Source organism: Sander vitreus, chromosome 23 (genome assembly GCF_031162955.1).
Source record: "Sander vitreus isolate 19-12246 chromosome 23, sanVit1, whole genome shotgun sequence".
NCBI classification, from domain to species: domain Eukaryota; kingdom Metazoa; phylum Chordata; class Actinopteri; order Perciformes; family Percidae; genus Sander; species Sander vitreus.
Genome location: NC_135877.1, coordinates 1,530,753 through 1,595,000, shown reverse-complemented (window position 1 = coordinate 1,595,000; position 64,248 = coordinate 1,530,753). Strand labels below are relative to the sequence as shown.

General features: G+C 42.1%; 1 protein-coding gene across 2 annotated transcripts; it reads left to right on the top strand.

Annotated features, from left to right (window-relative positions):
- The first annotated feature begins 3,682 nt into the window (after positions 1-3,682).
- On the top strand, positions 3,683-38,521 carry braf (B-Raf proto-oncogene, serine/threonine kinase). Of its 2 annotated transcripts, XM_078242787.1 has the most exons (20): positions 3,683-3,941; positions 16,274-16,375; positions 16,939-17,226; positions 17,551-17,654; positions 18,530-18,632; positions 18,773-18,921; positions 22,129-22,248; positions 22,980-23,139; positions 23,875-23,914; positions 25,039-25,158; positions 29,865-30,001; positions 30,084-30,201; positions 32,081-32,165; positions 33,838-34,014; positions 34,157-34,203; positions 35,615-35,733; positions 35,850-35,981; positions 36,404-36,538; positions 37,279-37,432; positions 38,156-38,521. In XM_078242787.1, the coding sequence occupies exons 1-20, from the start codon at positions 3,786-3,788 to the stop codon at positions 38,176-38,178; spliced, it is 2,469 nt and encodes an 822-aa protein (XP_078098913.1). In that variant the 5' UTR covers positions 3,683-3,785; the 3' UTR covers positions 38,179-38,521. The 2 variants fall into 2 exon arrangements, with proteins under 2 accessions (XP_078098913.1, XP_078098914.1); XM_078242788.1 differs by lacking the exon at positions 25,039-25,158 and having other exon boundaries at positions 3,687-3,941.
- The last annotated feature ends 25,727 nt before the right edge of the window (positions 38,522-64,248 follow it).

The following is a 64,248-nucleotide window of genomic DNA, read 5'->3' as shown; positions in this document are numbered from 1 at the left end:
CAGTCTTGCAGGTGCATGGTGTTCTGTAAACCCGAAAGCAGCAATTTTCTCCCACACCAATTCTCTCTGTTTTACAGCAGCCTCTGTGTTGCTCTTTTTTAACTAAATACATGTTCAAACTCGCTGTATGTGCGCATGAGTATTTCCGCCGACCCGTTTGTTTGTGGTTGTTGCCATGGTGAATCGTAGTATCCTGGCTCCATTCATGCTGCCTTTTTATAGTGGTGGTTCACGATCTTAACTCTGAGTGAACCTACTCTGAGTTGATTGAACCAACTCAAATCAGCTGTTCTGGAACCAAAAACTCTGAGTTTCCATCTCAGAGTAAATCAACTCAGAGTTCAGGGTTAGACTCAGAGTTTGTTAAACCTCCTTCCTGAAACGGGCCCCTGGTAGAGTTGGTCGGAATTTTTTTCGCTGCCGCAGTCTCCTCCTTATTCCACCCCGTCTCCCTCGCTTCCTCCTCCGTCCCGTCAGCTGCTCCGGGATCCCCCTCCCTTGCAGCCAGCAGTGATCACTTCCCTCCACCGGCTTGCAGGTCGTATCAGTTCCCCTGTGATACTAGCCAGCCAGGGTGTAGCTCGTTCTTCAAGTCCCACTTTGATGAGTTTTAGGAGTGCGATACGAGCGTATGTGAGCGCCAGTCGGCTGTCGCTGCGCCGTTCCTCCAGTCTGACACTCTCGGCACGTGAATGCACAAGCAGACCAGATCCAATAAAAAGTCCAATAAAACAAGGGATATCCACCACTCTTAGCCCAGACTTTAACACCCACATATTAAAGGTGCAGTAGGTAAGCCTTCTAAAACTAACTTTCTGTCCTATTTGCTGAAACTGACCCTGTGTTCCAGTAGAACTACATGAAGCAGCTCCTCTGGCTCCACCTACAGCCTGTAGTGGGATTTACAAAAATCCATCGCTTCCTGTTCAGATGCACCAATCAGGGCCAGGGGGGGGGGCGGTGTCTAACTGTGTGTCAATCACTGCTCATGCACACGCATTCATTCTCCCTTGTGGGGGGAGGGGCTTAGGAGACAGTTTTGGGCTTTAACAGAAAGGGGGGAGGTACTGAGAAGTTGTTGATGTTCAAATTGTTTGGCTAAGTCCTGGATCTTCACAGTCCTATACGGCACCTTTAAGAAGGTACTGTTACCTAGTTCGGTGACAGACGAGCTCAAACAATAAACACAACCAATTGTTTGGTGCGAGCTGTGAGTCGCCAGCTGAGCAGCACCCCGCAGCACAATAAACAAGGTCTGTATAAAGGCTTTAAGCCGCCCTATATGTTATTGTAGGTCCAGTTATAATATCCAACTAAGTTTTATACAATAAATGTAAGGGGTCCCTGCTCCGTCTCTTTTTCAGCTAAGGGCTCCTTGGCCTATAAAACATTAAAGACCCCTGGCTGAAAGCAATACAGCACCAAGAAGTAGTGCATGAACTCCTTGGATTTCCCTGCATGTTTGCATAATATACACACAAAATGTGGTCCTATATTCTTCAAAGTCACAATAATGGACAAGCTACATCTGTCTGAAATAGCAACACGAAGACAATTGCATGTTTTGGTGTAGCCTATTCATTGAAATATTTGCTTAAACATTCAAAAAGGAACTTTGGAAAAAGGAAGTTTCCTGCATGTTTAATCATAGACAATGATATTGCACTCGAAATGGTGAAACGTGCAAATTGCCTGCCTCACCACAGCAACACAAAACACAAAAGTGTGGCATTGTGAAAGTCTTGCCATAGTGCTGACCCAATCTGAGAAGTCCTCTAGGAGGAGTTTCATAGTTCCATACCTGTAAAAGGCCTAAAATAGCTTGTTGTCACATGACCCATGACATCATCTTTCAAACTCGACTATAGAGCTCAACAGTCCCGCCCACAGCGGGTTCCGGAAGTAAAAATACAATGCAATTTCTCCATTGACAATTGGAGTATAAGCCATAAAATCATAACCGTCGATGGTAGACTTAAAACCAGCATGCCGACATGACTCAGTGATTGTATATGCTCATATAGACACCACAAATCATGGGGCACTACCCTTGTTTTGAGATAAATGTCTTTTATTCGCGATGTCTTGGATAAGTACTTCATTACCCACAATCCTGAACAATCCAACAATCCCACAGTGATGCCTCTGATTGGTGGAACTCATGCTGGTGAGGAGGGGGGTGTCAGTACCCGATCTGTGCTGCCTGCACGATCCGTCACGAGGATTTACGACACTGCACTAATCACGATCTGTTCCACGCTTCTGACGTTAGCCTCTGCCGGGAAGCTAACGTTAGTTTAGCTAACAGCTAATTCAGCTAACCGCTAGCTGACAGCTTGATTCAGTGTAAAATAACGTTAACTCAAACTTAATACTGGGTAAAGCCGGCTAAAGCTGATGTAACAGCTGTTATATATTTAACAGTTTTATTTTGAGGGTCTTTTAAAGTTATTACATGCTGTCTCAGCTAGCGGTTAGCAGAATTAGCTGTTAGATAAACTAACGTAGCTTCCTTTATTCAGTGGTGCGCGGTGGTTTATGGGATGAGTAGTTCCTTCGCTCTGAGATGACGATATGTACAGTCTTGTACCTTTGACTTTTTTGTGATTTTCTGTAAATTGTTTTACTCAAAATGATACGTTGTATGCTTATGAGTCACGTACCACCTGGTTAGCCTAAGGCACGGTCTAAAACTCTTTATATACAGATTTTTCCAGACGTCAATGGGAGAAATGAATGGGAAATTTACTTCCGGAACCCAAGGTCTCTCGGAGGAGGGGCGGGACTGTTGAGCTCTATTCCTTCGCAATTTAGGGTTACATTAGTCAGAGGACTATAGCAACTAAATATGAAACAAATCCGATAAAACCCTCTTATATGAAATATTAAATACATGAAAAGCGCATTAAAATTCAAAATGGCCAACTTCAGGTTCAGCGGAGCTAATAAAAGCAAATTGAAAATATGTCCCAAACGATGAGAGCAATGTGGGCATAGATATAAAACATTTTAAATTTTTTGTATGTGGGTAGCAAATTCAGTGAATATTCGTGCAAACGCAAGATTGCTGCTCAACAAGGCACTGAATTATATATATATATTTTACGTATAGATCACATACCTCACTTCTCAAGTAAATTTGGCGCCCTTGCCTTCCACGACTTAGCGGGCGCTATGTGTATATTTATATATATATATAAAAATAAAAATATATATGTTTTTATAAAATATAAAAATGCGTTCAAAAGGGGGGGACGTTATAGAGCTGACATGCTCAAGTTAATCAAGTTAAAACTCCAAGTATGAATTAAACAAACTAATTTGTGAGTTTCCGTGCATCCTAAAGTCCTAAAACGTTTGTGAAAAGAAAATTAACACAAAATCCAAGATGGCTGACTTCCTGTCAAGATCTTTATTTGTGTTCCAAATAATGAAAAAAAATACAGTGACAAACTCAATGTTTGGCAATACAGTCACACCTCCTAAACAGAATATTTTCATTTTATACTTGATAAGTATCCACTATAGGAAATAACAAGTCAGTTAATGATGACCATATTAGCCTAAATAACAAATAAGGTTGAAGTTAATGCTACTAAAGATGAGAGCATGCTCCTCATCGCTTCCTGGCCCTAATCATTTTGTACCAAGTTAACTGGTTGTGTGCCAGCCATCCAGTCCAGAGGCGAGGGAGCCCCGTCCTGCGTTTCTGTCTCCCCCTCCTGTCCTCAGCACCAGCCTGCGTTTCCCTCTATTATTTTCCACTCAGTTTCTCGCAGTTTAAAATGGCGGCGTTGAGCAGCGCCGAGTCCCCACCGCCCGTCTTTAACGGAGACACGGCGGAGTCGGAGCCGGGCAGGGAGCGGGGCCTCGAGGAGCTGGGTGCCGGGCTGGACTCCTCGTGCACGTCGGGGATCCCCGGAGGTCCGCAGGATGAGGAGGTAGGCGATACGGCGGCGGGCTAGCGGCTCGAAACTGGGCAGGAGACACGGGCTCCGAGCGGAGGGAACGCTAACGTTAATTGGATGTAAATGTTCAGGAAACACCGGCTGTAACATGGGTCGTGGGGATGCAGTGCGGGGCGGGGGGGCAAGACGATGTACGAAAATGTAGACGATTCATTTAAACGCTGGGCTTCCACAGCCCGCGGCTTCCACTGAGCACAAAATGCGACAGATGAACGTGAGCAGAGGGGAAGGTTTGATTCGGCGGAGCCTGTGTTTATTTCGGGCCTGCTTTATTCCACTCGCTCCTGGCTTCGTCTTCCAGGCTCACTGCAGCTGCAGCAGCCTGGTGCGCCAACAGAACACACACACACACACACACACACACACACACACACACACACACCGCTGTAAACGCAATAAAGACACGCAATTACCCAGCTTTCTAATGCATTCTTGTGGATTCTAAGGCCCCCAAAGTTACATTTTCACCAATCCACGGAGGTCCTTTGCCTCAAAGGGGTGATGATAGTGATGGAGGTGGAGGCTAACTCAAGTCGTGCTTGTGTTTTTTGAGGTGTCATTTAACTACACACGCTACTTTTATTTATATGACAGGCTTTACAATCACACACACACACACACACACACACACACACACACACACACACACACAGAGGCTGTGACCATCCTTTAATACAGAGTGACCATGAAGCCTAGCCTGGTAATGTGTCTTCAGTGTGCAGGTCAGAGGCCTCACTGTTGGACCGTGACAGCAGGCTACATCACTTTAGCAGCGTACTTCCAGTCACAGTCAGCATTAGTGTTAAAAGTTGAATATGTAGGCTAATATTACTAGTACTATCAGATGTCCTACCCCTGCTTTAAAACAGAGGGGGAAGTGTTATCTATTCCAAAGATAAAATGACAAATGTCTCATTCTGTGACCTGTCCCTTAACTTACGTGGCCCCTGGCCCTATTTCAAGGTCCAACAATCCTCCATCTCAGCAGTTAAGAGTTTTGTTTTTAACCTGTCAGTTTGACAGTGGCATAGTTGTAGGCTATAAATGATATAGAATATATCTGATATACTTGAAACACATTTAATAGGCACCCTGGTCAATGTTTTTGTAGTAGTAGTTACATAAAGTTGCACAGATAAAATATACTGTACATGTACATACAGAGGTTCAGATATCCTGACTTTTTAGTCCAAAGTGTGGGCCAAGGCAACCAATTGACTTTTTCTCTAGACCACATGTTTCAAACTCAAGCCCCGCGGACCAAATCCGGCCCCTCACAAATTTCGATCCGGCCTGTTTATCAATTTAGGTTCACAATGAATTTCAGTCCGCCTAGTTGTGCGCCAAACCAAAAAAAATGAGATACTGTAATTCCAAGACACTCTTAAGCTGACTTTGAGACTCAGGAATTCCCCCAGAAGCAGATAGTTTACATATTCAGGCTGTGAAACAGGTTGCTGTGAGTCGGCTGTGTGGTAGCTGGCTTTTAAAAATGTTAATCTTTGTTTAGCTTGATTTGCTAATGATGACTAAGGAACTTTCTTGCAGACTTTTTTTTAGGGTTTTATGTGTACCAAACTGTAAGTGAGAAGACTATATGAGATATGCAATTATACAGTAAAAATATTTGACTTTACATGTCTGGCCCTTGATGTGATTCTTATTTTCCAGTGTGGCCCTTAGTGAAACTGAGTTTGACCCCCCCGCTCTAGACCCTTCCTACCTGCTTAAAGCCCACATTTCCCTTAACTCCACAGCCCCACAGAGATGTTCACAAGTCATTTTTTGGAAGTCCAAGTCGAGTCTCAAGTCTTTGAGCTTGAGTCCAAGTCAAGTCTCAAGTCTTTGAGGGGCAAGTCAAGTCACCAGTCTCTGGTCATCTGATCTGTCCCTAACACTGTATTGTTAAATCTTATGAATTGAAAACATGTCCTGTAGCTCCATCCAGACAGTCCAGTATCAACATCAGTTGTAGGATAACTTTATGGGGTCTAACACGTCCCTCTAGACCTCGGACCTGGTGAAATATTAACCTAAGTATGTCACATCATATGGATACAACTATAAAGATAGAATGTGCATGTTCCCAGCATTAGCACAACTCTTTGCGATGGTTAGCTTGTTACCTGTGACGATATATGCTAAATGTAACGTCTCTTTTCACATTAGTGTGTGAGTGACTGACCTATCTGGGTGTGTTTTGAGATGCCTGATGAAGTCCGACGTTGTTGATCCGGCATCATTTATCTTGGTGCCACACACCTTGCATGTAGCTGTTCTCTTACTGCCTCTGTTTACCAAGTTATTGAAAGCAAAACTAACGACAAAAGGCACAACTCCAGGAGGACTATGTGTCGCCATCGTCAATGCATTTTGATATGTGAGTGCGCACACATATGGCATAGTGCATGTGTTACGTTGCACATTATGGCAAAGGCCAGGCATGCAGCTCGTCATACGTTTCCCCAACGTATATGCGGCAATAAAAGAAAATAGAAATACATGAATACATTTTGATTTAAAAAGCAATAATTGCATGAAAACAGGTTGTTGACGAGTCTCGAAGCTGGAGTCCGAGTCAAGTCTGAAGTCTTTTGGGTCGAGTCGCAAGTCAAGTCTGAAGTCAGCTGTTTGTGCGACTTAAGTGTGACTCGAGTCCGAGTCTGGGACTCGAGTCCCCATCTCTGCAGCCCCACTCTCTGACACAGGCAGGTGTGGCGTCCAAGTCCAAAATAACCCATCAGGGTTAGTTTCTCAGGCTTGACAAAGATCCTCTAGAGCCACAGAAGACATTGCTGTTTTCACAGGCGGAGGAGTCCTCCTCATCAGTAAACTTGTGCATGTGTAAAATTCGTGGCTTTCTTAATTTAATTTTCAATTAGTAATGTATAAAATATCATGTCAGTCATAAAACTCTATCGTGACCAAGTCTGCACATCAAGTTCACAACCTGATACAATTGCTGTTAAATGTTTGTCAAACAAGTTGTCAATACTTCACCACTGGCCGAAGCATCACGTCCTTCTTTCCAGACTGCCACTGGCTTCAGCTCATTTGAGTTTGAAATGAAAATATCTAAACTTGCTGAAGATGGATAATCATTCTAACTCACTCAATATTTATGGCCCTTTTCCTCAAACTACTTTCTCAACTCCAGAAAGGTCTGAAGTCAACAATACAAACAATATTGATTTATTTCCAGATTAGTCTCTTGATTAAGCAATTAGTTGTTTTGTCTAGAAATGCAACATTTGGTTGAGTAATTGATAATTCAATCGACAGAAAAAATGATCACCAGCTGTTTTGATAATCGATTAATCCCTAAAGGATAATTTTAGTTTAGTTTTGTTTTTGTGTGTAAGTGACTGATGAGAACAACAATAATCGAAGTTGGTCCAGTATTAAAGGACAATTCCAGTGCCAAACGAACCTAGGGGTTATTAACAGATGTGTCCCCACTCTGTCCCTCTCTGGGACATGTTTTCATGCTAATCCAATGTGTTTGGAGCTTGCAAGACGCTAGCGCGGACCGCTGATTAGCTTACAATGCTAGTATTCGGGGCACATGGAAAATAAAAACAAATCGCTATTTATACCACTAAAAAGGCTCAACATATCACCAAACTTCAACGGTAGCATAATGAGGGTCCCTACATGTTAACTGAAGCATTGAGAACTTTGAAAGTGTACAGACAGTTTATTGAAAAGATAGATTATAAAGACACTCGTGTTCATGTTTACATGCCGCCACCGTCTTGAAAACCAGTCATGACTTACAGCTGGTGATGCAAACTAAAATCAAAAGTAATTTGCTCAATATATCTGAAATAATCGCATTCTGCATAACTTGTCTAGTACACTTACTCAGTGGATAACTGTCCATCTGGTCCCTCCGGTCTGGGTTTTCGGGACATGGGAAAAAAGTGCAGCCCTGTTTATCAGAGAGGGGAAATCTTCAGACTGTACAAAACACTGCTTCTCTTGGGCGTCGCGACGCAACAGGTCCCACTCATAGACAGTATATAAACTGGACCATCAGACCCCGTGTCTCTGGACGGAGACCAGTGAAGGACATTAGAAGCTCTTTCCCGGTGATGGCTGAGCGTTACTGAGCAGCCTCCAACTGAGCTTGAAGACGTAGATGTGACGTGAGCAACCTGTCTGAAAGTTGGAAGTCTTCTGGTAGCTGTGCCAAGAGAAATCTCAATCATTCCCAATCTAGCAGAGACGGAGAGCGTAGGTATATGTAAGGAGATAACATAGACACAGGCTCATTATTGATCACTAAAATGATAGTTAACATTAGTCATTACACTTAAACAGCTAATGGAAGTCCAAACTGCCTGCAGAGCTTCTCCTGTACTATACGGTAACTCCTCTACTATGAGACAGGAAGTCTCGTGGTTATGACACAATTGTTAGCCTATTTTTATAAAAACGTCTGCTACGGAGCCATAACGTGAGATACAAGGTAATGGAGCCTTTTATACATTGTTGTTTCTTTAGAAATAAACAATAGACAAAAAAAAGTCTTTAAACGCTTCAGATGTAAAGTTATTCTCTGTCAAAGTGACGTCAAAATGAATGGCAGTCAATGGGATGCTAACGGCGGGTGATCGTTTGGTAGCATCAAAATGGAGCCATAGGAGGTTCGAGCTCTGAAGCGAAGCTTACCCCCTTGGTCCCACTCCTTGCAACACAGACACTCCTGTTGGGTGGCCATAGCTTCACAATGTCCGCAGGTACACCACCAGTTTCTCCAAGTACGAGGCTGTGTTGCGGCATTGACTACCGGTAGCTCTCTCTCTCTCGTAGCCCTTTCACGGAGCTCCCGCAGCTCTTCGTTCATTAAACTGTCTGTACACTTACAATGTTCTCAGTGCTTCGGTTAACATTTAGGGACCCTCATTATGCTACCGTTGAAGTGTGGTGATATTTTGAGCCTTTTTAGTTGTATAAATAGCGATTTGTTTTTACTTTCCCTGTGCCCCGAATACTAGCGTTGTAAGCTAATCAGCGGTCCGCGCTAGCGTCTTTCAAACTACAAACGCATTCGATTAGCATGAAAACATGTCCCAGAACATGTCCCACTGAAGGTTTGCGTCATGTGGATGCTCCCGGCAGTTTTGTTGTCATTACTTAGAATTCCTAATGGGGGTGAAAGAAACTTCGCACTATAGCTTTACAGTAATCGGGGTTCGAAAGTAGGTGAAATCCTTGAAAATGCATTTTGGATAAAATGCTTAAATGCTTGAAATTGTAACTTTTATTTCATAGGCGCAGATACCGTGGGTGCTCCCACGGGAAATACTGAGCATGGTTAGAGGTGAATGGAAATTGTGTGTGTGTCTGTCTTTAATTTCCCCACTAACCGACAAACCCTAAACTCTAGGTTTGCATAGAGAGAATCGACAGCCTGTAACAACCTGGGAGTTTTGACTAGCCGGCAGCAAGTTTTAAAAACCTGTGGTGGATTTAAAGGATTTGCTTTCTCGTCGGTGGTTTGGCATGGATTTTAACCAGGGTTCAGCAAAAGGTAGGCTCTACATGACTACATTCCTGCTGCTGGTGTATGGGTGTGTGTGGAAGGTGTGTCGTTGCGGCTCCAACCAACTGGCGTAGTTTTTCAGTCAGTGGACTGTCGCTGGCAGGCGAGAGCCAGTCTATGAGGAGCACGTTTTATTTCAGTTGTACATGTAGCCTTGTATTATGGGCTTTGAATGATGATATCCTACAAGCCATGTTCTAATGCACCGCTTGTTACTGGAGGAGTTGTTGATTTATGGCTTGCAAAGTGTTTGTGTCTAGTTTGTCAAGTAGTTAGCCTAGGCTAGTAGTTTGCATCGCTAGCTAAAGGCTACCGCTAGCTATTACTGGATTTTAAATTAGGCTACCAAGATTATCTTTTTGTTAATGCACCCATGTGTCATTCTAATTACCTTGATCATGATTACCTTGATCTTGATCTTGGCATTTACGTTTCAAAGCGTAGTATCAAGTATCAAAAACGACCGAATTGAAACTTGATGTTTGTGTACATGATAAAACTTATGTTTATTATCTTAAAAATTACAATAACTCATTTTCGCCAAAAATAGACGTTACGACCTTTTGCCTTTAGTGCGGCAGCATATAGCTTAGTCTTACTGACATTTTAAAGGTGATAATTCAGAATTTATACAGCAACATAGTTAACTGTCAACTATCATTTTCAGCATCTTACTGTTTGTATTGAGAATAAACATAATTAATACGAAAACACAATTTTGGCTGTTTATAGCATTATCTCTTAATGTGATAAAAACACTAAATAATTTGACTATGTATTGGTGTGTAATTTACGGTGGTGTAAGGTGCTTTAAAATGGACCTTAACGTGCTTGAATTTGACCTTGGAAAAGGTGTATGAACCCTGAGTAATTCTTCATGCAAAAATAGCTCAAATATGGTGATTTCCTGTTCTTCCCCTTCTATCATATCAAACCGAATATCTTTTGGGTTTTGGACAAAACAAGACATTTTAAAGACAGCGCCTTGGACTTGAGAAACTAGGATGGACATTTTTCACCATTTTCTGACATTTTATAGACCAAACGATTAATGGATGAATCTAGAAAATAATCTGTAGATTAATCGATAATGCAAAAAATCATGAGTTGCAGCCCTCGTTTTTGTATATAAAATGTCAGTGAATAGTAAAAAATACACCGTATGATTTTCCTGATTCCAGTGTGCCTCGTCAAATGTCCACAGCCCAGAGATCATCAGTTTACTGGGATGTAACACTGGGAAAAGCAGTAAATGTTAGGGCTGTGTATTGGTATTGGAATCTGGCGATACGATACGTATCACGATTCAATATATTACAATATATTTCGATACTGTGCATAAGGCGATATATTGGGATTTTTTTAGTATAATAAAAGTATAATTTTAGAAAAACTAATATTTAAAAAAAAGACATGATGTGCATAAAAGTCAAAGAAGTTTACTTTAGGTAAACAATTCAGTACACAGAAAATCAAACTGCCAGTTTGGGATTGTGGTTCCCAGGTTCTTAGTGAGCTAATGTTTAGATGCTGAAGTAGGAAAGGTTCAGCCATTTTCGGGGGCAGGAACTACTTTTTGACCCTGGTACTGCAGTTGACATTCAGATAAAGTTACTGTATCTAAAAATGAAATAAAAAAATAAAAAAATAAATAAATAAAGTTTGCCTAAAAGTCCCTGCGGTAGAACCTGGCTGATAGTCCCCCACAGCTGAGAGCAGGGTCCATTTTAAATGGTCCTGGGGTTGCATTCTGGGATGCTTCTACATCCAAAAGTGGAATGTCAGCTGTCAACAGTGTTGAGTTATGTTGTCAGTTGATCATTTCAGGACACACAAGTGAAAAGTAATGTTTTCTTACATTATAGATACATAATAGTGTCTGTGAAAGCATCACTCGATGGTATAACAGATAAACGAAACGCATCAGAGGTCCGTTTCAGAAAGCAGGTTTAGTGAGCGCATGAGCCGTATCTATCAAGAGAAAATCCGATGAGTCCGAACATATAAACTTTGAGTCGATATCCATGAAATTCAATCAAATTTTACTGTTTCCATTCACATAAAAATGTGTGGATGGAAACATAGCTATAGATCCAATCAGCACGCAGCATGCTTCTACCAAGATCTAATAATGTCTGTGATTGGCTGTCTAACGTTACAGAGACAGGGCTCACATAGGAGCTGTTAACCCTGAGATGAGGGAAACAGAAAGGGCGGTTAATCAAACCTGAGAGAGGGGGGGGAACTCCAGCCCTTCAGAAAGAGAGGGAACTTAACCTCCGCGTCAGTTACTATGGTAACTGAGCCTGTGAACCTAACCTGGTCGGGAGCAGGTTTTCTTCTGTCTCCTCCCTCTGACACAGGGCGCTTTCATTTCATTTCAGTCATTCAGTCTGTATCAGGCTCATTTTAGACCGGTTTATCTGCATGAATAAAATAACATGTTGGTTTATTAACTGTTAGGCAGACTATAAAAACATGGCATTAACTTGTGTCGACAACGTTGATGAAGAAGCTGTACTACTTGGCAGGGAGTTAAACTTACATCGGGAGATGATATTGAGGCCCCGACTACAGACGCATTTTCATCTCCAGATAACTAGAACTACCTATTTGAGCGGTATGGTTTTCTTCCCAGTCTATCAGTTATGTATCCTACATCACCTTATCCGTCCTCATATCACTAACGTCACCCATCGTGGACATGCTACATTCCAGCAGATTATTTTTGTCGCATTATGTTTTTTTAAGAGCCATTAAAAAGGAGTTCCACAGTCTTGCAGGTGCATGGTGTCCTGTAAACCCTCTGAAATAAAAGATAATGAATTATAATTCTGTTAATGATGGTGCTGCAGCCTCAGAATGGGATTAGTACTAGCCTAGGACGTTTATAGATTATAGGTTCAATACCATTTCACCAGTAATATTCTACTTATGATTAAATATATGATAATACACTAGCCTATATTAGAGCTTACGCCTTGACTCGAGCAGCAATTTTCTCCCACACCAATTCTCTCTGTTTTACAGCAGCCTCTGTGTTGCTCTTTTTTAACTAAATACATGTTCAAACTCGCTGTATGTGCGCATGAGTATTTCCGCCGACCCGTTTGTTTGTGGTTGTTGCCATGGTGAATCGTAGTATCCTGGCTCCATTCATGCTGCCTTTTTATAGTGGTGGTTCACGATCTTAACTCTGAGTGAACCTACTCTGAGTTGATTGAACCAACTCAAATCAGCTGTTCTGGAACCAAAAACTCTGAGTTTCCATCTCAGAGTAAATCAACTCAGAGTTCAGGGTTAGACTCAGAGTTTGTTAAACCTCCTTCCTGAAACGGGCCCCAATGAGTCTGTCTGGTCGCAACAGAATGTTAAAATAACTCTGGCTGGAAAAATAGAGGCGGCTAAATATTCACCATGATGGATTATTTATTGATTGACTTTAAATCAAAGGCTGTGTACTGTTCCAGCCCTAGTGATTACGAGGACACATTAACCTCTTCAGCGGGTCCAACACATGTTGCACAGCTAAGCATCTTTAAAAGCCACTGAACCTCCAAATTCCATTTTAAATATAATGATTTGCAAATTAGTAAATGTATAGGGTTGTTAAACCATTCATGCAGTATTCAGTCCGACATCGTGTTTGCTGTTTTCTGTTCAGCAGTTTCTACCCAGTCAGCAGTGACTGATGGATCCATCCCATCAGTGTCATTCTCAGCTGACAGAAGCTGTGACCGTGTTTCCTAGGAGCGTTTATTCATGTAAGGTTACTTCCAGCCACCTGTTCAGCTGTGTCATCATATGTGTTTGGAATGGACTCTGGCTCTGCCACAGAGTTCTTCATCCCGCTAACAAAGCTCTAATTTGGGGTAAGAGATAACGAGGGGGAAATGCAAGCCCACTGTTGAATTGCAAAATCCGAGGAAACGTTATGGAGCTTCCTGTTGAGAATTGTTGATCGTCCTTGATCTAGGGAACCTATTAGACCTAATCCGACTACATGATATCAGCCCGATTATGGACAAGTGTGGGGTGTCGGGAACTAAGATTAGTAGTCTATATATTGACAGCGTTTTCGTTTCTGGGAATGTTCAGGTGCTGCTGGAGTTCCTGCATGTCCCTCATTTTCACCGGATGGCCGTCCCCTTCCTCTGTCTCTGTGTTGGCGTTCTAACCTCTGGTGGATTTGTGAGGACTATGGTTAACTGCTCCTCAGATCTCTGCAGGGTAAATCCAGACAGCTAGCTAGACTATCTGTCCAATCTGAGTTTTCTGTTGCACGACTAAAACTACTTTTGAACGTACACGTTCCACCAAAACAAGTTCCTTCCTGAGGCTATTTAGCAGAGGCACCGTGGCTCCGTCCGGCGCTTAGCACCGGCCAAGATGATTGTGATTGCCAGACCTTCCTCCGCAGTGCTATGGAGGAAGGTCTGGCAATGCGAGACTATAGATAAGTGACAAATGCTTTTTTTTTTTATCCTGTGTAGTAGGGATTCATATTTTTACCGGAAATGAGACCTTTTCTGTCCCGGGAGCAGGCATACACTATCCTGAGAACTGGACTAGTTTTTAACAGCTGCAGTCAAAACGCAACACTAAATGCATCAAGGACAAATATGCACACACCTATGGGTTCCCAACCTTTTGATCTATTCCGCAGACAGTTTAGAAAGCTCTATTGTCAATAAAGTAAATAATGACAATGCCGAGGGCAGATACTTGGCCCTGCAGCTGAGCATCTGCTAACTTGTTGCTCTCTCTACCAATATCAGCTGCTCTGTTTTACAAAACGTGCATGCAGGCTGAAATTTAACTGTGTGGCTTTGTCAGAATTAAGCTATAAGCAGAAGGAAACTCCGCTAGCTGCCAGGCTAAAGTGCAATGGTAAACACTGCAGCGATAACGTTAATGTGCCGTGTATTATATTAAACGTTACCTGTAGCTATCACAAGTACTCACGCTTAGAAATAATTCATACTAATCGGACACACAAAAGAAATCCCCCATATATTTAATGGACTGTCCATCTTCTTGTGCAAAGCTTTTTCTCCATAATTTCTTGAATATAGGATGGACGACAGTGGATGAGGATAACTGAACATTGATTATTGCTTTCATTATATTTCATATCGCACAACATCTGTTCTCCTGTAACTTTCACCAGCAAAATGTTCAACTCCAAAAATTTGAAAAAATGTGGTGATCTAAATTCTAGTACATCTAGATTCTAAATGTACTTTCAAAGGGATATTATTCCAGTTTTTAATAGTCAAGTGGTGTTTGAGACTGGACGTCCTCCAGCGGTAACTCAGTTCACATCCACAGTACATGCAGACAACTTGAGTCTTGAGGAGAGAAGCATCTCCTCAAGACTATTTGAGATGAGCTCATTTATCTGAGCTTATTCCACCATATACACCAGCATGCTCTCTCCGCTCCCTTGATGCTGGTCTCCTGGTCATTCCCCTAGTAAACAAAAAGTCAGTTATAGAGCATTCTCCTACCGGGCCCCCTCCTCTGTGGAATGGCCTCCCACTACATGTTAAAGAAGCTCACTCAGTTGACATTGTTACATCTAGATTGGAAACCCACTTCTACTTCCTTTTCACTCTTATGTTGCTGGTTTTGTATTGTTTGTTACTGCTGCTTTAATGCTGTTCAGTTGTTTTGTTGCTGTTATTTCTGTGTAAAGTGCACTGAGACCATGTCTAATGGTGATTTTACACTTAAAATACAATTTGAGAGAGAGAGAGATTCCATGATCTGTGGACTGCGTGCATGGGAATGAATTACAATAGAAATATATTTGTAATAAGTTGCTGAGAGGGTCTGAAAAGTCTAAATCTAGCGAGAAAGTGGCCAAGTTGGCAACACTGTCCCCAACATTAAATCACAGAACATGCCTGTTTGGTACAGATTTTGTTTATTTTTGGCATTTAGGCCTTTATTGTGACAGCTCGGACATGAAAGGGGAGAGAGAGTGGGAATGACATGCAGGAAAGGTCGGAATCGAAACCCGCAACCTCTACCACTAGTTCACCCAGGCCCCCATAAACACTCACGTTTTTAAATTTTTTATATTTTTCTATGAAAATGAGACTAATGATACAAAGATGATCATTCCCTCCAACATCGTGAATCATATCGCAATTGCAATGTCAGTCAGTATAATCGGTTACACTTTACTTGAAGGTATCTACATAAGAGTGACATGACACGGTCATGAACGTGTCATAAACATTATAAACAAGTCATAAACGTTTATGACATAACGCTTCTTTTAGTAAGTGTCATTCGGTTTTTGTTATGACAAGTTAGGGTTCATGTGTCATGACTGTGTCATGTGTTCATGACACTGTCATGTCACTCTTATGTAGGTACCGAATAATCACAGCTATTTTCCTCATATCGTGCAGCCCTAACGTTAAAAGGACTTTGCGTCAACTCGTTATTAACGCAATGTGAAAGACGGCAAGCTCTGATTGGTCCGGCTCCAACATGTAGTCTGCCATGTCCCTTGGCCAAGTCATGGCAGGAATATAAATATATGACCGTCTAAATGTGACACAGTGGCCATTTCCTCTCATGTAGTCTGACCCTGGCATATTAGGTGAACATCTTTTCGACATCAACAGTTCCCTGTTTCGGGGAGGATGTCAGGAGATTGGCTCTACAGGCGTCCAGCTCTGGTTGTTGTTCATTTAGTGAAGGATGTCACTTAGTTAACGGTGTTTGCTTTGTTTCCCCACAGATCTGGAATATCAAACAGATGATAAAGTTGACACAGGAACACTTGGAGGCCCTTCTGGACAAGTTTGGAGGAGAACACAACCCTCCTTCCATATATCTAGAGGTAAGATCGGTTTGCTTTTAATGAATACAGTTTCAGAAAAGTAAATAATACATAAAAGGTATGTAGAGCTGTAACAGTTCCAAATGTTGCTGTATAATTGTCTCAGACATAATTGCGACTAACAATGTAATTGTCTCTTTCATTAAAATTTTAAAAAAATATTAATTTTTTTTGTTACTTTTTTTAAACAAATTGAAGTTTTGAATGAATTCCAGCATACATCTTTTGGTTGTATCACTGTCACGTGACCCAGATCATGTTATAACACAGGTACACAGCCTATGAAGTAAACCACGTCCGCTTTATTATCATAAAACTTAAATGAACATCAAATTGACAATAGAACATCAATAATCACTTGTATATTTGCAATTTGGCACATCTAAACAAACTCAACAGTTACCCCTTACGATCTTAGCTAATGTTAGCAATTCATTACGATCAAACAAAGAAACGGCGATTAGGTGAACTAATTGCAGTAAGACAATGATGTAATAATTGTTGCAGGCCTAAAGGTATGGTTGGTGTTGAGTGCGAGCTGTGTGTTGTGTTGCCTCTGCCAGGCCTATGAGGAGTACACCAGTAAGCTGGACGCCCTGCAGCAGAGGGAGCAGCAGCTGCTGGAGGCCATGGGCAACGGGACGGACTTCTCCTGCTCTCCGTCGGCCATGCCGGCCCTCCTGGAGGTCAAGATGGGAGGCTGTGGGGTTGCAGGGGGGGCTCAGGCCTTTCCCTCAACGCCCAACACCTTGGCTGTGCTGCAGACGCCCGCCGACGTCAGCCGAGCCAACCCTCGCTCCCCGCAGAAGCCCATCGTCAGGGTCTTCCTGCCCAACAAACAGAGGACCGTGGTATGTCTCACATCTAGGGCTGGGTACCAAAATTCGATACTTTTTGGCGCCGACCGAATTGCCTCTAAAGTATCGAGTATCGAAAAATGCCTCGTCATTGCATACCCAATTTCAATCCCTAAGGAGTGAATTCATTAACTTTATCGGCTATCGGGCAAATAAAACGCTGATACAGATAATCAGCAAACTGCCAAAAAACGGCCCGATGATCGGCCAGGGCGGTCTATCCCTAGTCAAAAGTTTCAGCATCCAAACCGTGTGTGGCTGTGCCAGCTCCTACTTCTGTCTACCATGTGGGTCCAGTGAGTGCTGTGTTGTGTTCAGGTGCCGGCCCGCTGTGGGATGACTGTGAGAGACTCACTGAAGAAGGCTCTCATGATGCGAGGCCTCATCCCAGAGTGCTGTGCAGTCTACAGGATACAGGACGGGTAAGTCCGTGGCTAACATAGGCCCCTCTCACATACACGTGCTGGCTTGGCTTGACTCGGTTTGACGCGGCACGGCAGGGATTAGCGTCTCCATTACAACAGGGCGTCCTGCTTCAGAGTGCGTCTTTAACTGTAACACGCCTGTCTGGGGTCGATGACGTTTAAAAGCAGCGGTGGATAAATCCATCCACGTTGTTTTTGTTGACAATTTGGTTAAAAGAAACCCAAAATTCTGATATAGAAACCTTTTGAAAATGGGTCAAATTAGACCCGAGGACAACAGGAGGGTTAAAATAACACCAAATATCCATTCCAGTGTTTCCCCTGTTCACTCTCAGCAACGCACACCATGAGTCCATGAACATGGCAACTGTCTGTGGTGAGTTCACATGTCTGTAATAAAAGCAGGACAGTTGCATACTCTCTGGTAAAGTCAGCTGAACAGGTGGAGATCACGTGTGCCGGTAGCCTGCCGGTTACAAACGGGCTCGTTGGTGATCGACACGGTAACGTGCTGCAGATCTGGTGTTTTTAGCTGAGCTAGACAGAATGTTAAAACAGATCGGTTAGGCTATTTTGCTCTTATTGTTGTCCGTGAAGTTAGCTGGAGGTGAATGTAGCCGCGATGTGTTTTATGTGGACTGACTGCGTCGGACTGCGTTTAAAGATAAAACTAACTCTCTGTCGTATTTGCTGAAAAAACAATCAAACAAAATGAAGGCATTGTTTTGATGAACTGACCAATCTGAATAATCTCAGACCTTAATTTGGTGACACAACAACAACTGTACAATGAAATGAAAGCTGGATCTCTACTCAAAGCATCGTGGTTCTTTTTGTGCACCTGTTCCCTAACTCTGCACTTCCTGTTTCAGAGAGAAGAAGCCGATTGGCTGGGACACAGACATCTCCTGGCTGACAGGAGAGGAGTTGCATGTAGAAGTGTTGGAGAACGTGCCGCTCACCACACACAACTTTGTGAGTACTGTTAGACAAAATGTCACATCCTGACTTCAACGGAAAATAAAATGACCTACTAAATCTAGTGCTCAGCCTCCTGATTGTGTGTGTGTGTGTGTGTGTGTGTGTGTGTGTGTGTGTGTGTGTGTGTTTGACAGGTGAGGAAGACCTTCTTCACGCTGGCCTTCTGTGACTTCTGCAGAAAGCTGCTGTTCCAGGGTTTCCGCTGTCAGACCTGTGGCTACAAGTTCCACCAGCGCTGCAGCACAGAGGTTCCCCTCATGTGTGTCAACTACGACCAGCTAGAGTAAGTCCCACGCGCTCTCGGGGGCCGGGATGCTGCAGCCTACTGCACAATGGGCTGTTGTCATGGTACATAACCTCCTGTCATCTTGAGGGTTGGGTACCAAAACCAAACGTCCGGTATCTACTAGGGCTGTTGGAACGAATGCCGAAATTCGAATATAATTCTAATAGTAAAAAAATCAATACTATTTTTATAAATATGTTGGCTAACGTTAGCTAATCTCCCTCTTCTCGCCTTGGCCTACCCGCCTGTGTCACTCTTGTCACGTCTTATGAACAATAACTTAGCGGGAGTCAAACCACCGAGCCAAAGCGCTGATGTTAACATTAGTCAGCTCGTTCTTGTTTTCTAACTGCGTCGCGGGGTATAGTAACTGTAGCGTAGGCCAGGCTAAGGTTGGAAGTCCCTCTAGTGGACGGAACGTGTAACAACAACCACATGCTTGTAATGCCACCGACAATGCATAAGCCTGAGTAGTGTAGTACATATTATTTTACAGGCTGCAATTGAGCATTAAATATTCAAATATTATTCGAATAGTAAAATAAAATATCAAATGGAATTCGAATGGTATTATAGAGGAAGATTGACAGCTCTAGTATCTACTGGACCGAATGCAGGGTTTCCCTCAGTGTATTGCAGGACCGGTGGCCCACCGGTGGGCCTAAGTTGCCCCCCCACCAGGCCTAAGCCGCTGGGAATTATTTAGTAATTTATTTTTAAGATGTTTTTAAACTACAGTTGGGGCGGCTCAGTTGGAAAGTCGGACATAGTCACATTTTTGAATCTCCAGCTTTTAGCACTGACTTAATGTAGGGCCCTGTGGAATCGGTCTCAACTTTGCGGTTCCGTCCATGATTCTGTTATCGCAGAAACTATCGGGCTGAATTCTGCCATCACTATGGCGCTGACCCCAGTCTTTTCTGGGGGAAACTCTGGAATGACAACAAAGATGTGGTTGCCTCGTCTTGGTGCTACTGTAAATGCCTGCGCTACCCAACCCTTGTGATCCAGGATTTTGGTTATTATAGCGGTGCCATCATAGCGTTACTTATTACAATACCACCACAAGAGGTACTAGGTCTAGTACCTCTGGATATTGTAGACTCTCGGCCTCTCTGTGGGTTTCATATGCTATTATATGATACTAAAATGGATTCACTCTGCATGCTTTACTGAAGGCTGAAGCCTCAGTCAACAGTACCTGTCTGTTCCATATCAGACTTTAGGTGGTCAGGCTGTGTGGGACTAGGGATGGCTATTGTTAGGATTGTGTCCATACTACTACTTCTATCCATACTCCTCATTACTAATTTAGAACTGGCTCCCATTTAAAACCGGGTTTCGTGGGCATCCCTATGTGGGACCGTCTCATCCTCTGTGTGGCCTAACTGAGTTTTAAATAACACACTGACATATTGTTACCTTGTCGATCCAGCTACTAATTTTAATGGAGGAACCGTCCATCAATTGTACACGTCAATGTATGTTTCCACGTGTTGGAGCACTGCTGCATCTGAACAAAAGTTCTATAAAGCCTTTAGTGTCTTCAGAGGGAGCTGTGTGAAGTCAGATAAATGTCCTCCCGTGATGTCACTTGAGTCAGCGTCGGTTGGGGCTGGAGTTGGAGAGAAGGGAGCTGACTAGAGCTCTGTAGCCCACTTTTCTTTTCTGCTTTAGGCCTCCTGCACACTGGCTGCGTGGCGTGAGCGTGTCAGCTGCGTGAGGTGTCCGTTTTTATTTCGGCTCCCATGGTAACAGGTTAGAGCGTGCACACTGCCTGCGTGACACGCACATTAAACGCGTGCATGCTAGAAATGGGACCGACGCCTATTTTTCACGTGACACGCAAGCGTGTTGGAAGCGTTTCCAGGCAAAATAGAACAGGAAAAGATGTTTATGTCATTTAGACACGAATACATATTAATAAATGACATGTTGATGTTTGAAAGTCTCGAGGTTTTGATATAAATGCAGATATAAATGTAATTTAAAAAAATAATAATAAATACTTATTGATTTTCAAATATTGCACCTGTCAATACGGAACCAAATATTCTGGAGCCTATTTTTCTAAAGAAATATGTGCAAACAAATGTACAAACACAAAAATATTGACAAAATAAAGTTGAAGAACACGCTATTATTTCATTTTATCAATGGGAAACATCCATGTGTCCAGACAAGGCTAGCAGCAGCAGCAGCAGCAGCGTCAGACACCTTTCTGGTGTGGAAAGACGTAGAAAAATCCACGCAGCTGACACGCAACAGAAACGCCACGCTCACGCCACGCAGGCAGTGTGCAGGAGCCCTTAGACTAGCAGCTCAAGGCTACATTAGCCGTGAAAGCATCACACACCCAAATATCTGACTGAACTTTTGAGTTGCTCTGTGGGTAATGTAGGCACCAGGTTTTTAGAAGGAAGAAGAATGTGTGGAATCACAAGAACAATATTTCTGGTTTTGCTGCATCGATTTTGATCCTTTTTTTTAAATTTTTTTTTTTAAAGTGTCCAGTGTGAGTCCGACAAGTGTGTGATGCTAAATTAGTTGAGTACTCTTTTTAAGGTTGCCAGACTCAGGGTGATCTCAGCTGTCAGGATTTCCGTTCATAATCGATCGTAATGAGCTTTCAATTGCAATCATCAAAATCAAAAGCAGGACCGGCGATTCTCCCGGTATTTATGTTTCTCTCCACATCTACAGAAGATAAAAAAACTACAACCCTTCAGAGACGACGGCGCAGCTAACCGCCGTTTTCAGACGCGGCGTTTTTCCAGACGCTGTCGGAGTGCATTCAGAAACTCAAGCTGCTGTTGTAAAGTTCCCTTGTGTCATCTAGTGGCTCTTTTGTTTGTTTGTTCCCAATTGACTGGTTAAATAAGTTATTGTTATTACACTTAAAATATGATTGATGATGCTAATGATTTAAATTTGAGCGTATGACCTTAGTGTGGTACATTCCAAACATAAAACTTTCCAAAAATGTAAATCACAGGTGTCAGGGCATGAAAGCAATGACCTGTTGATCTTTACAAATCAAGACTCCATAGCCTAATAATGGCAGAGCAGTCAGCCGTATCTGTCACGTGGCTTTCATTATTTTTGATTCAGTTCTAGGTATGTCCAGCCCGAGTCAAGTTGTGTGGAGAGGAGAACGACTGACTGAATAATTACCAAGTCTTTCTGATGATGTGTGTTCCGCAGCTTGTTGCTTGTGTCCAAGTTCTTCGAGCATCACCCGTTCACCCAGGAGGAGGTCTCGTCGGAGGGAACCACCCCTGTGTCCGAGGCCTGTCCATCACTCCCCCCATCCGACTCCACCGGGTGAGTGCTCCACCTTCACACACCACGAGAGTCATTCTCCTCTTAATGTGCTTCTCCAGTCTTTTTTTAAAAAAACAACCCCTTTTCCCTCATTCAGTTCAAGACTATGCATCCCTTCTATTGGACTCCCTCCTGATTGTTTAGACTTGGATTGAAAGACACACCAAATTGTTGGAAATGTAAGACATAGGATGGCCAATTACTTCATGTCCTATGGTCCTGTGATAAGGTCCAGGAATTTTGGACCAGGATACATGATAATCTATGTCAGACTGCAGAGACTCTGGTTCCATTCAGCCCAAGATTATTTGTTCTGGGAGATGGGTAAGTCCTAAGTGGGATGGATAAGCACATAAGAAGCTGGGTCCAGACTAGTTTAATTAGCCAGACAGATTATTTTAAGAGGATGGAGGAATGAAGGGCTGCCGTCAATCCAGGAGTGGGCCTGTGAGATGGCTAGGGTGGCGGCGTTTGAAAAAATGTCATTCGGTTTGCCAGATTGGATGTATATACTAGAAAAAGCTTTCTGGAGGGCTCCTCCTCATCTTTTCTTGATTTTTGTCTGTGTGGGTGGTAATGATGAAGGGGAGGGGGGACGGGCGCGTTCATTTTGAGAATTGTGTTTCGTAGTAAATGTAGTAGTAGCAGTAAACTAGTAACTGTGCATACACATGTCTGATTTGTCTCCAGCAAGTCTGTCTACTTTTCACTTACATAATACCTGGTTCCAGGTCTATATGCCACGCCACTGTGTCCCCGTCCAAGTCCATACCCATCCCGCCCAGTTTCCGGCCCAACGAGGAGGACCACCGCAACCAGTTTGGCCAACGGGACCGCTCGTCCTCCGCCCCCAACGTCCATATCAACACCATCGAGCCGGTCAACATCGATGTGAGTCTGCTCTTACTGACTCTGATAGATGTGTGCTTCTCTACCGTTACTATGATCATCATGGCTCTGCAGGGTTTGTTCCAACCAAACAGCAGCTGATTTCTCCCATTGACACTCTTTAACTGGAGAACGGGAGCTAACCAACTACAAGCTGGTTATATTTGGCAGATTCTAGAGCCTCCAGCTTGCCCTCATCATGTAGCAGCTATCATCTGTTACTTTCTGACAACAATGACCTTTTTTGTGAATGTTTAAAGGTGCTCTAAGCAATGTCGCACGTTTTTTAGGCTACAACATTTTTTGTCACATACAGCAAACATCTCCTCACTGTAAAAAAAACATGGTCTTTGTAGACAGCCCAGGCTCCACAAACAGCAACAAACACAAACTGTGCCAACCTGTACCACCAAACATAACAGTGTTCCAGCCAATAACAGACAAGAAGGATTTGGGGGTGGGGTTGGGGGATTAGTGCGCGGAAGGGAGGGGACGGGATGAGGAGGAGGGAGGGGCCGAGCTAGCCTTGTTTACAGTGAGTTCAGTGCTTTTTTGTAAAGGTAAGGCTGTTTGTTGCCTTTTCTAATGCAACTGGCCTATATTAACACTACCAGTGGCCCGTGTTAGAATCCGACCCAAGGCCTTGCTGCACAATTGTGTGTGTGTGTGTGTGTGTGTGTGTGTGTGTGTGTGTAAAAAGTGTTTTGCATATTAATTTCTCTTCTCCCTTCTTTTCAGGACCTGATTCGGGATCAGGGCTTGCCGAGGTCCGATGGAGGTAAGGCTCAGAGGAGACTCTTTCTCTGTGGCTTAATTCCCACCATCCCGCGTCTGCGTGCTCTGGTTCTTATGTATGTGTGTGTGTGTGTGTGTGTGTGTGTGTGAAGTCCAGTCACTGAGAGCAGTAGATGAGGACGCACGTTTATTCCCATCTGTGGGTCAGGGTTTCTGGAAGAACAGAACTTCCAGTTCCAGACCTCGTTTTTCTTTCTTACTCTGAGCTGCTCTGCCAGGCCGAGCTCCTCCTAATACTCACAGCTAGCTGATGATCATGTCCGTAAATCAGGGGTCTGTAGTAGTCTTCATGATGTAAAGATGATTGATTAGGCCACATGCTTTTGATAAGGGAACTCATTTTAGTTCAGAAACAGCTCATTTCCTAAAGGTCCTAGAAACATACCGCCTCTGACCACTTCTTAGTGTCAGACTAGCAATTTACTTAAAGCGACAGCTCAACATTTTGGGAAATACATGTATATGCCTTCTTCTTGTAAGTACCACTCACTCTAATGGCGTTTTTTTGGCGTGTCTACTGCCCCTCCCCCTGTGGTATAGTCGCTCCTCTACAGATGTTTGGATATTATGTGGATCTGTAAAATGGATGTTAAGTGAGCATTTAGTGTCATTTAAAGAACACTCATCAGGAAAATAGAATTGACCTCATTAGGCATATAGCATGTCTAAGCTATTGCAGGCAATGGCTGTTGTTAAACATAATATATTAGTCAAACTCAGCATTGTTAAGAAGGAAAAACCTATGATATGCCATTTAAGAGAGAGAGATACATACATATATACATCAGTTGTCTTTGTACATCCATGGATTTCCACCTGCTTCCCGTCTTCATGCTAAGCTAGGCTAACCACATCCTGACTCCGGCTCTGTGGTTAACACACAGACATGATATCAATCCGAACATCTCACTCAGAAAGAAAGCAAATCGGAACATTTCCCAAAACGTTGACAGCGAAATGTATTCCATCCATCTTAAAGTAAATGTAGCCGTGTGAAAGCTGACGAGCACATGTCGTGTGGGAGGAGGCCTCTCCGGTGGTTAGCCAGAGGTGAGAGGGGCAGGGGGAGTAGCAGTGATGGTCTGTCTGTTTCTCTTTGCCCTGCAGCCCCCCCGACCCACCCCGCCCGCTGCTTGAGGAAGCACCGAACACGGACCTCAAGCCCCCTCCTATACTCCTACCCCAATGACATAGTGTTTGATTTTGAGCCCGAGCCTGTTTTCCGAGGTAGTTAGGCCTCTGTGTGTTCCTGTGTCCTTCACCTTCCCACACCCCCTCACCACACACCAACCCCCGCCCTGTGTCACATCCACTGTGTGTGTGTGTGTGTGTCTCTCTCTCTCTCTCTCTCTCTCTCTCTCTCCCTCTCCCCTTTATGTCCTCACATGCTCTCTGTACCACACACCGCTGCTCTGATCACACACTGCTCTGGATCTAGGGATGGGGCTTTGATTGCTGAAACACTAGTAAACATTTAACTAATGCAAGTGGCATCACTTGTTCTGACACCAGGCTTTAGTCACATTCAAAATGTACTCAAATGAAATACCTACCACTCTGGGAAAGCACACACACAACTGCATTGTTTAGATGGCTGCTTGATTTGATAGAGAACATTATCACCATGACTTCAAGTATTTTAAAGGGTAAGTTCGCCATAAATATTTCTTTGCTTACCTCATCAACGAAATTCAGACAGTGTGTTCTGTCAGCTGGGGCTTGCAATAATTCTGACCAAAAATCAATCTACAGTATATATTCTCTGTATAGCTGTCTAAAAATGAAACTCCAGTCCTGTATTTGTGGCCTACATAGTTTTTAAACATATGTTTGCACCAAACATGTACCAAACCTAGTCCCAAATGTTTCTCGTTTCTATAGAAATGAAGTCTGATAAACTGCAACCAGTCGGTCGGAGAAATGACACATTCATTAAGATGGCATATCAGTGCCATTCTTGATACCCGGTAACCAAAAAGAGTCATGAAATTCAAAAATGTTGCTATATTTATAATGGCTACATGATTGTAGCTATAGTTGTAAAAAGTAGCTACTGCCTGCTTGGAAAGTCACAAAGTTCAGATGATGTCGTGCGCTAACTTACATATGCATGGAATCGTTATGAAACGTTTTGCATATCCATAAAATATTACAAATTTCAAAGATTGAAAACATAATAAAGTGAAGTCGCACTAAGCTTAAGGATATTTCACCGCTGGAAAGATGAACATGTATTAAATTGGGTCATTTATGTATTAGAAATGTGAAAGTTGGTGCCTTCTAGACCGAGAAAAGCCAGAAAATGTGTTTTTGGCTCATGTGGATGAAAGACGACAACTCCCAGAATGCACTTGCTTCGCTTCCCTACGAGTCCACTCCCAAGCCACGCCTACCATTTACAGACATAACCGACAGTGAGACACTCAAGTCAACTCAGATGTGTTTTATAGTCATTTGAACCATATACACGAAACATTTCACCGTGGCTCAAATGGTGTTACACATTTAAAATATATAAAAACGACATTATATAAAAACAACATACGGAACATGTAAACACAGAGTATAAACACAGCTGTGAATTTGCGTGGAATGTAGAATGGTTGGTATTTAACAGTCACAAACTCCACCAGCAGTTAGCCGTTAGTTGGATACAAGCACCCCATTTCTGCACCAGTCCGTGTTAACACAGCCCACCTCGACTAGTCTTACCCGGTGACAGAGCAGCATCTGCTCAGAGGGCTAGCAGGCCTGGTAGCTGGATAGTCCGGTACACTGTTGTTCAGCCATGTTTCCACAACAACAAAAACACAGCAGTCTCTGAACTCGCGTTAGGAGTTTTGTTGAAGTTGGATGTAGTCCAGTTTGTGGTCTAATGAGCGGACACTTGCAAGCAGGATGGATGGAACAGGTGGCCGGCTAGCGTTAGCTTTCCACCTAGCTCGAACTCCTGCCCTCGTCCCGCTTTTCTGCTATCACGTTTCCTGCATATTCTCTGATCTGTGCCAGTGTATCCCGGTGGTACACATGTGCGGTAGTTTGAACGCACATAATTGTTGTAAAGGTTTGCTGCTGAAAAGAGAGAGCCTGTTATTAGCTTAGCTTCAAGATGGCTGACACTGGAGTCGCATCGGCTAGTGACAGTCCCACCCCCTATGGGCGGGTTGAAAACATGCGGAACTAGCTGGCTGTAGTCTGTAGCATCTGGCCGAGAAAGCTTCCGATGACGCTAAATGACGATTTTTGCGTCATCAGAGGTTTTTTTCCAGACCCACAATACAGAGAAGGCTCGCCTCAGAGGGACATGAGGGAGGGAAGCACGGTCATTCGAAAACACTACCAGGTTTCTACTGAAACAAAGCTTAATGCTAATTGGTGAAGTATCCCTTTAACTGACTGGAACTAGCTCATAATTAGCTTTATCGTTATCTGTTATTATGTAAGTTGGTACAGTAGATTCATCTAAACCTACCTGCCATTTCACAAATGTTTGATGCAGACTGTTGTATAGCAGTGGGGGGTGGGGGGAATGCCTACCATACACATAGACTGACCCCATCTCACATCTTAAGACAATCATAACCTTAAAGACTGTCATAATATGTAAAGACTGGGGATCTTGCAGGGTCACACATTGCAAGACTACAACATTTGTTTTGAAAAATTTAAACAAGCTAGCTAGCTACCGCTAGCGTTAGCTGGTAACATTAGGGAAAGTTGGCAGATTTTTCTGTTTATCTGCCGGTAAAACTCCCGCTGGATGACGCGCTTCAGAAGGGTTGAAAATCTGCAACTTTCCCTCTTTAGCGTTTAGCGTAGCGCGGCGCCATAACGACCATCAACACCACTGTCTATAGCCGTTTGCTGCTTCCTGTTTGGTGCTGGAGGGAGAGCACCCATTGTTTGTTCACATGATTTAACTTCACTACCAAGACTTCAAACTTAGGATAATATCAAACATGTTTGATTTTGTCTGAACGTCCAGACGGGAGAAAGACTGACTGGGACTGAGTTTAATGACCTCACACCAAACGATGGAGACGACGGGAGCGCCCCGACTCTAGCAAGACTCTCAGGGTTTCGTTCGGATATTGGAAATTAGCCTGCGCCAATGGAATCGCTTGAAAACTCGTTTGGTGTAAGGTCGGCATAAGTCTCACGTGCAAGTCACAAGCATTCTCAAATCACCGTGGTGGGAACCAAGCAAGTCGAGTCGCTGCTATAAGTCACAAGTCAAGTCAGACACACTTCTGATGATCTACCCCAGTTTCCACATTTCGATCAGTTTAAAAAGACTTTTCTAAATGTTTAACCAGCTAAATAATGGAAATAAAACCCATTTCTTACCGTACCTTTCTTTGTGAGTTCTGTAGTGACTGGTGAAGTTAGAAGTTGTGGTGGTCTTGTCTGTGATTTTTGAGCTGCAGACCTTTAAAAGTCGACGACCCTCAGATTAAACCGTCAACCTTAAAGGTGCTCTAAGCGATGTAACGTGTTTTTTAGGCTACAAATGTTTTTGTCACATACAGCAAACTCTCCTCACTATCTGCTAGCTGCCTGTCCCCTGAACACACTGTAAAAAAACATCTCCTCACTATCTGCTAGCTGCCTGTCCCCTGAACACACTGTAAAAAAACAACTCACTATCTGCTAGCTGCCTGTCCCCTGAACACACTGTAAAAAACATCTCCTCACTATCTGCTAGCTGCCTGTCCCCTGAACACACTGTAAAAAACATCTCCTCACTATCTGCTAGCTGCCTGTCCCCTGAACACACTGTAAAAAAACATCTACTCACTATCTGCTAGCTGCCTGTCCCCTGAACACACTGGAAAAAAACATCTCCTCACTATCTGCTAGCTGCCTGTCCCCTGAACACACTATTAAAAAACATCTCCTCACTATCTGCTAGCTGCCTGTCCCCTGAACACACTGTAAAAAAACATCTCCTCACTATCTGCTAGCTGCCTGTCCCCTGAACACACTGTAAAAAAAACATCTCCTCACTATCTGCTAGCTGCCTGTCCCCTGAACACACTGTAAAAAAACATCTCCTCACTATCTGCTAGCTGCCTGTCCCCTGAACACACTGTAAAAAAAACATCTCCTCACTATCTGCTAGCTGCCTGTCCCCTGAACACACTGTAAAAAACATCTCCTCACTATCTGCTAGCTGCCTGTCCCCTGAACACACTGTAAAAAAAACATGGTCTCTGTAGACAGCCCAGGCTCCACAAACAGCAACAAAAACAAACTGGCCAACCTGCACCACCAAACATAACAAACAGTGTTCCAGCCAATAACCGACAAGAAGGATTTGGGGGTGGGGGTTGGGGGGGTTAGTGCACGGAAGGGAGGGGGAGGGGACGGGATGAGGAGGAGGGAGGGGCGAGCTAGCCTCTGTTTTGTTTGACAATACTTCGAACGTCAACAAGAAGTGACGTCACCCAACATCGCTTAGAGCACCTTTTAAATGTTGCATGAGCCAAAACGGAGCATGTAAGTTGAAATAATAAATATAAATTATTTATAATAATTTAGAAGCTTGGTTGGCACTTTCCCCCTGCTGCAGTCTTTGTGCTAACATGCTAACATACCCAGGAGTTTAAAACCCTCTTTGGAGAACTCCATTGAAGAGACAACAGTTTGAAATCTGTCTCCTTTGCAATCATCATAACATCCTCTGTGGTCCTGGCAGAAGCAGTTAATAACCGTGATGTACTTTGTGAAGTCTAGATTATTAAACCATTAACTGCCATCCAACCAAGCCCCCCCCCCCCCCCCTCACCTCTCCTCTGCATGTGACCAAACACACACAACTGAAAAGCTCCTCTTTGTTTACTCTTCTGCTTTCTCTCACCTTCTCTTTTTGAACTATCCGCCTCACCTCTCTTCTTTTTATTTCTTCCCCCCCCCTCCCGATCTCCCTGCAGGCTCCACCACAGGGCTGTCGGCCACACCCCCTGCCTCTTTACCTGGCTCTCTGACCAGCGTCAAGGTACCACAGAAGTCGCCGTGCCAACAGAGGGAGCGCAAGTCGTCGTCCTCGTCTGAGGACCGCAATAAGATGGTGAGACCCTGTCCCAGATATTGGTGTCTGTCTGGAGTCCGTTTTGTGTGTGCCCGTGCTGACTGAGTGCCCTGTGGAACAGAAAACTCTGGGGAGGAGGGACTCGAGCGACGACTGGGAGATCCCCGAGGGCCAGATCACTCTGGGCCAGAGGATCGGCTCTGGCTCCTTTGGAACTGTCTTCAAGGGGAAGTGGCATGGTAAGACCAATGCTATACTGTGTTTTCAGACCACTGGCATCGCAGGGTTTCCCCCAGTGTATTGCACTAAGCCACTGGGAATTTTTTTTGTAATGTATTTTTACGTTTTTGAAACTACAATTACAGGGGGCGGCTCGGTTGGAAACGTAGACGTAGGCGGTGGTTTAAGGCTCTGACACACCAACCTGACGGTCAGCCGTCGGCAGAAAAGGGAGTCGGACTGACCGCCACCCCGAGTTGGTCCAAAAAGTGCTTCGGAACACACTGAAGCAATGCCGACTTGAGCGTACGTTCTGCAAGTGTGCAAGACGTAATACGTGTCCATAACAGCAGGTGGCGCTAATCTGTATTGTCGCCCAAAAAATGAAAACCGGCAGCTGATTGGACGAACGCGTCACGTGGGTCTGGCCTCTCCCGAATTTCAAAACAGACCATAATGGCAGCTCGTTCAGAATACGATCTCATATTTCAGCAAGAGGGTTCACCGAAACTCGTTTCTGAAAACATTTGAAGAGAGAAATAGGCCGTGCAGTTGCTGAATCTGTCTTCATTTCAGATCGACAGAGGTCAGTTGAAAAGATTTTCGTCCGATTTTGAGAGCCGTTAGTCACACTCATCCCGCTCGTCATTTCCGGGTTAGCGCTCCACCAATCAGATTGGTCATTGAGTCCGACTGCCCGCCTTCCGATTCAACATGTCAAATCGGCCGAAATGAAGGCCGACGGCTCCTCAGGCTGACGACGGCACGGAACACACCGAACAGACTCCAGTCACTGACTTCGCCAGGCGATCCGACGGCCGATTATCGGGTTGGTGTGTCAGGGCCTTTAGAGTCCCTCGATGTAGATTAAATAGACTAAAAATTGTTTTTGTCCCTGCATCAATAAAGCTTTTAAATAGCAGATAAATAAATGTCTAAGTCAAGACGGACTGGGAGGATCTCTTTGGTTTTACTACTATTCAGTTATGTACTTATTTTTTAATAATGAATTAGTGTTTTAGGAACCTTGCTGTGTTGTCTGTTCAGTAACATCTATGTACTGTATGTTTGTTGTATCTTATCTTACTGTATATTCAAACCTCCAGTTATCTTTTAGCACTGACTTAATGTAGGGCCCTGTGGGATCAGTCTTATAGCTTTTTTTAAAATCTCAATTTTGCGATTCCGTCCATGATTCTGTTGTCACAAACTATTGGGCTCTACATGAATGCTTACATCAGGCTGTGACTCCGGGCCGTTGTCAAAAAAAAGACACTTGCCACCGGGCTAAACAACTTTTTTGGGGGAGACCCTGCATCAAGTAAGGGAACTTTACATCCTCTGGGCATGCATCAAGCCACCATTCATACAGATAAGCCCGTGAATTTAACTTTTATTAAAACTCAAGCGTGAGCCACACTGTTGCACTGGCTGACATGTTCCATCAATACCATGAACACACACACACACACACACACACACACACACACTGTACTTTCACTCAATCCCACACACACTGTCCTGCTGCCCCAAATACCCCCTACAGCACCAAATGTGGATTCATCCGCCGCTGAAAATAGTCCCCAATAAAGGCACTATTGCCAGTTTGATGAATTTTTTTTAAGTTATGAAAAAACAAGCCTTACTTAAAGGTATTGTTTGTTTATATGTATAATGTGTGAGATTTTAGGAATCTGTAGATTCATGAGCTACTCGCCTGGCCGGGCCAGTGGCACTGACCAGTATGCAATGTGCAGCTTTTTCAGTGGTGAAACATTTTAAGGTATACAAATTTGTAAAGACTCTACAAACTGGTAATGCAGTTGTGTTTGTGCAACATGTTGATAAAGTCAACGCTGGCATGTGTCTTTGCCTGACATGTCGTCTGTCTCCGCCCAGGTGACGTGGCCGTGAAGATGTTGAACGTCACAGCTCCCACACCGCAACAGCTCCAGGCCTTCAAGAACGAAGTGGGAGTCCTCAGGTAACTTCTGCCATCCACCCTTAAATCAGGGGCATCCGTACCCTGTAAATCCAGAGTTCTCGCGAGAGCACAACTTGAATTTGCTCAGCGAGTCTCTCTGGCATTCAGTAATGATGCTCATTAACTATGCCCTTGTAGCCGAGCTGCACCAATCACATCGGTGTATCTGATATAGGCGGGCCAGAGGCGAGCTAAACAGATGACGACAGCACTGCGACGTCCTAAGTCATTAGTAAACATTGCAAGATAGCTACAGATGAACACCAGTTGTCTGAAACTTGGCTTTTTATCAGAAGACGGCGCTCCAATCGTTCCTTTGCAAGAAGGACGTTTTTGCTGTTTTGCCGAGCGGATACGGCAAGAGTTTAATCTACCAGTTAGCTCCTCTGGTAGCTAAGAGTCTAATCTACCAGTTAGCTCCGCTGGTAGCTAAGAGTTTAATCTACCAGTTAGCTCCTCTGGTAGCTAAGAGTTTAATCTACCAGTTAGCTCTTCTGGCAGCTAAGAGTCTAATCTACCAGTTAGCTCTGCTGGTAGCTAAGAGTTTAATCTACCAGTTAGCTCCGCTGGTAGCTAAGAGTTTAATCTACCAGTTAGCTCCGCTGGTAGCTAAGAGTTTAATCTACCAGTTAGCTCCTCTGGTAGCTAAGAGTCTAATCTACCAGTTAGCTCCTCTGGTAGCTAAGAGTCTAATCTACCAGTTAGCTCCTCTGGTAGCTAAGAGTTTAATCTACCAGTTAGCTCCTCTGGTAGCTAAGAGTTTAATCTACCAGTTAGCTCCTCTGGTAGCTAAGAGTTTAATCTACCAGTTAGCTCCTCTGGTAGCTAAGAGTTTAATCTACCAGTTAGCTCCTCTGGGAGTTTTATCTACCAGTTAGCTCCTCTGGTAGCTAACCGTATGGATACGCTCTGAATACATCACCCCGTGTATTGTTGTGATTGGTCCTAGTGTTATCCAATTGTGTGCAGTGAGATTTTCAAATGCATGCTTGGTTGCCGCCCCTCGAGTTGGGCCATTTTCATTTCTCAGTGCCAGACCCTTAATCTTTCAGATTTGGGTCTGGATTTCCAGGCTAGGGCAACCGTGTAATTTATAAATACAAATAAATGAATAATTACCAATGTTTTTATTCATTTTCATTGCAAATACAATTTTCAACAACCCCCGTGTCATAACCCACAACACAATTTCTCTCTCAACCTTTGCCGTATTACAAAAGCAAATTATATGAAAGTATCACAGAAGCAGCTTCCCTGTTTTCTACTTTTACAAGTAGTATTGTGTGTGTGTGTCACATCACTGCGCCATAGGGTGTGGGGGCTGTGTGGTTATAGAAGGCTATATTATATATAGTTTTATTGATCCCCTCCCTCCAGAATGATTTAATTTTGTCACACTCCCAGACACAGTGCATGAATGTTCTTTTAGCCTCATTACATGTAAAACGAAGGTCAGGTTGTATTTATTTAATTTAACAGTTGTGTATGTCTGCATCAGCCAATTATATTGGAGTAGCTTTAAATTAGTTTGCTATTTGTGCACCTTTCATACTGCCATACAAATGAAGATCAGATTACTGAAGTATCATCCTTTGACAAAGCTATACAAAACTGCAGTGCTGCACTGCTGTCTTTTCATGGACCCGTGTGTGTGTGTGTGTGCTTGCTCCAGGAAAACGCGTCATGTGAACATCCTGCTGTTCATGGGCTACACCACCAAGCCTCAGCTGGCAATCGTCACCCAGTGGTGCGAAGGCTCCAGTCTGTACCACCACCTGCACATCATCGAGACCAAGTTTGAGATGATCAAGCTGATTGACATCGCCCGGCAGACCGCTCAGGGCATGGAGTGAGTCCCAAGTTTTAAAATATATATCGGACACCAAATATTTGTATCGATATCGGCCTTAAAAATCCTTTATCGGTCGGGCTGTAGTCAGAGGTCACCGCGTGTGTGCTTGGTCTAAACTCTTTGCTCTTTCCCTCCTTAGTTACCTGCACGCCAAATCCATCATCCACAGAGATCTGAAGAGCAACAGTATCCTTTTGAGACATTTCACTCAGTCAGTTCATCTTCATGCTGCGGTCTTTCTGTTCTCCAAATGAAATTGAAATCTGTGGTAGGGACGATAATTTAGATTATTTTTTTCTTTTTTCTGACCAATAGCCGACCCTCGTGAACCGATTATTAACCGTTAACCAGAATTCAGTCCCAGTTCACCCGTCCAGGACACTCGGACATACTTCCCGCTAGGGTTGCACGATATTGACAAAATGTGATATTGCGATATTGATTATGAATATTGTGATATCGATATTAATTTCAATATTTTTAAACATATGTCAAATTACAAAAGTTACGGGAAAACGCATCAAAATAGATTCATAACAAATACAAGACAAGGTTTATTTCAACTGATTGTCATATTGGACTGGTCCAACATGAATGAATAAATAAATAAGGACCATGTCTACAGAACAGGACATGTTCTGCTGGTTGGACAGTATAAAATGTATAAATAACGACCATGTCTACAGGACAAAAAAATAAATAAATAAATATTGCATACTTATCGCGACCCTTTCGATATAATATTGCGCAACGTGATATCGCGATAACGATATTGAGTCGCTATATCATGCACCCTCACTTCCCGCGTTCCGTGGACAGCTGCAGACTTGTACCGGTCGCACAGCCACAATGGTGGACACATGCAGTCACTCTCCTGGAAACGCTTGCGCGGCCGACATTCAACCCGCCAGTCCTCATCGAGAGAGTGGCGCGTAGCTGTCCGCTGTGAGCGCCATCCAGCAGGAAAAAAAAAGTGCAGCTTAAAACGCAACAAGAAATAGACTGTATAGCATAGGTATTTTGGTTTTACAATGCAAAAAAAACTTTGTAATTAAAGGTGCAGTAGGTAAGATGCACCAATCAGGGCCGGGGGGGGGGGGGGGTCTAACTGCGTGTCAATCACTGCTCATGCACACACATTCATTCTCCCTTGTGGGGGGAGGGGCTTAGGAGACCGTTTTGGGCTTTGGCAGAAAAGGGGGAGGGACTGATGATCAAATTTTTTGGGTAAGTCCTGGATCTTCACAATCCTACCTTTTAAAAGTAACTTTTTTATTATTTTGCTTTTAAACGTTTAACTGATAGTATTAAAACTTCTTACGGTCACGGCGGCCTCGAGCTCGCCCAGTAGAGTGTGCTCAGTCCTTTGTGGCTGAGTCCTTTGCAGCAGCCCGGGTTCGAATCCGACCTGCGACCCTTTGCTGCATGTCATCCCCCCCATCTCTCTCCCCCCTTTCCTGTCTATCCACCGTCACTATCATATAAAGGGAAAAGCCTAAAAAAAATATTCGCAAAAAATAATTGTTACAGTCGGTTCACGTTTAAACGGTTAGTCGTTAGAAGAAGAGAGCGCTTCCTTGACCTCCTTTTCCTCCAGATATTTTCCTCCACGAGGATCTGACGGTGAAGATCGGGGACTTTGGTCTGGCTACAGTCAAGTCCCGCTGGAGCGGCTCGCACCAGTTTGAACAGCTGTCTGGCTCTATCCTGTGGATGGTCAGTGTCCCCCTCATTAAATGTTACGTTTCTTGAGTTGGTTCTTTATTATAAAAACTGTATTTGGTGCTAGCTGGCAGTCTGCAGTCCAGTGAGTGTCCGCTGTGCTCTCTCAGGCTCCGGAGGTGATCCGGCTGCAGGATAAGAACCCCTACAGCTTCCAGTCAGACGTCTACGCGTTCGGCATCGTGCTGTACGAGTTGATGTCAGGAGCACTGCCCTACTCCAACATCAACAACCGAGACCAGGTACGATGAATCCCACTCATGTTTTAATATCTCTACAGCATGTTTTATTTCTTCATAGAGATTCAGAATACAGCTCCGCAGCTAGCTGGTTACACACGTACCAACACCCCCTCACACATGCAGTGTGATGTCTGAACAGGAAATACAGATCTGGATCCATCACATAACGGACCGACTCAAGTTCCAATCATTAACTGAATAGATTTACACTTTGGGAAAGGAGCTTGTTCACTTGTGTGCAATGTTCAGATGGATCTCTTGGATTTATGTTTTTGTAATAAAATCAGCACAGTAAACAAAGTATTCCAGTCCAGTTTGCTAACATTAATATTTGAGCCTTATGAGAAGCTACGGGTCTACAAAATGTTCATCCCTGCCTATTATTATAATTACAATATGACTCATCTCTTCTCTCGCCATAGATCATATTTATGGTAGGCCGAGGTTACCTGTCTCCTGACCTCAGCAAGGTGCGCAGCAACTGTCCAAAGGCCATGAAGAGACTGATGGCCGACTGCCTGAAGAAGAAGAGAGAGGAGCGGCCTCTCTTCCCTCAGGTGAGACAAAGAAACGCGACCGGGTCTCTGGGATGGCATCACCGCTGAATGAACTGCAGACAGAACCAGATATTTATTGTACAATGGGCTCGCGTTAGAGACAGGCCTCACCTGTATGCGCCGACCCCTTCACTCTTATGTCAGTCCCCTTTATTTATGGCTTTACATTGTAGTAGATCTTCTATGGGGAATCATAGCACAACAGAGCAAAGTGCAATAAATACACCAGCACTTTAATTAGTACAGTCACAGTTTAAGATGTCTTATTGTCTGTACAGTCATATTGTGTCCTTCCTTTATGTCCTAAGAAGCTCCGTTGATCTTATGTCTATGTTTTTGTGTAGACTTTGTCGATTCTAGAATGGTTTCTCTGTGTCATGTTTGTGTTGTGAAGCAACAGACTGTAGCACTACGCCCAAGACAAACTTCCCCTCTGGGACAACAAAGTGTGTTCTATCTATTCTATCTATCTGGGTTTGAGTCAATCAGTGATGACTGGAGAATCCGAATGACCGTGATGTAGGCTCAGTAGGCTTTTTTTTCTGTGAATTCCTTTCACTTGGTCCCATCACCTGACAGATTTGAACCAATGAGGAATTGATTGGCTTAGCCACCAGATGGCCTCAGAGGTTCATGAGATGAAGAAGCAGCAGCTGAATCGAAGCGCACAGCGCTGTTAATGGCTTTGTTTAGTTGTGAATGGTGCTCACTCTGGTGTGTGTGTGTGTCTGTTCTGTCAGATCTTGGCGTCCATCGAGCTGCTGGCTCGCTCCTTACCCAAAATCCACCGCAGCGCCTCGGAGCCTTCGCTAAACCGGGCCGGCTTCCAGACGGAGGACTTCAGCTTGTACGCCTGCGCCTCTCCCAAAACCCCCATCCAGGCCGGTGGCTATGGTGAGCTCACACACGCACACACACATTGAGTATTGTAAACTACTCCACTGAAGAAGGAAGGCTTGTCAGCAGTGACCTCTGTTCACTAATGTTTTTACACTAAAGGTGTTAAACTCAAAGTCCAAAGATGCAAGTAAAGACACACACACACCCCCCCCCCTACTTTCTGCGTAACTTCACACACTGATGAAAACACGGATTAGACTGCTATATTGGTTAATAGATTATTTGTTAATACACTTGATTAGTACAACGCTGGTTGACTGTGGGAAGACTTCATTTAAATTGATTGTAAATGTAGCACACATGTAAAGGAAGCCCTGTACAGTAATCATCATATCCAGCAGTCCAGCAACAAATACTTTCTTTGTCTTATTGCATCATCATTACTATTCAAAATGTATTTCTAATGTTTTGCTTCCCCATACATGTATGTGTTTTCATTCATTCATTGCGGTGGCTTCTACTTTGCCCTTCTTTCAGTTGTTGTTGAGCTACTCTAAAATAAAACTCAACCCTTCCTGCAGATATGTCACATTCAGAGCTCACCAGAAGAGGAAGGGATTCTTCCCTTTTTGAAGGCTTTTAATGTGAAACATCTGTGCAGGAAGTCTGTCACTGACAGTAGCTTTAACAGTAGCAGGTACATCTGGGTTTCTGTGTTGTGAAGATGCACAGCAGAGCTCACACACTGACCTCCTCTGTCTCTTCATTGCTTTTCAGGGGAGTTTTCTGCGTTTAAGTAAGTGCTGCAGATCCCACCAGTCCATCCCTCGTCACTTCTCAAAAGTCTCGTGTCCATGCAGTGGATTCATTCATTACTGAAAAAACTGAAAAAAAAAATAGTCTCAAAGAATGTGCTTTTTTTTTTCTTCCTCTGTCCACCTGAAGAAGGCAGCCTCACTGGAGTCCTTCAAACAAACGCTGTCCAGCACAAACGGCCACAGCGGCGGACACAACTCAATTAGGGAAAAAACGAAAAAAAACCTCTTGAATCACACAAGAAGGAGAGGAAAAAAAAAAAAAAAAAAAAAAACCAAGACACAAAGATATCCATACCGAAACGGTTTTGAGAAGGAGAGCACAAAACTCCACAGATCGACTTGCCTGCTGGAAGGAAAGATGAAGGCGAAAGGATGGAAAGACGGAGGTGGAGCGCCAGGAGCAGCCGAGGCTCAGAGGTGCCCTCGTGCCATCATTTCCTGTGCGGGTGAGGCTGGAGGCCGCTAAACTGCTCTCCGTGTGCCGGCAGAAACGAGCCTGTGGGCGGCGAGGCCTTCTGTCCGCCAGCTGAGATAGAAGGCCAGGAGTTAGCCGGTCCCGAGGCGCGCTGGAGCTCACTCAGCAGGGATTAACCCCGAAGGAAGCTGACTAGCACTTGCTAGGAATGCAGAGTTTTTTTTTTTGTTTTTTTTTGTGGTCATTTGTTTCTTTTTGAAGAGATGGTAGCTATTTTAGAAGAAAGCTTTCCTTCCACTCACGCAGCACTGGCCTTTGCTTCTGTCTTTGTGGGCTCAATGCTGACCAAATTCTGCAAAAATACAGTTTGCCTTCAACAAATTCAACGGCAATAGCTGTTTATCTACTGACAGATTTTGCTCTACCTTTAAAAAAATAAATAAATAAAAAAAAATAGAAGAAAAAAAAAGTAGTAGTCAAAAGCTTCAAATAAAAGCATGAGAGAAGCGGTTCTTTCGGATTTCCGGTAGAAAGGTCCGGGGCCTGCACTTCTCCGCCAACAGGAGCTATTCTTTGGGACGAAAAATGCTCATTTGCTTGGTGATGAAAGCTACACGAGAGGACTTTCTTATTCTGTTTAAAAAACAACGGCCTGGTCTAAGCCAACGTGAGGTGCGTGTTATTTGGCGAGTGTGTACAGGGAGTGGTCACACAGCATCTTTACAAACCTTGTCAAGTTTATTTTTTTTCTCCACAAAACCCAACCTCAGATTGTTTTGGGAATACCGAGTGCACGTCGTGTCATTGTTTCTTTTCCTGTGTACCGAGTGGCTTAAATATTGCACTCAGCTTAAAATGGAGACCTTATTGTTGCAGCTGCTGACTAACGGGCTGCAGTGTTACCTGCTGAAAGGACCGGGAGAGTTCTGTGGGTCGTCAACGTCCGAAGATGTTACTTCAATCACACCTTTTTACTTTCTCTACACACATGCACCTGTACTTTTTCATTCCAGCGTGTGTTAAGGGTTGTACGTGTTATTACAGTTTTTTTTTTTGTTTTTTTTTGGGGGGATTTTGTTATTGTCAATGTTTGCCTTTTTCTGTACAGGCAGGCCTGCAGATATTTACTTACATGATTTTTGTTTTTATAGATTTTTTTTCTCCCCCCCAGAACGGCTTTATTTGAAGCTATCTGTCTTTCTTTTGAAGCTTGTTTTAGTCTTTGTGAATCGTGTACTTGCACTTTGTAGAGATGGATCGAAGCAAATGAGCGACTTGCCTTTTTCTTTTTACTGAAGAATAAATTGTGACATACAGAGCTGATGACCCAAAATGAAATTTCCAATGCATGAGCCATGTGCAGGGGCTGAACTGTGAATATTTCGCTGGGAAGGCACCGTTGTCATCCAAGGACTGCCTTTGATAAAGCCTCCAGCAGCCGAGTGTGCAGCCCGCTGCTCTCAAACAGCTGAAGCATCCCATCAAACACGGACACACTGCTTCACGTCATTCGTCCAGGATCATCTGTCTCAGTTTCCACCATTAATTTCCCCCCCGGCACTCCCCACCCGCAGCCTCGTAAGTCTAGGAAATGTCATCTTCCACATCAGTCAGAGAGAGGGCTGCGGCGAGCTTAGCACACAGACTGGAAGCAGGGGGAAGTGCTAGCCCGTCAGGACAAATGTAATAAAAAATAATGGATGCACCAAAGCGAGCAAATGTTAGCTCGCCGCATGGAATGCTGTGTGGACTAGACAGACCCTCCTCTGCAGCGCTGTGGAGGAAGGTCTGGCGATGCGAGACTACCTAATCCGAGACCATCGAGTCATCACCAAGACGAGAATGTATCGAGACTGAGGGGTTGAGACCCACACTCCATGCCACGATAAAATGGGGGAAATGCTAACCCCTTAAATTGATCTGAAAGCTCCGCATTCCCATACAGAAACACCCACAGAAACCAAATTAAGATTCAGTCCATTCCGAGACGAGACCAAGACCTTCAAAAACTGTTCTCGAGACCCGTTTTTTTTTTTTTTTTAATTCCACAATTTAAATGATAAAGGCACTTGCAGATTACAAAGTAGTACAAAAATGTAAACCATACCATGGTTTTCTCAAGACCAGTCTCGGGTACTACCACACTGGGTCCTAGTACTGTTCACGGCCCTCACCACCTCCAGTCATTTGGACATTTGTCAGTGGTGCAGCTCATAAAATGTTTTACAGAAACCACAAACTGGAAGAAATGTTCATAGCAGCTTACCAGGTGGGATAAATGATGCCAGGTAGTGACAAACGGCATGAACTATAAGACAAATCAAGTCTTTGAATGACTTTTTTTTTTTTTTTTTTTTTTAAAAAAGGGGCTTCTTTTGTTACTTCTAACCCACCAACTTTTTTTCACCAACGTCCAAAAATGGCTAAGAAGTTTGACTCCCATCCAGTGAGTTTGCATTTTCAACATCCCCCCCCCCCCACCATAACAAAGATGTACGAGCCGCTCCGTGACTGAATTGTTCCAGGAGAACACTCGTAACGTCTCGGAGACATTACGAGTGAGCGGTTGTTAGCATAGCTCCATCAAAACTGAAACCCCTTCAGAACTGCTCCAAATCATCAGATCTAAAGTATCTTTGGACTGGATGCACAGCGATGACATGTACGTTTACGTCACATTACCCAGGTTAAGACGGCAGACAAAAGCATGTCCCAGAGTGGGATTCATATTCAGAGAGTGACCAAACCCAAATCTGTGTAAAGCCGGATATCTACTGGTTAAAGCAAGGTGCTTAATGTCCACCTGCTATTGGCTGCTCTTTGTCCCAAATGATGTCACTCTGAAGAAGCAAAGGTTTTAAAGGGTTATTCCAGGTTTATTACAACTTTGGTCTTATCGTGGTTTTGATCAACAGCTGTTGAGATGTGGGCACACAGAATGGGCTGTCAGTGTATTGAAAGCTCAAAAAAGCCAGAGATGTTTCTCAGGAGTAGTGAAGACCAAACCAGAACATAGAGCTCTTCTTCCCCCAAGTGGCCAAACAAAGTAACTAGCCCAGCTCAACCTGCAGTCAGTGATGTGTTGGCCATTTGGGGGCAGCATAAACAACCCTCATTTTCTGCCAGATGTCCGTCCCCTTCCTCTGTCTCTGTGTTGGTGTTCTAACCTGGTGGATTTGTGAGGACTATGGTTAACTGCTCCTCAGATCTCTGCAGGGTAAATCCAGACAGCTAGCTAGACTATCTGTCCAATCTGAGTTTTCTGTTGCACGACTAAAACTACTTTTGAACGTACACATGTTCCACCAAAACAAGTTCCTTCCCGAGACTATTTAGCAGAGGCACTGTAGCTCCGTCCGCCGCCCAAGACGATTGTGATTGGTTTAAAGAAATGCCAATAAACCAGAGCACGTTTTTCTCCCATCCTTTTTGCAGAGTGGTAGGGGAAGACTCCTGAATATTCATTAGGGAACTCATCCCTGATTGGCTCGCCCTGACATTCTTACCTAACCATAACCAATCCCACTCCTCTTGCCTAAACCTACCCAACCAGAGCAGGCAGCGAGTACTAGCCATTCAGGGATGGGTTCCCTAATGAATATTCATGAGTTGTCCCCCTACCACCCTGCAACAAAAAAAAAAATAGGCATCCAGGAATGCTGTGGACTAGGCAGACCTTCCTCCGCTGCACTGTGGAGGAAGGTCTGGCCATGTGAGACTACTGAATTGTTATTGTAAAACTGTCCATTGTAGCCTCTTTAAGGAATGAATTGTATTTTCTAAATTGTCATGTTCTCAGCAGGAATGTCGTCCGTCTCTGCCAGTATGAGCTGTGTCAAGGCTAGGACCTAGATTTCTTTTTTTGTTATACAGTCCAAACTTAAATTACTGCATTCCAAGGACTTCCTGTCGCTTAAATGGTGAGCACGACATTTCGTTTTTATCATGGAAGAGCAGTTGACAATAAAAGCTCAGCTCAAGGTTTACTTACTTTTCTTGTTCTCGAGCTTTTGGTCTTGGCAACTACTGTGAGGAACGAGGCCGTGGCAGAGGCCCGCTGTACTGGGATCTGTTTCAGATTGCTCACTGTTCACCTGAGGAAGTCATGTTTTTCGGAGAGCTGTATTTAATTTCCTTGGAGATCTTTACCTTCTATGAGACTATTCCCACAGATGTAAATCTGCTGAACCTTCATAGAACCTATAGCGCTAAGCACTGAGCTCCACCACACATCCTCTGGCTTCATCTTCATCCAAAACTTTCCGTTCACGATATTCATTTCTCTTCTTAAACATTCCCTCCCTTTCCTCCTTGCCTGCACCTTAAACCCATCAATCCCTTTCAATTGAGAACTATCATGAAAAAACTTTATGAAGATTTGTTTTTGGTTTTTTTTCACCTGTAAATAGTTGTACAAAGGAAATACTGTCAGTTTGCTAGGAGGCATGGAGACTACAAATGTAACAAATAATACAATGTTCAAAATAAAGAGACAAAGATTAAAAGACATTTTGATAGGCAGACTTCTGAGAAAAACGGTTGAGTGTAAAAAAAAATAAATAAAAAAAAAGAATATTTAAGGCTGTATCATAAGGAGATGAGCTTAATGTATTTGTTGTGAATATGAAAAACTGATATATTAAAGAAGTGCATGGAAACTGTAGTTTGGTTGTTGTGTCATTGGTATGGTGATTGGATGTTCCACTGACTTTGGAGTCGTGTCTGTCCACATGGTGGCAGCATATAACACTGTAACGTGCCCAGAAAGCTCTGCTGCTGGAAGGAGATATGCAGCACACACAGCAGCCCTTTCCCAATCCCCAGTTTATTTATCCTCCATTCCTCTCCTCGCGTCTTGTCCCTCCCACAGACAAGGAGGAGAGGCAACAGGCTTTTAAAGTACGCTGTAGTGTTTTAAGTATTTTATTAGCTAAAATCGATGTCTTCATTCATAAATATTTCCTCATTGGTGTAAAATGATCTGACTTATCCTCGTAAGCGAAGAATCTGTATTTCCATTGGACGGGCCAGCACTAGCCTACCTGTCTAGCTAATCCCCAACGTGTTTTCATTCAGAGCCAGCGTCACGTGACTGAAACCAGCTGAAACGGAGAAGGAGATCAGTGAGAGGCAATTGTCACTGCCCTTTAGTTCATAATGGAGGATCACACTTATGTCGAGCCACACGAGAAGGAATCCTCGTCGCCAAAAAAGCGAAGATTGGAAGACATGTTGTCATAGCTTCTTGGTACATAACGGCTACCGTAGTTGCGACACGCATTTGAAAAAGTGAGACGCTAGACTCAACCTGGACTCTACTTTCCTGTGTTTTCGTGTCTAAATGACTGATGGGAACAACAATCTTTGACATTGGTCCAGTATGGTTATAGTATACAGACCGGGCTCGGTGTAGCCCTATGGGGCAAATGTTCATTGTCAGTTAGTGTCCACTAAAACTTTTGTTTTAGCCAGTGACAGGCTCAGATTATTATTCTATGCCCCTCCTCCAGACAGCTGCTTGTAACCAAGGAGGACACACAGAAAAAAACAAAAACATGATGGACTCTTCAGAAGAGGTCATTATCTTCACTTGAGTTTTTGCGAGCAAAAGTCCCCGGACGCCACAATCTTCTGAACATAGTCATACTGAGAAACACAGAGAGAGTTGTGTGGAGCTGATAGTCTTAATTAGCTTTGTAGCAACTCATTTGGCAACGGCTTGAATGTAACGGACGTTCATTGATATCAAAAAGTTACACACTAAAGCTTTAACATCAGTAACAGATTGCATGTAGACCATTTTAACAGCTACTCTGTCATAGTAAAAACAACTGGAGACTGCGTACAAGCTGATATATGGGTCTGATAACATTTTAATAAATCGGGCCTAACAAGGATGTGTGTGTTTCTGTGACTTCCTGTTAAGCCTGACAGCTGATGTAAAATGTCCGACTGGACCGCAGATTTTTGTCACCACCCCCGCCTGCTGCCGCCCACTCTCGTCCACTTTACAGGCGAGGCACAGCTCATCTCCAACGAGCCCAATATTAATATGGGGCGTTTCATTAACTATTTAAAGGCAACTATGGGGGTATTATGAAGCCAACAAAGCTGCGCCACATTTAGAGTTGATTGTGATTTATAAAAGAAAACCAGCGATGGAACGCACTGTTTTTATGAATCCAATTATTATTGTGCCCAAGCACTTTCTGTTTTGTCTGTACGCTACCTTTTGACGTGAATCCTACTAACAGTTTTATAAACGAGGCCCCCGATGTCTGCTGATATTAGCCCGATTAAAAACAGGTGTGAAGATAGGCAGGATTAAAAGACATGACTTTTGATGGCTAAAACATTTCCTTTTTTAATTTTAGCACAGCAGTGTAAGTTACAAGCTTACATCGAAACACGATCCGTTTCATTTTCTCTGCTGTCCATTTTTCTTTTTCAAACATAAAGACGGCTGAAAACCATTTTCAAGTACACTTCTAAAGGAGCAGACAGCAAGTTTCAAGACGCAGCCTGGTCATTTCATTAAGTTGGATCTTTTAGCAGAGGTTCGGGCAGCTGGAAGCAGCGTTGGAGGAGTGCCAGTCTTGTCCTGTCCCACCTCAGATCATAGGCCATTGGGTCAATCTGAAAACATACACAAAACCAATGAATAAATACGTGTATGTGGATTCCTCTGTATCACTTTGTGTATAAAAATAGACTTAATTAATATGCCCTGCTGTTTAAACGATGTGATTTTAGAAAAACAAATTACTCTTAGAAATCTGTTTTACTGTAAACTTGGCATTTATTTTCGGTTTCTCAACATGTATTTATTTTTTATTACATTTTAATGAACTTTTTACACACTAATAATTATTATTATTATTATTATGGCTGATTAGACTCTGTTCAGGTTGAAGGTGGGCCGGAGCTTTGATGGGAAGTTGTTATGCTGCGTTCCAGGCAACCTGTAACTGTGTTTTCACAACCTTCTACCCATGAAAGTGCCCTGGAACTGCAGTCAAACCCGTAACTTACTACTCGTGAGCTTGTACCAGATGGTTGTACTCCCAGTTACAGTTTTTGACGTCACACACGCATAAACAACAATGGCGACCCCTGTTGAGGCTGTACAGACGCCGGTGATTAACGGTGAGAAATAGAAATAAATAGACATGATGAGGCAACGTAAAGTAATTCCGCACATTGTAATCAAAACAATACACATACGATTGTGTACTACTACTAAAGGTTATGTTTATTAAACGAAGCCCAAAATATGTTGCCGACTAGAAATCGCTAGTATCAGCTAGCGCTAGCTAACGTCAACGTTAGGTAGCCGCTAGCTAACTTTGTCATGACTTTGCCTGGAATGCTACCATGTGTCACAGTGTCACCTTCTTTAATCCCCTGAATGATATTTGCCACATCAGTCATTTCAAAAGGAGTCAGATAAAACCTTTTGGATTTTTCTTGCAACTTCACAATGACGCCGTGACAACTGTCTGGAGTTACATATTTGCCATTAAAAATATTGAAGCATGTAAATGAAAATACTTTATAAATGCATTTACCTCACTCTCTACGTTTCTTGCAGGGACCAGATTCTGCGGTCTCTGGCAAACAACTTGTACAGTCCAACTTTGCTCCACAGCACACTTTGCCGTTTTCCGGACCAGATTTCATCTATTACTGAAAATTAGAAGACAGTTATTTACCAAGGCCTCATTTGAAATTGAATGCAGAGTCAATTTCCAAAAGGTCACCCAAGTCCTGAGGCAAGATGACACTTATATTTACGTTCCTCTTGGGTGAGTGAAATTGAGGGTATACAGGCTGGACACTGGGGACTGGGGGACAAGGTGGAGGATTGTGGACTCTGTGTTAAATTTGGGGATTAGATTGGGGAACCGTGGGATCTCAAGGGGCTAGAGGAGGAGTGGAGGCAGCACTCCGTTTGGTAGGGATCCGTGGCTGTGGTTCCACATACTTTTTGAGGTGGTCATTGTTATTTTTTTCAATTACTTTTCCTTCTGTTTGTTATGGTGAATACAGTAGCAATTCTATTATGTTTACATTCTTGTCTTTCATAGTCATAGTTAATATTTAATAATAAGCTATTGCACTGTTCACTTTTGCACTACCACCGTTGCACACACTCTACCATAGCACCTTTTCATGGTCATTGCATCACATGGTCGGTCCATACCAGACCTTTGTAATCACTTCACAAATTGTTATCTCTTTAAATGTCTGTGAGTGATTTTTATGTATGTGAGATATATGTGTGTATGTGTGTTTGTTGTGTTATGGTTGTCTAAGCTACTGGATGCCTAAAATTTCCCTCGGGATGAATAAAGTATCTATCTAGACCCAATAAATCTGCTTCTAATTGACCCTGCTTTCTCTGTTCCTGGCGAATGTCCCCCACCACAAAGCCATCATCATCCTGGCCCAACGATAACTTCCTCTTCCACACCCTTTCTTGTCCTGCTAATATATTTGCCTCATCTTTGGGGTACACATCTCCGAAGTTGGTGGTTATGATGGATGCATCCTCATTTTCAGCCAGTGCGTTTACTTGTTCACTTATCTGTAACATTGGTGTGGATACTAAATTAACACAACGACACATTATAGCAGATACGTAGATATGGTTGCTAAAGCAGTTCCTACTGCAGGAAAATGCCATCATACCTGCCACTTGTCTGAAATTTCGTACAGGTAATGGGCCTCCCTTCCATACATGAGGTAATATGGTGAAAATGTTGTATACAGTGGGTTTCATAAAATTATCCCAGTCACTTGGGTGGCCCTGCACCGTTTGTTTCAAAGCCCTGAAATGGAAAATAGATACAATTATTCATTACACACAGACTCCTGAAAAGGTGCCATTAAGCTTTTCCACCAAGCCAATGGTTTGTGGGTGGTATGCGCCCAGAGAGACAGTAACTACACTATTCAAGACCATACCAGAAAATAATGCAAAATAGACACACTATAAACCACATAAACATATGTATAAATGACAACACCACAAGCCCATCATACACGTCTCTCCCCAGCACAAAGCTTCTTAAGAGCCCTCCAGAAAGTTCAGCTACTTTTTTCTAGTATATACAGTACATCCAATCTGGCAAACTGTTTGTGTGACATTTTTTCAAACGCTGCCACCCTAGCCATCTCACAAGCCCACTCTTGATATGACAGCAGCCCTTCATTCCTCCATCCTCTTAAAATAATCTGTCTGGCTATCATCAAACTAGTCTGGACCCAGCTTCTTATGTGCTTATCTACAGTATTCAGTTTAGGACTGACCCATCTCCCAGAACAAATAATCTTGGGCTGAATGGAACCTGGGTCCCTGCAATCTGACATAGATTATAATGTATGCCGATGTCCAGATTTATTTTTCACAATCCTCACAGTCGTGAAAAAATTAGGACACCCATGCTAAAGTTGACTAAAAAGAGGAATAAAAAAATCATCTTTAGGAAATTGATCTTAATGCCTTAATTAAAAAAATGAGGAAAAATCCAATCTTTAAGGACACCAATTTTCTTTGTGAATGAATAATGTATCGGAAATAAATAAATGTTCTTCCTTAAAATACAGGGGGCATAAGTAAGTACACCCCTATGTTAAATTCCCATAGAGGCAGGCAGACTTTCTTTTTGTCCAGACTTTTGTATATTTTGAAATGCTTGGTTGACTCACCGCTGGAAGGTAGTGGTGCACCCTTTCGCATGGCACAGAAGAAGCCGGGTACATAAATACTTGACAGCAAGCCTATACAGATGAGGATAAATAATCTTCTGTTTCTCCCTGTATTGAAGGGGCTCCTCCGATCGCCTGATATTTGGTTCGGCAAGGTACCGCTGGACCTCCACAGTAGCGTCTGCAGTAACGTTGTGTCTTCCCCTTGACTCCATCACACTGTTGTCCAGATGACGCCACAGTTTGTTACCTGAGAAGTGTATTAGACCATGTTAGTGAGTGTAGTAATTCATCCAATCCTGTAGAGCTGATGGCATTCCATCAGCCTCAGCATGCTAAACTAAGATGAACATCTTACAACATTACCAGTTAAACATCAACATGTCAACATCGTTATTGTGAAAATGTTAGCATGCTGACCTTAGCATTTAGTTACTTTACAGCCTCAGAGCCGTTTTAATGGCTGTAGTGTCTTAGACACTATGTGTTCTTGGTGAATAAGTTCTTATATTTGTAGTACTTGAACTGTTTTTATATTTATGGATGTTTTTAAGGGTGATGTCACATTGATCAGTACTTTGTTTTCACTGCATATTATTACATTACCTTATGTAATCCTTGATTCCTCTCTATCTCCGTTTGTATCCTAATTTGTAGGATTTATTGTCCTGTACTTATGGTATCATGGTCACTCATGTTCCCCAACAGTATCTATATACAGCAACCCGCTTTAAGTTTTAGAGGTTGTCCGTCCTTTGGCTTATATGCACCAAGTTGAAGTTTAGACAATGTGCAAAGACGTCATTGTATCTGAGAATGGCCATTTAGAGAAGATGTCATTTTTTTATTTAAAAAATCAAAGCAACTTAGCAGTAGATACATTTGTCTTTCAATGGCTGCACTGGGTACATTTTTCAATGTAAGACCTTCAGTGAATTTCCTTCCAGTTGATCTGAAAAGTTTATAGTGAACTCCTTAAACAGCCCTGATCCCCGAGGCTTTGGGTCGGCTCTGCTCGATGCATAGCAAGTACTGCACAAGAATCGCTGTGTTTAAATATAAATGTGTTTGTTCTTTTTGGAAGTAGGATCTTTGCTTGAACAATCTCTGGAGTCAAAAAACATTCACAAGCAGAGCCAGAGCAGCTCTCCACTCCCTGCTTGGCAACCAAAAGGCTTCTTAATGAAAACTCGCTGGTGACAGCCAAGGTCGTTTTTTTGAACCACTCTCATGGACAAAGGACAAAGACTCTAAGAAGTCAACTGGCCGATGTGAAAACGCTTTCTTTTTTCCTCCTCCGAAACAGAGGGCTCTCGGAGCGAGCGGATAATAGTGGAATGAATGTCAGAGCTGAGACTATTAGCTGTCAGTCAGCCTCCGTCCACTGTGAGCCAGAGAGGAGGCCATGTAATTAATAGGGGAAGGAGAGATGAGACAGGCTGAGCAAAGAAAGGATAAAACTGTCCAGTCCCTAAATGTTGGCACAAGAGGAAGGAACATGAGAACACAGAATGTTCTAGAAAGCGGGCCACAGCAACTTTTTCTCTCTATAAAGACCCACGTTAATGTCTTTCTATTAACTACAAGCACACATGGGTGTTTATTCAATTCCCCAATATGTTCAAAAATATCCCAACTTATAAAACTGACTTTTTTATATTTCAAATCCAAGTGTAACATCCTGCCTTGTTACCGCCACACTTTCCCATTAATAGTTAATGGCACACACAGTATATCAACAAGTTATGGACCTGGGGCCGTGTCATCACATTTGCAACATGCAAGCTGCGAATAGAATTTATGGCCAAATGAAGCTTCATGAACAATGTTCTTTATTTTCTGAGCCCGCCAGATGGTGCTCTCTACAACAAAGGGTTGAAAGCAGACTGAATCCAGATCAACGTGCCCTGGATTTCTTTCAGTTACCCGGCTTCACCTAACCTGTGACACAACGCTGGTTATCATCTAGTTCAGTCAACCCAGGGTTTCCCAATCCAGCGACGCACATAAAAGAGGCGGGGTTTGCACCAAATGCACATATTTTACACAAGAAGAGCAAACTATAATCCTACATAAATATGAATAACACAGACACGGTTTTACAGGCAAAAAGCAATACAGTCTCTGCTTCCTAAAACAGGAAGGAAAGCTGGCAAAAAAATAGCCGACGCTGTTATGTGTAAATCACAACTCTTATTAATATCACTTCCCCATCAGTCAGGACCAAGATCTGACCATAATTACACTTGTTCTTTCCATAAACTGTCGTTGCTCTAGCCTATTATTTCAGTTGCAACCCTGGCAGTGGGAAGTGATCGTGGGCGCAAATAAAATATATAAAAACATCTATATCTACATCAAAATCTATATCTTTCATAAAAAAGAAGCCATGAAAAAGTCATAGTATAGTATGTCAAAAAAGTCATAAATAAGTCATAGTATAGTATGTCAAAAGAAGTCACAGTTTAGTATGTCGAAAAAAGTCATAGTATAATATGTCAAAAGAGGTATGTTGAAGAAAGTGATAAAAAGTCATACTATAGTATGTCAAAAGCAGTCATAGTATAGTATGTTGAAAAATGTGTAAAAAGTCACAGTATAGTATATTGAAAAAAGTAATAAAAAGTCATAGTATAGTATGTCGAAAAAGTCATTGTATAGTATGTAAAAGAAGTGATAAAAAGTCATAGTGTAGTATGTCAAAAGAAGTCATGCTTAGCAGGTGACTGGGGCACTGCGGTGGATTGACTCCCGAAAGGCGACATGTCCAGACAACATCCTGGGACGAGTGCTGAAGGAGTGCGCCCAGGAGCTTACCAGTGTGCTGACAGACATCGTCAACCTCTCACTCTCTCAAGCTGCTGTTCCTGTGTGCTGGAAGACATCAATCATCATCCCAGAGCCCAAGAACTCAGCTGCGAAAAGCATGAATGATTATTGCCCGGTGGCTCTCACACCTACAGTCATGAAATGCTTGAAGCGGCTGGTCTTGGCCCACATAAAGGACAACATAGACAGCAATATGGATTCCCATCAGTAGAAATACTGAAATACTTGTCGCTTTGATTGTTTTTAAAGAACTGATTTTATTTCTTATCCTATTTATTCTATATTTAAATCTTATTTTTTTAATCATAGGCTAATGAATTACTGCCACTGCCATATTGCTGGTCCTGAGAGCGAAGTCTAACATGCTGAATGACAATAAAATAAAATTGATAAAATAAAATAAAATTGTATAGTATGTCAAAAAAGTGATAAGAAAGTAATAATATAGTATGTTGAAGAAAGTCATAAAAATGTCAGTATAGTATGTTGAAAAAAGTCATAAATAAGTCATATTATAATATGTTGAAAAAAGTGTTAAAAAGTCATAGTATAGTATGTCGAAGAATTGATAAAAAGTCACAGTATAGATGTAAAAAAAAGTCTGAAAAAGTCATACTATAGTATGTCAAAAAAAGTGATAAAAAGTCATAGTATGTAGTATGTCAAAAAAAAGTCATAAATAAGTCATCGTATAGAATGTCAAAAGAAGTCACAGTTTAGTATGTTGAAAAAAGTCATAGTATAGTGTGTCAAAAAATGCTATAAAAAGTCATAGTACAGTATGTTGGAAAATTAATAAATCATAAAATACAGGAGTCCCAAAGTCCACACTACCAGGCTCAGAAATTTCTTTCCCCATGCTGTCACCTATCTGAACCTGGCTACACGCTGAACGTGACTTAGATCCCTCCGCCTCTTCTCCTTCATACTCCTGGTACCATGCCATTTGCACAGGTACATTTACAAAAGTTGCATGTTTACAATATCATTAACAATAATTCTGAGCCTGTAAATAATGTTAATGTTGATTAATGTGTCTTTTATTAATCTACTGTGTATGTGCACTGTTTGTTGGAAAGCAATGACCTACATTTTGTTAATATGTGCCTGCACATTTTGTCAATGACAATATAATTGAATTGAATAAAAAAAAAAAAACAATAACACTGAGCTGGCTTAAAAAAGACCCTCCAACACATTATACTTGGTGATCAGTAGTCAGGGGAATCTATACAGTGGTAAAAATAACTTTCATGCTAAGATTACAAAATGCTAAATTTATGGATAGATGGTCACCTTGGCTGGATGTGAGCGGGGAGGCACAGGGATAGGAGGTTTTGGGTATTTTTTTTTATCTTTATTTTTACAGCTCATATCTTCTATGTAACTGTATGTGATACAGAGTGGCTGTGGCTGCTAATATCAAAGACATGGCTTTTATATTGCTACCATTGGTGAGTGTCGCCTTGCTTGTTTTGTTTTGTGTAAAAAGTTAAAACTGATGCAGTTCTCGGAAAATATGTTCCACAAGGGTAAGTGTAAGAAGTGTTTGTATGAGTAATGTTGTGGGTTACATACAACTCAATGTAAAGAGATAGACCAGAGAATAAGAGACAACTGGATTCAAAACAAAATGTATATTGTAACAACTGGAATGTATGGTTATGTATAAAATTGTTCAATAAACATGAAGTGGAATTGAAAGTCGTAGTATAGTAAGTAGAAAAAAGTGATGAAAAAGTAATAAAACAGTCATAGTATGGTATGTCGAAAGAAGCAATGAAAAAGTCATAGTATAGCATGTCAAAAAAGTCATAGTATAGTATGTCAAAACATTCATAAAAAGTCATAGTGTAGTATGTTGAAAAAAGTGATAAAAAAAGTCATAGTATAGTATATCTAAAAAAATGATGAAAAAATCATAGTATAGTATGTCGAAAAAACTAATAAAAAAGTCATAGTATAGTATGTCGAAAAAACTAATAAAAAAGTCATAGTATAGTATGTCGAAAAAAGTCATAAAAAGTCATAGTATAGTATGTCGAAAAAAAGCAATAAAAAGTCATAGTATAGTCAGTCCCTCCAGAAAAACGTGATTATGCGATTGCATAATTCAATGCATAATCAGCCAAAGACCCCATATTTATGCGGGGGTCGCATTTTTTCAAATACGCTGCACTTTCGCTGCATAAATTGCCGATTTCCACGCAAAATATGCGGGGCTTGCATGACTTCATATTCCCCGCATTTTCGTTGCAAAAAAGTCCCGTATATCTTAGCAGAATGTTGAAAAATGTTGCGTTTACTTCACACCCTGTTGCCATGGGAACGTTATGAAGGGACGTAATTACGCAATGTGAACATCATCTAAAAGCTGCAGACCCCGCGATGAAGCCACGATGAAACCACAGTTTTTGCAAGTTCCTGCAATTTCATCGCATAAAATTGCATAGATATCCTGCATATTCCATCGCATTTTTTAAGAAAACGTGCCGCATAATCAAGGATTTTTACCCGCAACAATTACAAAAAAACTCAGCATTTTTCTGGAAGGACTGTATAGTATGTCAAATCAACTGAAAAAATGTCATAATTTAATAAAAAATGATAAAAAACGTCATAGTATAGTATATCGAAAAAAATCATGGAAAAAAGTGATAAAAAGTCATAGTATAGTATGTCAAAAAAAGTCATAGTCATAGACAAAAAGACCCATAGTATAGTATTTCTAAAAATATTCATGAAAAGTCATAGTACAGTATGTTGAAAAAATGTCAAAGTCATAAAAGTCAAAAAGACCCCTGGAAATCAGCACAGTCATGTCAGTAAATCAACCAATGTGACAGAATCCCAATAATAATAATTGTAAATAAAAATCATAAAATGGAATTAATGGAAAGACAATGGAATTACTTCTATGTTTGTCACATAATTCCAAGTAATTCTTTCAAAACATTTGATAAATTAGTCACTGATTATAAAATACCAAATATTTGACTTTCATCACATGCTGTTAAACAGAATATTTCTATGGATAGTGAGTTTTGACACTCACAAACTTTAATAATGCAATACTAATCAAAGATCTTTGGTTTTACATAAAAAAGCAATAAATGATACACCCTAATATAACCATTCCTCTAACACCACAAACATGTATTCTGGGGAAGCTGCATAACTTCATTAAAGTATCATGTAAGTGTAAAATATATTTCCTTCACTATGTATGGTCACAAAGAAGGTAAGTATGAACAACTGGATTGCTGATAATACACCTACACAGAAATGATGGGTTACTGAAGCGTGTGAAATGGTTAAGTTAGAAAATATTTCCTTTCCTTTAAACTGCAAGAGAATGAGATGGAATATGCTGAAACATGGGAACCAATCAAAGCATTCTTAAAGTCATATAAGAACAATTGTGGAAAATTGATGAAAATTGGAAAATGCAAATATGATTTTGTATGCACAGGTAATAGGGGTATGGTTTTGAATCGTAAACTTTGAATAGTGTTAATTTGGTTTGATGTTATGTATATGTATATACATATGTATGTATATGTACTCATTTCATATCATCATATCATCATTTTTAAATAAAAAAAGGTTAGTGATACAATCATAGTCACCTAATTGTAGTTATTTGTTGGATAATTAATAATTCATTCCTTAAGGATACTGCAGAAGGCAGAGAGTTTGACATGAGTGCAAACAGAATTCTCTCTCATTGGATTTGTGCATGGTTTATATCAGACTACTTAAAATCAAATGACCGTATGAATAATGGCATATAATAATAATCTTTGCTAAAATGTGAACTCCATGCAGGAAGTACCAGTCACTGAGGCAGAGAGAGGCAGAGGATTTCAATGTAAACATGACCTGGGGATAATATGAATGGAAAAGGGCAAACCTTGGGCAGACAAACATATGCATAATAAGAAAGCAGCTATCGAAGCTCAACCATTTGTATAGTTCTACAGTTCCTTCCCTAATAATTAATGGAACACAAGATGTGTCTGGAAAAGAACAGGAGTCTATCTGCATTAGATATGTAGACCATGATTTGGTCCCACATAAGGAACTCCATTAAGCAGCATCAACAACTGGAGAAAGCATTTCTGCCTTTGCTTTAGATGCACCTAAAAGGATGAATTTTCCATTGTTGTGTTTGACAGGGTTGACATATGATGGGGCCGCGAATATGGTGGGCAAGAACTTGGGGGTACAGGCAAAGAAGCAGCAACCACTGACTTTGTACATACACTGTGTGGTACATTGTGTTTGGATACTGAGCCTGCCTGTAAATCATTGCCTTTGATTATCAACTCCTTCATGCTTCCATGAAGTGGAGAATCTTTTTAACCCAGTCAGGAAATTAAAGACCATGTTTGTTAAAAATCATGTTAGCAAAATCATCAGAACCAGCACAGTACAGAACACTCAAGCCGTTGTGCCCAACCAGGTGGACAAGTAGGCGCAAACCATAGGCTCAGTCATTGACCAATAGGCTTCTGTGATGAACAGCCTAGAGGAGATGGCCTTAGGTACAGAAGATACATCAACCAAGGCAAATGGGTTGTTGGACAGATTTTCTGCAGGAACAATTGTCTTGGGTCATCTCCTTGGGTCATAGATATTGGGAGAGCTGGAATGACTTAACAGGTCTCTCCAGATAAGAACACAAACAGCTGGAGGGATGAGAGCAGCGGTAGACTGTGTAAGAAGCACACTCTAAATGAAACGGATTGAGAGAGCGTTCCAGGAGATGTTGAATGTGTTTTTGAGTTTCAACCTATTGAAGCTGAAAATGTAAAAAAATTACTTGATGGCCTAAATAATGACAAACCAGCTGGTGTGGATAATATGGATGGGGGGTTACTGAACGTTTTTGCAAATACTGTATCATTACCATTATGTCATATTTTCAATCTGAGTTTGAAGGAGGGGTTGTACCCAGGTCTGTAAATGTGCCAAAGTTTTACCTCTTCAGAAAAATAAAGAGTAGTTTCTCTTCTGCTAATAGCAGACCCAGCAGTATCCTTCCAGTGTTGAGCAAGCTAATGGAAAAAAGTTGTTCTCAAACAAATACTACACCATTTTTCTTTTAATGATTTCAATTCTCAATTTCAGCATGCATATTAAGCAGATCACTCCACGTACACAGCTATGACAGATATGACAGACAAATAGTTAACTTGCATTGATAATAAAATGATGGTTGGAGCTGTGCTGCTTGATTTTAGCGCAGCATTTGATATTGTAGACCATCAATTATGATTAAATAAGCTTATGGGTTCAGTCCAACAGCAATCAACTGGATTAATAGTTATTCATCAAATAGGATGCAGTGTGTGTTTTTTAATGGTGGTTTTTCCTTACCTAAACATTTACAGTGTGGAGTTGCCTTGGGCCATTACTCTTCTCGATATTTACTGACTTGCCTTATGTCTTCAATAACTGTAGAGCCACTCTTTTCGCCGATGATACAACCATTCATCTTGCATCAACTAGTATAAATGAATTAAGGAACAATCAATGGCTCACTTATTGAACAGGTTCAAGAGGCAAATTTGCTTGGGGTGACACTCGATGGGCAGCTAACATGGGAGAAACATAATTGTTAGGAAAATGGGTAAGGGAATAGCATGTATTAAAATATGTTCCCCTTTTCTTACCCTTGCCACTAGATTGTAGGTGACACAGGAACTAGTTTTATCTCACCTTGATTACTGCTCACCAGTCTGGTCGAGTGCAGCAAAAAATATCTAAGCTACAAATAGCTCAAAATAAAGCAACAAAACAGGCAGTGGCCTATCCATCAGGTGCAAGGCTGAGTACAGAGAGTGTGCTTGCCAGTCCCTTATGGCTCAGAGTAGACAAGTGGTTGCATGCAACCTCATGAATTTTTTTTCTTTAGGAATATCTGTTTTAGTAAACAGCAAATTTGTCTGGACTAAAGATAAATTAGGCGAAAGTGCGGCGTATTTGAAAAAATGCGGCCCCACATAAATATGGGGTCTTTGGCTGATTATACATTGAATTATGCAATCGCATAATCACGTTTTTCTGGAGGGACTGACTATACTATGACTTTTTATGACTTTTTTCGACACACTATACTATGACTTTTTATAGCTTTTTTCGACATACTATACTATGACTTTCTTCGACATACTATACTATGACTTCTTTTATCATTTAGACCAACACAGTTATGGTACATGGCAGACTGCTAGGGGTTATCTAGTCAAGCAATAACCCCGGACTGATGCTGTGTGCAGGTCTGTAATGTTTAGAGTCATCACAATGTGGAATTGCTCGCCAATTATCATAGTGGAGGCACCAGTAAGGCCAGTTAAGTGTTTTCTAAGTCTTTTTAAACATTAACTAAACATTAGTTAATCTAACTATGATGGGCTATAAATGTCGGAATGTGATGTTGTTGTTGGAATGTGATGTTATTCTATTTGACACTAACTTACAAAACATGTACAAAATGATATTCTTTTACTTGCACTATGTCTTGTTTTAAATGTATGTAAAATTGTATGTTTGGGATTTTTATGTACATGTTGTATGATTGTTTTATGTGGACCCCAGAAAGAGTAGCTTCTACATTGTTAGCAGCTAATGTGGATCCAAATAAAAGGAGAAGGAAAAGGATAAAAAAGACGCAACTGACATATTTTATGTTCAGCTGCTTAATTTAAGAACCAAACTATCAGTGATAAAGGATACACTACACATTTGCCTGTCATTATATGCAAGTTATGTGTGTGAAATGTGTGTCAATGGCTTGTAGTGCCCTTGTGTACATGTATGAAATATGTCTCATTCAACAGGGATGGACGAACAAAGGAAGATTTTTCAGGTAAGAACCCAAAATGATAATCTGTTTACTGGGAGGAACACTGCCAAGAAGGCCTGGGAGTGAGTTAACTTTTGATGTCTGTTTTTTCAATGCATAATCAATGCAATAATGCACTATCAGTATTGTTCAGGTAACTTTACTTCAGTCAGGAACTTCTTGTAATAGATTTAACCATTTATTGCAACAAATGGAAATACAGTTATGCTTGGCGCTGATGACTCCACTCTTGATAATGCTTCCTGGACCATCCAAGCAGCATGCTAAGCTGAAACATGGAGCACCATGCAGAAACCCCCCTGGGTAAAAAAAAGAGTGAGCCAAAAGAAAGAGATCGACAACCATTTTAAACTTGGAGTCATGTTAGGACTCTGAATTAGTTCATGTTTCTAACATGCAAACGCATGATCTTCAATTGTTATTGTGTACTAAACTTGGTAAAACATAAGGGCAGAGCTAATAGAAATGATTGCTCTCCGAGTAGGGGTCAACCCAAGTTCCTTCATGGATGACTGGCGGTTCATCTGTGATGCCTCAAATGATGCGAGTTGACTGCTACTGTGTAACATCAACCAAATGTTGTTGATGTGATCAGGGTAAAATAGTGCGGTTAAGTGAAACTAACATCATAACTAACAAAGGTCTCTTCAGTTGAATGTTTTCAGAGCACAGCTCAAACATTTCTGATTAATAGCTGTTTAATTAATTTCCACACCATAGACAACTGTCTATTAGTTGCCAACACACACACTGTCAAAACAGTGAGTGCAAAGCAAACAACATTAAAATAAAAAGCAGACAGCCTAAAGAAATAATGAATGAATACATTAATAACAAACAACATTAATTATTTTCTGATCAGTGAAGGCAAAGTCGAAGACTGCCCTTTTATTGCCATCATGATGTAGTAGTGTTAGTAGTGTTGTTAACTATGAAAAAAATAATGTAAATATATAAATAAATGTGTCTAAACAGAGTGGGCAGGTGGTTGGGGTGATTGTTTGTGTGTGAATATAACGGTATGTGAAAGACACTGGCTGCTGTCAGCAGATCCAGCTTCCCAACTCTCATCACAAACAGAGGTCGCTTCACATGACGCTTCAGAGGAAAGGACATCTCATCCTTCCTCATTTCTTCTCTCCTTGCATGATTTCTCGGTGGGATGAACTAAGACGCGAGGAAGGGAAGCAAGTGAAGGAAACATAGATGCAATTTAAGGACTTGGACCATAACCCAGGTTAACCTAACACCCAATGGGGAAAACTGAGTCACCACAAAGTCAAAAGCTGTTCAGATTCATGCAGAATGATTGAAAATACCAAAAGGAAAAGGAAATGCAACTACAACAGAGACTGGGAAACTACTTTTAACTGGGTGATCCATTTGAAGGCAATTCTCAGAGAGTTTTTTGTTAAACTTGTTTGCGGGGTAAGCAAAGGGGCAGAATAGATAAGTTAGATAGACATATCAACATTTTGGACTACTTTTAAGCATTTGTACATGTCCCACATTATCCCATGCAAAACATATTCTTTGTCCCACATTTGGGATTTGTTGGATAACCCTAGTATCAAGGTGCATTTTGGCAGGAAACATTCAATCACAATGCTTAAATTCCAATCGCTTCCATATCTGTTCAGGTGCTAGCTTTAAAAGACTTAAGGCTAGACTATTGAGCCCAAGGAGACAGAGAGACAAGAGGCAGAGAGCAAGTTAGATTTTTTTTGTTTTTAGGACTGGTAGTGTGAGCTGGGCTGAAGGGGGTTCTGGGGCCTCATGTATAAAAGACATCACAGCTTTCATACCAGTAGATGGTGTATGCCCAAAACTTGAAAAGTACCTACGTACAGAATAATTCACGAGCCACCGTCCCCCCCTTGAATCCTTCCATCAATTAATATGGAAATGACTATAAATTTGCCCCTGACATCATTCTTTGTCCAATCACAACAGGTAGTCCCAGTGCAGACGGGGGAAAAAACTTCACCGACTGTGAGGTTGAGGTGCTGATCGCGGAGGTGGAGGCAAGAAAAACATGTTCTGTTTGGAGGTTTGTCAACTGGAATAAGCATAAAAGAAAATCCCATGGCAGAAATTTAAAAAAGTTCTAATGTCACACCAGTTACCAAACAACATGCATGTCCATGTCAGTCCAAATTACACACAATAAGTAGTTTGAACCCACTGATGTAATGCCATTTATTTTCTAAGTGTAAATGTGAAACTGAGTCCAGTGCGAGCGAGACCCGAGTCTAGAGGAGGAGAGAGAAGTGAGGCCAGCGTCTCCACGACAGGTGACAGTACGTCCACTGGACCACGAATGGATGAAAAATGAAGAATGAAATCATGCCCTCGTGTTTAACAGACGTTTAGTAGCCTGCGAAATTAAACCGTTATTAGTGTGAAAGATGTGAAAACATTATCCACATAAATGATCATGTAATTATGTTTTTTTTATAGACAAGATAAACTTTATTTTGTCGTGTTTGGTGAGTCTCTGCACTTGACCAGACTTTGTGGACGCCCGCACATTCTCACGTCTGCTCAAGATTTTCAGTATGTGAAAATTAAGATTAAATAAAGTTAGTCTTGTCAGGAATGCGTGCAGAGTGAAAGCCCAGTGATAGACCTGGACATTTGGCATGTTACAACCTCCTAAGTGCCATTAAAAAAATTTCATTATTCAGTAACTTTAAAAACATGTGACAAGTCTTACAAAAAATGTCCCTTCAACACACAGAGAGCAGCTGAGGAGAGAAAACAAGCGCTTCCTGGGGGAGACCCTCAACAGAACAACTAATATAAAATACATATAATTACAGTTATCAGTGAGAAAAAACCTCTGAGACACAACTGACAGTACAGTACAGTACATGGATTAAGGACACACTTTAGTAAATATTTGGGCCATTTCCATACTGAACTATTAAATTATGATTTTAATTGTCCCCATCTAAATCGTCCTTTATAGCTTGAGCTGAAATTTCTTTGCAGAAAGAAATATGGAGAGGATCTCTGCTATCTTGGCCTCATGTCATATCTGCTGAGCCCCAATGAGGCTCTGCATCGTCATGATCTTTTCTGCAGCAGAAAGCCTCAGAGCGCTGGAAAGAAGCAAGACCATACCACCTAAAGGGCCTTGTTGAAGCAGAGGCTGTTGGTCATCCCTTGTGTTGTCTCTGCCCAGAGCCTGCTGTTATTAGGTTGGATCTCCTTAATATTAAACTTTAATTACCCTGGGTAGACTTGCTGAGCGTGCTCTGCTATATTGGCTAGGATGCATGTTTTTTAGGGTTGGAGAAAACTTGGATACCCAAAGGCAACTCATATAAGTAAAAAAGTAAATCTATTTATTTGAAGCGTTTGCATTATGGCTTGTTATGCACTTTTCCATCACCTCAAAGTAAGGTCCTAGATTTACTAAGAAACCTAGTTTCTAACTTAATTACAATACAAGTTATTCACCTGAAATAATTTATTTTATTAGAATCATTTTGTATTTCCTCCCCAGGTGCAGAGATTGTCTTACTGACGGTTCTGTTGGGACTGTGATGTAAATCATCACACAAAACAGCCTCTCTACAACAAGGAATGTGTAATCCATGGGTTTTTTAAAGCCATACCTCCAACCATCTGTGTCATTAGAGGAGAGGGTGGATATTGCACCAATGAGCGAAATCTTCATTTTGTTGTTCATGTGTATGCAGCCACTTAAAGATAATGTAAATGAGTGCTTTTCTTTCTTTTTTCCAGCTTGCATTTTGCCCACTATAAAGGCGCCAAACTACTCTTGTGAAGGCACAAACTTCACGTGTTACCAGGCAAACCAGTGATTTTAATCACCATCAATGGTAAAAACAATTAAATTCACTACTTAGATTTCTATTGCAACTGCAGTCGTGCCAAAATAGCACATTGTATTGTCATTAACAAAGACAGTCATAAATGTATCTTTGTCCTCTGCAAGAAAACAAATAGTTCGCTATTAGGTATGGGTGCCATACTGTGATTATAGGAACATTTACAATGTGTCTCAACCATTAACAATGTGTAGATGGAACTAACATTTTTAAAATGTGTATAAAGTACTGTATGTTGTCAATGTGTATTGATTATGTTGTTCATTTACTGTTCTAAGGGTTATGACTTGCATCAGCCACTATATGTTTGCCAAACATGCCAGCAGAAGTGGACCCCTGACTTTAAGGACCTCCTTAGAAGTGGATAAGAAGTGGCCTCTGTCAACACTTCCACTCAATACACATCGACCTACTGAGCTCCTTTCAGGAACTCAAGGTCATCTCTCCAGGATTCTAGAGACAGGCCTTTGCAAAGCTGCTGGAGCATTGTACAGCATGAGGAAGAGTAAGTGTTAATTGTTCATCATGTATTATAACATGTATTAATGTAAGCAGACTTCATCACAAAAAACTATTTAAATACATATATTTCTTCCAGTCTGGACATCATCATCAACGGCGATGCCCTGCAGTGCAGCTTCCTAGAGTTTTCATACTCTTCATTTGAGGAAGAGTAGCTCTGCTGTGGTGCTGTTTTCACCACACCACTGCTGTTGCAGTAGATGGAAACTGGAAGCTATATCACTGTGGCAGAAATTCAAGGTGATCTTCGTTCCAGTGTCTTCATTCTTTTTCTTTATTTAATTATATATTTTATGGATGTATTTTCCTTCTTTTTTCCTCAGTTCTGATGAACCTGCATTTTTTGAGGGGCTCTTCACGGCTGGCATGGATTAGGTAGATTGAAAAACAATTCGGCTAGGGAGATCTGAGGACTATGGGGAACATACTATTTTTTTAAGGTAGGGGTCTTCTTCAACCAGTTTGGCCACAAGGACAGCAATGCTCTATGTTTGAAAGACATCATTGATCCAACAGGTGTCAAGGGTGTTTCCATTCACCTGGACTGTAACATTGCTGCCCATGACCCTGAAGCCCATGCATCTTTTTAAGATATGGCTTGGAAGACCTGGTGGGTGTCAGGGGCAGATGAGGCCACCAACTTCCAGTCAAATCTCGACTTCATCCGCTTGGATGTGAGCCAAGCCCTGCTGGATGTGCTGCGAAAGGAGGAGAAGCTGACATTTTTACAGCTGTATATTGACTCCCCACATGCCCACATCCAAATGCTCTTCAAGCTCTGTAAGTGGAGTTATTTTGACATGTGGGCTCCTCACACCCCAACTTCCCACCTGAGAGAGAAGCTGGTGTGTCAGCTTCACTGCCGGATTGAAAAAGTGGTCAAGTTTGACGGAGAAATTCCCTTACTTTGAGCCATCTGCATATTTTAATCTCAAAGCCCTCCAGTACCACCTGGCAGACCATGCTCTCATTGTCACTTTAAGGACACTTGCAGTGGTTCTGGTCTGCTAACAGCCCTTCTTCCAAATTGGATGAAGAGGGGATGGAGGTCGCTGTGTGTCACCATGAATTGCTTTTTAAAACATATGTACAGTGGGGAGATATTCGCCTACCTCCTGTATCTTCAAAAGGAGCTAATGCCAACCAAGGCACAATTATTTGCCATAAACCTGGCTTGCAAATACAGGCCATACCTTGAGAAGGTTGCCAGTGTCCTTCCTGCTCTCCAGGAGCCGATACAAATAAAGCCTTTCCTGAGTGTCATGCATGCTCGAGCTCATGCTACTCAAGCTCATGCTACTAAGTATTAAGTATGTTTAATATTTTTGTATAATATGTGCATATGGCCCAATGGTTAGCACTGTAGTCTCACAGCAAGGTTCTGGGTTCGAATCCAGGTCATTCCGGGCCTTTCTGTGTGGAGTTTGTATGTTCTCCCCATGTTTGCGTGGGTTTCCTCCAGGTGCTGTGACCCACCATCAAAAAACATGTACTAGGTTCTCCAGTCAGTGCCCTTGATCAAGGCATTGGCTCACATCTGGAGTTGGTCCCCAGGCACTGTAAATGGCTGCCCACTGCTTCCTTGAGGGATGGGTTAAATGCAGAGAATGAATTTCGCTACATATATGTGACAATAAAGTACCTTTACCTTATATTCATTTTTAGAACCTTGTTAATAATTTGAAATTGAAGGTAACGTCTAAACTAATGCCCACTATGTAGCATTTTGCCTTACCAATCCACCCTTTACCAACAGATAAAATGGAGTGGTAGGATCCAGGAAGGAGCAGGGCAACCGCCGTTGAGGAGGTGAAGCAAGTAAACAGCTACCCTGACGACAAAAT

Coding starts and splice junctions, on each gene's coding strand:
- braf (XM_078242787.1), top strand. CDS start 3,786: ATGGCGGCGTTGAGCAGCGCCGAGTCCCCACCGCCCGTCTTTAACGGA. Junction 3,942..16,273: donor GAGGTCCGCAGGATGAGGAG/GTAGGCGATACG, acceptor GTTTCCCCACAG/ATCTGGAATATCAAACAGAT. Junction 36,539..37,278: donor AGCGGCCTCTCTTCCCTCAG/GTGAGACAAAGA, acceptor CTGTTCTGTCAG/ATCTTGGCGTCCATCGAGCT.